General features: G+C 43.0%; 1 protein-coding gene across 1 annotated transcript; it reads right to left on the reverse strand.

The window, feature by feature from the left end:
* Nucleotides 1–21,447: 21,447 nt before the first annotated feature.
* YWHAZ (tyrosine 3-monooxygenase/tryptophan 5-monooxygenase activation protein zeta) lies at nt 21,448–48,073 on the reverse strand. The gene is made up of 6 exons (XM_039548442.1): nt 47,963–48,073; nt 45,425–45,728; nt 30,273–30,396; nt 26,550–26,713; nt 26,365–26,460; nt 21,448–22,510 (listed from the first exon to the last, which is right to left on the reverse strand). The coding sequence occupies exons 2-6, from the start codon at nt 45,716–45,718 to the stop codon at nt 22,451–22,453; spliced, it is 738 nt and encodes a 245-aa protein (XP_039404376.1). The 5' UTR covers nt 45,719–45,728; nt 47,963–48,073; the 3' UTR covers nt 21,448–22,450.
* Between the last annotated feature and the right edge of the window lie 24,016 nt (nt 48,074–72,089).

Consider the following 72,089-nt stretch of genomic DNA (forward strand, 5'->3'; position numbering starts at 1 on the left):
CAGGAGTGAGTATCTTGACTAAATACAGATCTTAGGCTAGGGACACAGGATTTGAAGCAGTCAAGTTAGCAGGTTAGAATTGTAGAATAGAATCCTAGAATAGGTTGTATTAGAAGGAACCTCTTACAGTCATCTTGTCCAACCCTCCTGCCATGGACAGGGACATCTTCAAGTATATGAGGTTTCTCAGAACTCCAAGCTGACCTTGAATGTTTCCAGGGATGGGGCATCCATTACTTCTCTGCACAACTGTTCCAGTGTTTTGCCACCCTCATCATAAAAAACTTCTTCATTCTATCTTGAGTTCCATCCCATCTGCTGAGCTTGGCTTGACCCTACACAAGGTAAGATATTTCAGATTACCAGACCTCCCAAATTACTGTCCATCAGATGAACTATCAATTGTGACTAATGTCTCTTCATGCTGCCAGTAAAGTGTGCTGGTCTGAAACCCAAAAGAAAGTGGGAACCACTCAGGAGTACTGGGCTGGGTCTGGATCTGTGTGTCTCTTATCATGAGGGTCTTGCAATTCAGTGCTCACGTACATCCATGTCTCCCAATATCGTTGAAACAATATGCAAGCAATAGAATGGTGCTCAGGCTGTTTCCTTCACTATTCTCCATGAACATAGTTACACCCTTAACAAAGCCATCCCAAAACAAGTGAGTAGTTGGTACCCTCTGTTCCCAGCTTTGGTATGAGAGCCAGCCCACAGAGGCTCTCCCAGCTCTATTGGCTCTCCTCCTGCCATTCTTTAGTCCACTATCATAGTAGTGGCACAAAGGCTTTCTCCCTGCTGCAAACGGGGCTATCACAGCCAAGGCTACATCATCTACCATTATCGCAAGTGTCAGGTCAACCAATTAAGAACAGTTACCTTCTCCATCTCTTCCCCATGGCCTTTCAGCTATTGCACCAGGAAAATCTGTGTTTCCTAACAGAAGAGCCTTGTTCTCCACTGCTGTTTTGACTGGGATCAGGTTGGTGGTAGCCTGCCTGCTGCACCCCCCACGAGTGCTTGGCTTGGGGCCTGCCCTGCCTAAGCAGGGGGCAGAGGGCTGACGGGAATTTTCTAGCTGTGCCCTGCCCTCTACCTCACTGCCAACTGCTGGGAGCCTGAAGGAGGTGGCCAGAGGCACTGGTTCCAAGATGCAACTCCCAGGCACTACTGCTGCTGCTATTTATAATTTCCCCTGCCTGTGCCATGTGGATGAGATAACAGGATAGCTGTTCTGCTAGGCAAGCTGTATTTGTTTTTACCACTGATGTATCTTGCTTTGTCATGGTTTCCTTACTTTAATAGGAAGCTTTTTTTTTTTTTTTAATTAAATGACTCACTAATTTCTGTCAACAAGGAAGATGGGGCACATGTTGGAGAAACTTAAAATGTTTGCAGTGAAATCCAGTGTCACATAGCAGAGGTGTACAGACTAGGAACTGACCATGACTCACCACTTCATCACTCTGAAGAACCATATCCAGAGATGACAGTATTAGCCACTTGGTGGCTCCTCCATGCATTTTTGGTGGCCTGATCCAGAGGTTACTGGCTCCTTACACTGACTTCTGTGGGAATCTTCACGTGCTTTTTTGTCCCTTTGCTGGACCAAGGTTGGAGTGCCCAGTGTGCTATAGGACAGAGTCTGCCAGGTAGAGCTGTCTAGTCACTAGTTTCTCTGACAGCAACAAGGATTGAAACATTTCTCTGAAATACAGTGACAATCCAGAAGGGAATGAGATCCTATCTGCAAAAGCTTGCCTGGAGAGCTGAATGGAAAATTATAGTCCTGTAACACCATTTACAAAAGGCTGGTGCAAGAACTTTTTGGCTAATTAACACTCCCTACCTTGTCTTTTGAAAAGTAGAACTATAATTTACAGAGGGGCTTGATCCAGAAGCTGGGATCTCAGAAATTGCATATGTTTCTGTAAATATCTGATTCATGTCCAAAATTTGCTGCTAGCTTCCACTAGTATCTCAGGACCGAATGCGTGAGGATGGGCTCTGCTTCCCCTGAAGTTCAAGCTGTGCGGGTCTGGACACCTCTCTTATTTCACCTGTACAACTATTACTCCAGCTTGAATCTAACCTGTGTTTATTTGACAGTCTGAATTCAAGCTGATGGTTACAAGCCTGTATCCTGAGAGGACCTTTCTTCCAGCGGCTGCGGAATCCTCCCTGCAGACCTGGGCAGCTTGTCACCCCAAAACAACATGGGGTGGAAAGCCATATTTGGGATGTGTAACAGAAAAGTGAATTTAAGAAAGCCATCTCTCCTAACTTGTTGCTCTGTGATGTCTCACATGCAGGTGACCATAGCAATCCAGAGGAGCTTATTTTCTTGTGAAAAAGCTGATTTCTCCTTTCTTGAGTTCTCCTTCAGCCTCCACTTTTTTAACAGTTGATTGCCATCCCTGTTCTGTGAGTAACGAATCTCAACCTCACGGTGAGGCACACAGCTCTCACTGCCTCTACTGCTCCTCTGGCTTCCTTCCTGTTGCTTCACACCCTTCAGAGGTTTTAGAAAGAAGGTAACAGCAGAACAGGGAAGGTTGTCCTGAAATGCTGATCTCCTTTTGCTGATCTCCAAATGGCCATGTCCTGCAACCTTCATGGAGAAAGGAAGGATGTCACCAGGCTTTTAAACTCACTTTTCCTGGCAGCGCTGCCTCTCCACTCAGGGGAAGCTTAGGTCTCTTGGGTCTCCTGCCTTCCACTTTCTTGTGGCACAGGATGGGAGTCTGCTCTTCTTTCTGTGTTAAAATGTGCAAAATGATTAACCTTGAGGACAGCTTCTCCTCTAAACCATGTGGGGCCCTGAAGGAATGTCCAAGATTGTTCCCAGTTGGATAGGAATAACTGAATCAAAAAGCCTCAGCCTGCTCCTGCTAGCCCATGGTCCATCCCCTCAGACATGTTCCCCAGGCACGTCCCCAAGGCATGTCCCCAGAGCACAGCCCCTTTCTCTGCAGGCTACCAGTGCTTGCAGGGCATCCATGCCCCTGGGCTGGAGTTGGGCTGGATGCAAGCAGAGGAGAGGCCAGCATTACCCCTTCTGTGGTGAGGGAAGCCCAGTGCAGGGTTCCTGGCTGGCTGGAGCTGCCTTTCAGAGGCCACCAACTGCATGTCCCCTGTACCACCACACTGCCAGGGATGAGAGGGAATTAGGTGTGTGGGAGCAAAGACAGCCTGTCCTCCAGGCACTGTGCTGTGGATGCTGGGAGATCACCGTGTTCACGCTCGTAACTCCACCACCAGCTTGTGGCCAGTGACTAAATAACCTTGGAGTCAATTTTTTGCTATTCCAGCACATGAGCTCCTTTTTCAGCAAGATGATGTGGCCCTGGGAGGCTCCAGCACTGATGAAGCAGCTGTCTTGCTGGATTTCCCCTCCTGCTGCTGATGAAAACCACTGCTTCCTTCCACAACCCATTCCGGCCCCTCCCTGTCCTGTTCCCTGGGGTAGCCAGGTACCTGCTGATCTCCCCAGTGCTACCTCCAGCCCCTGGTAGAAATACCAAATCCCCACACTGTTTTTGTGCTCCTGATCCCTTGCATCCCCAGGTGAAGGACAATGGAAAAAGCTGGTCCAGATGGTACATGCTAAATGCACTGAGAGATCTCGGTGTGGCACGAGCGGAGGAGGGTTTCAGGGCTCCTGACAGCAGTGGGGCATCACTCCTGAGTGGCACTTGGGCATTTTGCTGTTGACAGGCAGAGGTGCTGGAGTGATGGGCAGGCACATGGCAACTCTCCATCTCTCTTACATGATGATTTCTTTTTATGCTGGGGAATGTACCTGGCTATGTTCAAAAGGATGCTGGTGGCTTTCTGAAAGCAAATACATGTGCTTCATCAAGAGTGATGCTGCCTCTCTTCTTCCAAATGTGGGGGGGTGAGGCCAAATCAATCAATTAGCACTGATTAACCAGGAAGAAAAGGAAAGCTGGCTCAGGTAACATATCCGTGCACTCTGAGTACCAGAGCACAGAGTGTTCAGGTCAGGGTGCTCCTCAGTCACAGCCTCAGACACAAGGAGTAAGCTGTTCCTGGCTGCTTCCAAGTAGACAGTAAGCACAAAAGCACCAGGGTTGGGCAGGGTTGGCCTGGGGCAGGAAGGGATAGGGACCAGGTGCAAAGGGCTGGCTTACAGGGCTTGCAGGGCTGCCTTGGGAATATACCTTATCTCAGTTCTCCCTGGTTCCCAGATATTTACACTTCATCACTTTGATTCCTCTTTTTCTGTATTCCAACCTGCACAGTGGCAAAGGCAGTGCTGCAGCAGCCCCAGGTTTGCTTGGTTGTTTTCAGTGCCATGTGTCAAACAGACCCCAGAGCTTCTTGGTTGCAGTGCAAAACCATGGGGCTCCTCTAACGTCAGGTGCTCAGTCCAGCTCCCAGAAAGCAGAGTTGCCTCTGCAGGTCTGAGTTGAGATGTATCGGATCCACATGTCTGTTGAGATGTATCCAATACACTTTGTTGTAGACTAAGGGCTGGGATACACTTCTCTTCAGCAGGGAGCTCTTGTGTGTTTTGTCCAGTTGAAATTGAAGGCATTGCTGGTGGGAAGTTCTGCCTGCTTGGGTGAATGGGACTTGTATGCACACCTGAAAAGGGTCGTTAAGGAATATGAGAAAATCCACTGTCTGCCCAGACTGAGACACCTTCAAGAGCCAAATTTTTGTCCTTCACACCCCGAGCTCCGACTGTAGCAGCACTCCCTCAGCACAGAGCTTACATCTGAGGCCTTCAAGTCTTTGGCTAAAGTCGTATCTTGCAAGGGAAAGGCAGAGACAGACCTTGTGAAAGTGTCTTTCCTGTAATGGGGGCATCTTAATGTAAGTTCAGCATTTGCTGAATAGGAATAACCTGGTATCTCTTCTGTACCACCTTACAAACAATGCCAAAGTGCTTACTTTTTCTTAACACAATATTTTGTCACTTCATTATCAGTGGAAACAAGACTTACAGCTGCTAAGCTTGTAAACCCTCCTACTTCCAGAGAAGTTGCCTGTACCTGGCACTTTGGCAGAGGCAGCCTGGCGCAGCCCCACACAGGTCGTCCTTCCCCGGCATGCCAGGGGTAAGGCTGCTCGGGAAGGCTGGGAAGAACAACACAGTGTATTTGCTGCAGTATTTTAAGCACAAAGACACATCACACTGTGATTATTTTCCATGTGGATGTGAACACATGAAACATGGTGTAATTTATGTTAAAACTGCAATGTATGAGCTGCTAAGGTGGCCGAGGATTGAGCGTCAGCAGCAGGCTGCAGGTCGGATGGCAGCAGGCATCCAAGTTTGAGGAAAGCTCAAGATCCTCCAATCTGTGTGGCATTTGGTGAAGTCTACATGGAGATGGATGTTTCACCCTCTGCTTTCAGTGGGAGACATTGCTCTCAGCTTCCCCAGGAGTATCATGGGCAGGAGTGGGTGGAGACTGAGAGCAGGTCACAAGAACAGTCCTTGCAGTGCCATATGTGCCCCTGTCAGCCTAATGAAAGCCTAATAATTAGGATTGCCATTCTCTTTATTTTTAATTATGAGGTAGCACTTTATTGTAGAGGGCAAAAGTAACCCTGTAATTAGCTTGTATGATTACTCAGTTATTAGCCAGTCTCTGATGCTGCAGACACCCAGGAGAACCCTTGGCAGGCTGTCACAGGGCTATGTAGGTTGGATGGGACCCCTGGCAAAACTTCCCCATCCTACTACTGAGACCATGCACAGACCTGGCAGGGACAATGACAGCACGAGGCTCCAAGCATGAGGGGATGACCTCTGGCAGTGAGGTTTTGCCATCCAAAAGACTTTAGCTCAGCTTCTCTGGGCTGCTGAGGCCTCACCATCCTGCATCCTCAGTGCCCCCAGTCTGGTTTCTTTCACCTGCTCAGGCACAGGTGAAAGCTCCAAGGCCCCACCACGCTGACACCCCGCACTCACTGGGAGCAGCCTCCTGCCAGAGGGCATTGCTTAGCACTGCAGTGCACAGCAATATCCAAACCGTCGAGGGCATGGGCTGAGAAACGTATGCGTTTATAAAACAAATTACTTAGGAAAGAAAAAATGAAAGGGTGCAGAAGGCTGCTGTGAGCAGTCCTGTGCTTCTCAGTCATCTGACCCCAGCTCGTGCTGGTGCCTGGGGTTGTTCCTGCTCAGGGGCAGGAGGTGGCATCGCCTCTGCCCAGGCAGGTTGCAGCCTGCTTACCTTGCTTGGATCTGAAGGGCTGAGAATTTTTTGGGTCAATGCAGTGAGAGCCAAAGAGGCTTCACTGGGCATGAGGGAGGAGAGCAGTGCATTGGTGCAGGGAGCAGCTTGGCACCGGCCTGGCTGTCTGGTGCATGCAGGCTCACAGCTGTGCTGAAAACATGCTGGACGGGTTAATTTTTCCTTCTGCTGGGCAGGTGCAAACACTGTTCTCAGCTTAGCTGCCATTGCTGCCTGCATCCCACGCTCTGCTGAGCTTGTGGGGGGTTTCTTGTCCCCTCCTCTCACCCCCGCCAGGTTTGCTTCTTTAGCTGAGCCATTCCGGGGGCTGGCTGGTATTTCAGTCCGTGAAGAAATTAGTAACTGATTTATGTAACATCTCGTGTGACTGCTGCAGGGTCTTCACAGAGAGACAACTGTGAACAAGTATGCTATCGGCAGAATAAGAAAAAGGGGCCCAGAACACAGCCCACAGTGAACTGTGGAATCACACTGCAAGGCCAGATGCCACTCTGCTGCCGTGCAGTGGCACCTGTACCTGTGTGCCATGGCCATGTCCTGTTTCGCTGCAGCTCAGCTCTGCAGGCGAGGCCCAGCAGCCAAGTTACCACATTCTTCCCAGGGCTGACCAGAGCCTGTTCCCACCTTGAAAAGGAGCTTCTGGTCTCCTCTGTTTCTCCAGACGTCAGGCCAGGCCCCGTCCCAGCAGCATGGCACTCAGCACTGAGGTGCTGTGTCTCCCAGGGCCCGCTCAGGCTGGCATCGCCCGCCAGCAACGCCTCTCCTGCTGCCTCTGCCCAGCTGCATCGGTGCCCAGCAGATGCAGGAGCTGCGGTTCAGCAGGGGCTAGGTGCTGGAAGCTCTTGCTCCTCCTCCTCCTGGCTCCCTGCTGAGACTTTGGTGTCTGTCTCTCACCTCTGGTCATCAATGCTCATGGTGGGGCATGAGGGATGGTCACTCCACACATGCATGGGAAAACCTGGGCAGAACAATGCTGGGACATTGGATCCTGCAACTCTCCCTGACTCTCCTGGGGCTGAAGCTTTCAGCATGGATAGTCCAGGGGTTATTCTGAGTGTGCACATGTCCCTGGGCCACTGGTGGCAGACCTGACATTCCTGTGCAGGAATGGAAACCCCACTGGTTCAGCAGTGGTGGGTGGGAAGGCTGAGCAACATGCCAGCATCCATCAGCAGCTGTGATTCAGTAGCAAAGGAAATAACAAAGAAATGCTTGCAAAATAAAAATGCTTTTGATATGAATAGAAATGTTTATCATAATCTGGATTTTTTTCATGTAAATAAGGCTCAGAAAATGTGTTTTGTCAAAATGACACACAGCGAGCTCTAGTAGGTGTACCCATCTCAGGATAAAAGGAACAGAAGCCACTCACTTGATGAACCTGAAAGCTTTCTTAGAATTACAAAAGGAATAAATGATCTTAATCATATTAACTCCTGGGTGGTCGCCTGAGCCTTTGTGAGCAGTATTCATCACATCCCAGACAGTGTAGTTTTAAGCTTATACAAAAGACAACTTCAGATGATCTCATGGTCTCCTTTTCAGCAGTGTAAATTATTGATAACACCCAAAAGGCTGGGATTTAATTCCAACATGAGCATGTCCATTTCAGCAAATCTCAGTGTGGGAAGACAACTGCTGCTCTTGCCAGTAAAGGAGCGCTCTCTGGCAGCCTCCCAGGGCCTCTGCCAGAGCCTCAGCACCCACTGGTGTCTCACAGGGGCTCTGGTGAGGGGAGAGGAAGGGCTGCAGGAGCTGGGACATTCACTTCTGCCATGCCAACAGCTGGGCAGGGGATGTGGCCCCGCCTTGTGCCTCCCACAGGTACCGTTCATGATGGCGCTACTTGGAATGGTTCTTGCCCAAGGTTACAGCAGTTTAGCACGGCATTGGCCAAGCAGCTGCAATCCTAACATCAGCTGTCGATGATCATGTTTATAAAGCTGCTATATCATCATGCTTATAAAGCATGAAAAACAATGTCTGGATTGTACCTTTGCCTCCAGCAGTGTGTTTTCAAAGGCAGTTTCTCAGACTGTCTTGATCTCAGGTGAGAGGTGCCACTAAATTTTTGCCATACTGACATTGATTCAGCAGCTGTTACCAGTCTTCTTGATTGTGAAATGAAAGTTCTTTGCCAAAGGACTTATTCAAATGCAAAATGAATTAGGCTTTTTTTATCTTACTGCACATGTACTTCAGGAATTTAGGAATATTAAGAACCCCCAGAGACTACCTTCTTTTCAGTTACCATGGTTCATCTTGACAAGCAGCAACCCCCTCACTTGCAGGCAATGCCAGAGTTTTGGTTTTTGATGAGGGCAGGTGGAAACAATCCTGTGTTGTTTCTGGAAGAGGTGCTGGAGTCTGGGCACGTGGTGGGTGAAGTGTTTTAAGAAGAATTGTCACAGGGCAATGGAAACCAAATTAACCCCCCACTCTCCCTTTCCATCCCCTTTCCTCCAACTGAGCTCATAGGAGATGGCAAACACTGTAAAATTCAGTTTATTACCCAGGGTCCTACCTATGTGTCATGGAGAGATTATCAAGTGAAAATGCACCAAGAAATGCTGTGCCCAACATTTACAATCTAAACTTGGTCTGATACAATGTACAGGTTGGTTCCTTACAAATCTTTCATGGCTTCTGTCTCCAGCTCATCCTGGTTACTGCAGCATGCCCCCAAAATCATAATCCTGCAGCAAATGTTAGGAGATCTCACCAGCATGTTGTTTTCATTAAGTAACAACACGAGGATGAGATAAATTCACTTAAGAAAAGCCTTCATGTGTATTGTCTATAAACAGAAAGTTCACCTTCCTCTTTCCTTTTGGGAAAAAATAATGAAGCAAAGTGCTTTTTTATTGCCTAACCTAGTTTCTTTTCAGGAATAGAAAAAACTGTAAACATTTTTAGCCTCAATTTATATCTTACACAGGAGTAGAGTGTGTGCAGGACAGTATCCAGCAGCAAGCGACCTCTGCTTCACACAGGAGTGGCTCGTGGACAAATCAGTCTGGTTTAGATCATAAATGCTCACACAAAATATGGCTTTGCTCCACTGGATGGAGAAGCTGAGTACTGCACGTGGCTGTTGCAAGTTTGCAGAATCAAGCTCCTCATGCAGGCTGTGTTTCCTAATGGGCTGTGATCACAAAGGGTCATCCCCTAGTCCCGGTGCTGACACTGTGCCTCATACCCTTGAGATCAGGGACGTCACCCAATAGAAGATGCAGCTTGGTTTTCAGCTGCATCAGTTTTCTGATTGTGAAACCAGATGAAGAGATGCGTTGGATAGCCCAGTCCTCCTGGGAAAGAAACAGCAGGATTGTAAATCTTTCCCTGCAGTGTAAACTACAGCTTTTTCCGTGATGCTTTTGCTCTCCATTTGCAGCACGTGCTTTCTGCCTTGTTGAGCTTCCAATATAGTTTCTCTGAAAGGTAACAGCAAGGCCCGTGCTGATTTCAGAAACAGCCGATTCCCTGCCCGGGATTTCTCGCAGCACAGCACAAAGACCAGCCTCCAAACCTGGCCTGTACCCACTCCCCCCGGCTGTGTGGGGGCTGTGTGGGGAAACAGGGCTCCTTTCCTTCATTTTGCAGGGGAGAGGAGGTCAGTGTCCTGGTGAGCACCACTCCATGCAGGTAGCACCAACATGCTGCAGATAGCGTTGAATTAATAAGAAAAACATATCCAGGTCCCATTTGCAGGTTTCCCAAGTGCTTTTTCTGCTTGAACACTTACTCTCAGCAGCATTTGGATTTGCATGTATGACAGGTTGAATCAAAGGTTTATTGTCTGCACAGCTCCTCTGTTTCTTCAGAGATTATGATTTTGGCAAGAAACAGCTTCTCGAGGCCCTGGGGTGTCTGTAGGCACAGGGGTCAGTGCAGGCACCAACCCGGTCAAGGGGTGGCTCCGCTGCCCTCCTGCTTCAGCCACATAAGCACAGAATTGAGAGAAACCTGGAGGGTTTTGCAGGAGTTGCTTTCCCCACTGCTTGGCAGAGAGGGAATTCGTTATAAAAACAAGAGGGTTAAGAATCCCCCTGCTCCTTGTATTGTCGTCTCCAGCCATGCAGAAGGTGCCCTTCTGGAGCTCCTCATGCACACCAGCTCCAGAACAGTGCCACAGCTGCCTGCTCCTGGGACAGGGACCTTTAAACACACAGAGCCTGGCAATGATGGACAAGGCTGCACACACAAAACAGAGCAGGCATGAGTAAGATGCAGAGGGGCAGCTCCTCTGACTTCAGCTGTCAGAAACATGGGTTCACTTGCCCATCACAGGAGGGAAGGGCATCTCCAGGAGATCCCAGTATCTGTCACATACAGCATTAGTCACCCATGTAGAGGGACCCATTCTTTTCTGTTGGCTTTAGAGGGGGCCACGTTGAAGCCTGCTCCTGGAGACAAGTGGAGGGAACACTCCCACTCTGCCTTCCCCATCTACAGTACCAAGTCCGAAAGTTAGATGCTTTACAGTTTGGCACCATGGCCTCTTCTATGGTCTGATGCTGAGGAATACTGTCCAGGGGTCTTTGGGCTCAAAACTGCTCCATTGGGCTGGATGTGGTGTTGAAATGTGGAGCCTGACATCTTTCTAGTCTGTGACCTACCACACCAGACACTTGCTGTCAGGAGATAGATAATGATGCTGTCCTATAATCAAGGCAAAAATAAAGATGTTGGGTATTCTGGACAGAAAACATGTTGCTGCTCTACCACAAGAGCTAGAATTCATTATTTAATGCAGAAAATAAAGTTCCAGTTTGAACGGCCAACAGTGCTCATTTGCAAGCACCAAGGCTTTAGTACTTCGGTCTCTGGACATTTAGCAGATGGAGCTGCCAGGCAGTTATGGACAGAGAAATGAACTTCAGCATGGTGTTCAGCCTCTGGAAGAATTCTGCAGGTGCACTGAACAACAGCTGAGAGCATAAGCCCCGAGGGCATGTGTTTGCTATGCCCTGTGGAGCCCAGCACATCATTTGCTACCATTATCAACAGGAGAAACATCTCTTGAGAAGTTTTCCTCTTCTCTCAGATAATTCTGTATCTTCTGAGAATTCTGAGAAACAACACACCCTTCTCTCAGTACTCCTTCCTCAGCTACAGAATAGTCAGACTTCTGTATAGCATCCTCAGGCTCTCCTCAGAGAGGCAGCTGAAGGTGGGTGTCAAATAGTTTCAACAGTAGCTCTTAAGTAACTACAAGAATACTTGTTTTTCATCAACAACATGAGCAACATGTTCATTTTTTGAAAGGTAGATTTTATTTCTTGCTGTAACATACCACTGAAGTTGCATTAGAATGTCTGATAGGTTCTTGTTATTTTGGTGGGTTTTTGTAGATGCTGAGGAGGCTAGCAGAGAAAAATTCTCCACTTTTTACTGTCTCATGTGAAAGTCTCTGTTCTCACGCAAGCTATCTCTGATGGTTTGCTAGTTGGTAAACATTTGCAGGTGCAGGGCTGTTGTGAGAACGAAGTGGAATTGTTTTCAGTTTACTGGGAATAATATTTTGAAATGGGTGGTTATACCTCTTAGCCTATCACCTTGAACTGATGGGCCAATCATGTAATTTTTCTTTTGCGATCCATGCTATAAAAAGATGGTTTTTGGCATTAAAAGGTCAGCTTTGATCATCTTCTCTGACCTGAGTGCATGTTGTTCTTCGCTGTCCCTGCGCGCAACAGCGACAGGTTTTGTGTTTTATTGTCAGATGCATATGGTCTTATAGGAAGGCATTTCGGTCTATGACACAACTGGAAGCCTTAGCACATGCCACATGATAGAAAAGACATAAATAAAGAGGATCTTGTCACAAGAAATAGTATCAGAGTCAGTTCTGCAGGACTTGCAAGTAAAAGAAAAATGTATGATCAGAGTGTAACAGACGTTTCTTGAATCAAGAGAAGGTCATTTGGCTCATCTCTCATGGACATTTTATTTCATCATGAAGGATTCTTAATTGATTTTTTAATTTGTTCCAGGAACCTTGTTAGGGAGAGTGTGATGTAACTTTTGCTCCATATGTGATATGGAGTCTGTTCCAAATTCAGCTTACACTCCCTCAAAAATATCTGTGATTTTGTATAAGGTTTTAAGTACATCTTGAAGTTCCTTGTTTGAATAATAAATGCTTTAATCAAACATTTCAATTAAAAGATCTCTTATATGAACTTAAGCCAAACCTGGCAGCCCTGCAGACTGAATTCCGTTCTTTAGCCAGGGGATAGGAGCAGGAGCAAGGCAGTCAGCTGATGCCTTTTCCTGGTCTTAAAATCAAGAATCAAACAGGGTTAGAAGGGAAAAAGGGGTTTTACCTTTGTATTTATTTTAAAGATCCTTAGGTGCACCACATCCAGGTGGAATGCACTCCAATGCACACCGCAATGCACTCACACAATAGATCAAGTATAACATTATAGGTTTTACTAATTAGCATATCCATCAAAGATTCCCCAACGAGAGGCTTGAATGAGCCCCCCCTCCCCAAGGAATCTTCCCCTGGATGGTTCTATCTTAGTTTACAAAACGTGTTCTGGAGAGGACCTTGGTGTCTGGGGCATTCTGATCCCTAACTATGAGGCTTCTAAGATGTTTAGTCTCCTAGCTTGATAAATAAGTCTAAGAATGTAGGCTAAAAACCACTAAGAATACAGAAGTTATAAGGTATAAAAGGGGCATAAAAGAAAAGGCAAAAAATCATCATGGCATCACAGCCACCTTGAATTTCTCTGCCAATGTCTCAGGTGTGACCTTTAAGGATAGCATGTAAGGATAGCATGTAGGGGCAGAGAAGAACTTAGGCTTTCTCATTATCATTCCAAGAAAATGTAATTTCCTATTATCATCCCACAAAACATAGAGAGCACTGGAGAGGATTGGTGTGACTGCAGCACAGAGAGCTGGCCCTCTCTCTGGCTGGCCTTCCATGGGTGAGCTGTGTCACTTGCAGTCTGCACTGGAGGCCTGCAGGAAATCCATCCAGCTCCTTGTGGGTTTATCCCTCACAGTGCCTTCCCTGGTGGAGGAGGAGCTGACAAACAGGGGAAGGAGATCGGTCACATTGTCACTCCAGGTTCAAACGAACTGAATTCCTGGGGGACCAGTCTGGAATACTGCATCAGTGATGACAGTGACGGCTCAGGACTGGCTCTCCATTCCCTGGCTTTGTCATTCACAGCGTCAGCCTCGGACAGGATGTTCACATCCCAAACTTTAATGACCATAATGCATTAACTGACTAACCTGCAAAAATGCCTCAGGCATCCACTGTACCTACCTGCTGGGAGGGGAACTTCATGGCTTTGCTGGAATTTGCTCAGGGTTTCAGAGAAGAGAGACACAGCTGGGGGTGCAGCCCTTGGAGCGCTCCTGTGGTCAGCAGCAGGTGCTCAACACACACATCGCCCACTCCAGGTGCTCATGGAGACAGGGAAGCAGCATGACTTAAGGAAAAGAACCAGGGGAATGAGCTCTTGAGCTTCTCTGGGGAAGAAGATTCCTTATCCTTTTGTAACAAAATACCGTATATACAGAATTACCAGTGAACAGGCAATTCAGTAATTGGCCACCTTGTTTCATCCATTTTATAAAGAAAACAGAAAAAAAGAAAAATATTGAAATTCAGAGATAGGAAATCCAGATCTTTTTTAGTCTAAAGTTTTTAGCGTAAAGTTTCTTTTTAAGTCACCTACTTGGCTGAAACCAGCCCTGCAACTTCTTTTTTTCTCTTCCCTTTGCTATCAGTCCCCAGGTATTAGTAGGATAAAGGAGAAGGTGACTCATGAATCAGTGGCTCTTTAAGGTATGAGGCACAGTCTTGGGAGGCTGCAAACTCATCACAAACTTCATCCCTGTGATCATTGGAAGCCACCCTCCCCCTCCAGACATACATTTTCTGTCACCACCAAGTGGCCATCTAGGCATCCATTTTAGCCTTTCATCTGACTTCCAGGGGTTTCCCTAATTAAGTGCAGTTTGACTAGAAACCATCCTGGATCCATCCTTTACATTTCCATGGGTTTGGAACATGAGGTACTGCAAAAATGTTTAACAAGGGACTTCTTTGGAGATTTTTTTCCCCTGCTTTTATTATGTTTACCCCACCATAGGAAGACTGTCCACTGCACCCCAACCATTAGAGCTATTTCCTTCCTCCTCTTGAAAAACCATCGCCTTCTGCTTTCCTAACCCCACACCTCTCTCCCAATCTGCTGAACACTTCTGAAAAGCCCCAGGGCTTCCTTAGGCAGTTTGTCTATCCTGGCAGTTGCTCCTGGCAGCAGGAGCCAGGGAAGGCAACTGGGTGGGCAGCAGGCAGGTAGCTCCCACAGATGGGTGGAGATTGTCCTTGGCTTGAGCAGACTGCAACTGGGAATGTCAAGTCTGATTTTCATTTTACTTTGCAAGCCTATTCAAAACCTTGGGCCTTGTATATACGGCCGATTCCAGAGCAGGGAAGAATAGTTCCTGGTACATATTGTATCACTGAAACAGTTACTGAAGCTAGCTGACCCTAGCTGAACTCCCCTAGCTGACCAACCCCTCAGGATAATAATTTTGAGCTCCTGCAGTAATGGAAAAGGAGAAACTGTTGAGCCTGTGATGATATGCTCCAGCACTCACCAGGCAGTGGCAGATTTTTTAGCTAAGAAAACTCCAAATAAATTAGGCACTCCCTTTAAAAGTCTTAATCTGTGCAGCATTTGGTATCTTCACTCCAATGATGACATCATTTTACTGGTTCCCCTAGGACCTTACTTGTGACCTAAATTTCTATTGTGGATAGCAGTACAACCAAAACCAGATTTTCATCAACATCTCATCAGTTTTGTCAGTAACACAAGCCTGATACATGCTTAACAGATACATTCGTAATTTAGAAAAAGGTGGGGAAAAAAGATACAAATATAACTGTGCTTTTGAAGGTCACATTTAATGAACCTGATCCCATTTCACATTAAGTCCAGACCATTTCTCTAGGTTGCATTCTGTCTAAAAATTCTCATGTGTCAAGTCCACGTGTGGACAGCTTGTGAAACACCTCCCAGTCCTACAACATGGAAGGTCCCACTGCATGTGTCACTCGAATGGTCCCAGCTCAGAGGGCTGGCTTGGAAGTCGGGTTGTGTAATGTCCTATGTGCTTTGAGGTTGAATTTTTGCTGCCTCACTTCCCTATCTCTCTCAGCACATCTTCTTACTTCCTTTTGTTTTAGTCTTGCCATCAGCATTTTCTTTGCTCACCTCAACGAAGTGTCTGTTTGCATTCTTTGGAAAACAGCTATTTATCTTCCAGAATACTTAATGCCACAGACTTATCTTCCCTAACACTTAAACTGTTTCTATAGCCCAGCTGTGCAACCTGCTGTTTTGCTGGGGCTTTAGCACACAATGAATTTCAAGCCTGACAAAAATAGACTGGGAAAAGATGGATAGTCTACAAAACTTGCTATGCAAATGTTAGACTTCTTTAATACTACTGATGGGCAGCAGGAAGTAAAACCTGCATGACCTGCTGGCCAGAAACCTTATGACTTGGCACGTCAAGCTATGCTGGAATTGCAGAATGACCATTAATCTGCTTCATCGTGGAGGAGGAAATTGCTCATTGCTGGTGTTTGCTGCCTTAGGTAACAGACCTACACTTCTGTTTCCCCATTACAGGGTAGGCACCTTGCTTCAGTAATGTTCTGCTGTAGTGCAAGAGCCTGTCACCCCTCATGGTCACTGCTCCTCAACACATGGCATGATGAGCACGTGGAGGTGAATGGCCTGAACTCACACTGCAATGCCTTCCACCACTTAGCCTGGGTGAGAGCTCAGCTGCAAGCACTGAGGAGTTAACCTTCCTCTACCTTGAATGGAACTGTGAAGCCACATAAACAAAAGCTGCCAGGTCTCAAAACACAAAAAGATGCTTTGGTGAAGTTCAGTGTTTTCTTTACAAAGCTTACTGGTAACCCCTTTGGCCACCCCAGGAACACCCTTTGATCAGAAAAATTCCCATTCATGAAATGCCACTTGCTGGCAACCCAGAGACAGCCTCACTGACCTAGAAGGGTTCTCCAGTTTCTTTTGGCAGTGGGAGTGGAATTAGACATGCTGATGCTAAATGGCTTAGCATTAGCAGCCAAACAGCTTAAATACCCTGTCCCAGAAGGTTAAACTGCAATGAGCCTCTTAAAAAACACTCAGTGCAATGGGCAAGCACTTGGCTCTGTGGCACAAGGTTGGGAATCAGTCTTCCTCTCACCTCCCTGTGGGGCTACACAGCAGCAGAAAGCATTAATACATAGGAAAATATTTCCAAGTTTTCAAACGTAAAGAAATAAAAATTATAAAATTTAGATGTAAAGAAAAAACCTGATGGAATTAAATTTGACATTAATCTAAGGATATTCTACCTTGATAAAGATTTATACTTAAGCAACTCTTTCCTCTCTAAGGAACCTAAAAAATTCAGCAGCAGGGACTTGGCTTTACAATTTTACACATTGACAAGCTGTTGTGTCTGTCCTACAGGTCACCTGGGGTCCATGCCAGCCTGCCTGGGATGGTAGCTCAGGTGTGTGACATTTACATTTTACGTGGCTGGCACCCTCATCTACAGCTAATGGCACTGCCAGTGGATGCTTCCAACAATACCATTTTACTCACCAAAAGATGTTGATTCCTGATGAAATGCTCCAACTTTAAAGCACTCTAGTAGAGTTTATACAAGGGACCAGGATTAAAAGCAAGGAGAGGAAAGAACACAAAGCAAACAAACAGTAAAGGAGTAATTTCTCCCACTGAAACCAATGTTTCCTGCCAGGCAAGAAATGTCCGGTCAACAAAAACAATTTGCTAAGTTGCTTCAGAGAAGCACATCTGTAGTAAGAAAGAAACCACCATAAAACACACTCAGCCTAAGAAAGAACAAAAGGAAGGGAGCCTATGGTTGAAAAAGCTTATTTTCTTCAACTATTTTCCAATCCAAGACAAGCTCCAGACACGTAATCCAGGGCGTGACATATTTGAAGTTCTGTCCTTGAAACCTTTTTTCCCTCTTCCTCCCAGTCAGGAGTCACATGAAATAATGGGTCTGCAATGAATTACAGCATTCCAGATCTGCATCAAGTAGCTGAGTTAGGGGGACCCTGCCTTTCAGCTTCTTTCAAGGCTACTTTCAGCCACTACAGTCTGGTAATATCTGGAGGCTTTGCCAGGAGGGCAAAACAACCATCTGAGCAGTGACCTTAAAAAGTTTTTGAAAAAAAAAAAAAAATTCTGAAAAATAAAAAACTTCTGCAGAACAGCTCTACCAGAAAGTTCTCCAAAGATATCTCAAACAGCCCTGTTTGCTACAGGAACCTTGAATGTTCCAGAAATGTGGGCTCCTGAGAGGCCAAGCAAAACTGCATGGCTTGCAGAGTGAACCTCCAAAGCCCTTAGGAACTCCTACTTCCAAGCCATAATTGTTGCTGTATTTTGCCTGGGACCAGAATCTGAAGCTGTCATTTTCTCCCTAGTTCTGAAAAGGCAATTTGGCATGTGGCATGATTGACTTGGCTCTACCCTGTATTTCACTGCTAATAAGTGTTAGCCCACTGGAAAACCAGCAGGGGCATCCCTCATCTAAATGGTGGAGATAAGGGATGCCCAGTTTACAGCCTCACCCCAGGATCCAGGAGTCCTCCCGCACCAGCCAGTGCTGACAGGATGGCTCATGCCCCTCATGTCCCTGCTCATCCGTAAAGCAAATCTACACCTCTACAATAGTTCCTTCTGTTTCAAGCACACGGTTAAAGATGGAAGTGCTTTGCATCTATTGAAGCTACACCTCAGCCTCGCCGAGGAGAGAAGGTAATTTGACTCTCAACTCAAAGAGCTGGTGACAATGTGAAGTGCTGACTCCAGGAAAATCACACCAACCCTGAGACTTAAACCGAGAGCTGCCTCAGCTTTTCTGCTTTCAGCTGGAAACTGAATTAACACAGGACACAAAGTCTTCAGAGCACTTTTCTGTCACTCATCTCTCAAAAGCAGAGTTTGGAGACAGCAGAGCACAATGTAAAGAACATTGAATTGAGGTTAATTATCTGGATTAATATTGAAGTTGTCTCATGAATATTTCTCAATTTTTCAAAGATCAAGTAGATGTTATGACACTTAGTACTTGGTAGGTTTAAAAATGTTTTCTGTTATTTCGAATCCAGCTACAAGAGGATAGGAAAATAAAGGGAGAACAATCCTTAGGACAAATGGTTTTGTTATGTAAGAATAAACATATAAAGCAACCTTTACTGTAGAATTTGTAACCCCAAGAGTTGAAAAGCATGCTTAGGTCTCACTCATCATAACTAGCAGCTCCTACTACTACAGCTGACAGGCAATGCCAGTTTTTCAAAGGGTGGGGTAGGCAAAAATTATTCTCAGTTAAATCCATAGGATTAATGCAAGGTCTCTGAAAACAGCTCAAAGGTAACAGTGATTGCTTAGAACAGTTCTCCTCATGTGAGTTTTGAGGCACCTTAAAACCACAACAGTAGCAAACAAATTCCCCTGTTTAAAGGGTATTTTGAGTAACCATTTTCAGAAAGACTGGAATTTCCTATCTTCCAACAGATTTTAACTGTACCTTGGAAGAAGATAAAGCTACTTACCATTAAAAAAAAAATCCCAAGAGAGCTGGGAAAAGCAACTACATCTTGACTTTGAATAGATTTTCTTATCCAAAGGGCTGTCTGTCCTTTTTTCCTTCTGTCCTCTGTCCAGAATCTGGGATACCAGCCTGCCAGGACCTTGCTGAGCTGTTAGTGGCAGTAAGGAACACACCCCATCACACGATGCCTGCTGCACAGCTGCCTCAGCAGAAAGAGCAGCCAGCTGAGTGAGCTGCCTTCCCAGAAGTGCAACAGGCACTACCTAGGCTGTCAGGGCTGCCTCTGCAGTGCCTTGAACTGCACCTTTAAAGCTTATGCATGGCCAGGCCGTCATCCTGGGAGGCTTCCCCTTCAGAGGGGCACAGGGCTGCTGGGGAGGCGAGGCTGCCCTAGGTGCAATGGTGGGGTTCCACGCAGACACCCCCAACCCCTCCTGGTTTCGCCTGTTCAAGCTCTGTTGCCCATCCATCGTTTGTAGCCCTGTGCAGATCCCAGAGGAATGTTTGCAGTGTGCAGTGTCAGTCTTGCACTCAACACTCAGAGCACGTGAGGCCGCCAGAAGCATTTTCTGCTCAGCGAAACAGGAGGCAGCAGTGCCACACTTCAGGGGCTTCGGCGTCAGAACAAAGATGCAAAATACGTGAAAATGTTTGTAGTAAGAGAAGGCTGATCACTCAATACAGGACATTTTTTCATCATCACAAATTGTAGATCACTTGAGTGGAAGAATGGGGGAAATGAAGACTCCAGGTGAACCTCCTGTGGTATTTAAAAGATCAGCCTAACTGCTGAGATCAGAGAAGGCTTTCTTAAACAAAACCCACCACACCATCCAGTGACCTACATAAATATACCTTTGTATTTTGTGTTTAAAGGCACAAGAGTGGAATACAGCAGAAGAAATATTATACTCTCTTGATTATACGTGCTTCTTAATTTTCAGGAATACCTTGATTTCTCCAGGTACATGGAATAGCTTCACAGAGCCCTATTACTCAAAGCTTTCCTTAAACAGTTGGACAAAGGTTAAAAAAAGAAAAAAGGCATTTTCCAAGGCACATTGTTTCATCTAGTTTAAATATTTACCATGCAAGCTGAAAGCCACATCCTTTTAGCAAGGGAAGCAGCCAACATCTTCATTAAAGCCTAAGAGACAGAACTCACATTTGCCACAGAGCTGTGGTCCTTCCTTTTTAAAAGTGGATCAAATACCCCCACTGGAATTTTTTTAGTCATGGCCTGTCAACTTGCTTCGATTCCAGACTGGAATGTAGCCCTTTGTTTTGTAAATGTATTTGATTACTGCTTTTTCCTTTTGACAAGTGCTTTCATGTATTAAAGAAGTCATTGTTACTTTTTCACTGGTGACTGAGAGATGTACCAAGCTCTCCTTAGAAAACCTTGTTAACCTCTGCCCTCCATACTCTTCCCTTTTTCCTGTTCTTAATCAGGTTCCAATTTTTATTATGTACTGTAACACCTTCCAATTCTAGGAATGGTGACTATGGCCCTAACTGCTTTTATAAAGGTGTTACATTATCCTAACCACCTTTACTACCAATATCTTGACCCTTAAATACCAGGATAAAGGGCTTAGGTGCTTCTGGAAATGGAACGTCCTGATCTAAATGCAATGATGTAAACTTTTTTTTAATACAAGAATATTTCATTTGTCAAAGTAAGATCTGTAACTTAGTTTAAGTCAATTCCATGTGCAAACAGGTAAGGCCACTGAGTTCATGTTCAGTGAGGTGGTTCAACTCATTCCTCCAGGAATCAAGATTAACCTGGTAACTTTTCACCCCAATAAACAGTATCTAAAACTAGAAAATACTTACACTGTACTTACAGGTGCGGCTCAATCAAGAAAAAGCCGCTCAAGCTTCCCCCATGTTGACTACATAAGTATAACATTAATATTTTAATACAATTCAATTACTTTCCAAGGTAAGTACATGACAGGGATGTGACACTGTTTGAAAATCAGTCTCAATCTCTCTGTAACTATTTCAGTTTCACACCAAGTATCCAAAAATGCCACAGTTACTCTGAATACCGTGGGTGCACACCTCCCTGGGGAAGTGGAATGGAAGAGCACCCTGGCTTCATTACTCTGGGCTTTTCCACAAACTGAGCTGTAGTGTCTGAATCCTCTGGACAACAACTCCTGGCCCAGTTCTCCTTTACAGACCCAACAGTAGCAAGCCAGGGGTTTCCGGATAAATAGAACTATTCCAAAAGGTCAGCTCTTAAGGAAGTTTTTATGCCTCTTGCTGTAAGTCTGGGGACCATCTACATTTTTAAGGTATCTCCAGAGTTCCAATCAGGAACAGTCAAAAAGCTTAGGCAGCTAAAAGTTGTAAAGTAATTAATTAGAGCAATCTTAAAATCAGGTATGATGTATTCAATCTCAACTTCCCTGACATGAACTAAATGTCTAGATGTGTATTAAAATTTTCCTTAATAGAAACACACTTTCATATTAAATTTCTGTATGGTATTGCCATTACTCTAAAGGGTGTGGGAAGAGAGATGACATGAAATCTACACCAAAGGTAGTTGAAAAGTCCATTCATAAAACTTTTATTCCACTTACATCAACTTAATACACATGTTCTGAACAGTTATGCTTGGATTGTTCATGAAAATTTCGTAAGACATTAAACAAAGCTAGCCATCATCTCAAGTTATTTCCCTGTTAACTATTTTTACAGCACATGCATGTTAGGCAAGTATCAAAAAAAAAAAAATCACAAAAGCAAAAAACCTAAAAAAGTTAAATACATGGGTTTTTGTTTTACTGCTGTGCTCGATATACAGTGTCATTATGAATATCAAGCAATTCATTTTTTACTGCATCTTTACTTGTACATTTGTTCTTAGGTTGCTTAAACCATTTAAATACAAATAAAATGTGTAGCAAAAATAATGAAAGCAACAGCAGGTAACTTTACAAATAATGGAATGTGAACCGTTTCTCTGTCCTTCTCTAGAGAAAGTTGACTGGGTTATCAAACTGTCTTAAGGAACACTTCAGCTGCAATCAAAGATGTACACTTGATTGGAATATTCCACAGATGTCACATGTTCACGTGACATGCAATATCTATGGGACATCAGTTTATTTGCAGCCATGTGTGCTCCAGCTTGGATATTCATACTAACTACACCTGTGGCTGCAACATTGATTATCCCTTTTTTCCATCATGACAGACCAATATGCAAGCAGTCATCTTTGCCTGACATAGAAAGCTGTTTTAACACTGGCCCTGTGGGAAGCCACAATGTACCAAAAGTACTATGCCAAACATGTAAAACTTGTATAAAAATTTCACAACCCTATATTGGCCACCTCAGATGAAAACAGATAAATTCCCCAAATGTTAACTGGCTCTATTCCCCTAATATTAAACAAAACCACATGGGAAATATAGAAATCCAAATAGAAGTAACATAAACCTGTCAAATCGTAAACAAAAACTATTTGTGGGACAGCATGGATGACAAATGGTCTACTGTTTAAATTTCAGAATGAGGCAGACGGAAGTTGGAAGGCTGGTTAATTCTCCCCTCCTTCTCCTGCTTCGGCTTCATCTCCTTGGGTATCCGATGTCCACAACTGTTTAGCAAAGGAAACAGAGTAACAGGTACATTATTATACACTTATTACTGATAATTAGTAAGTAATTTTTAGAAAGAAGGCCTATGTCTTAATAATAACTTCTAAGAGGTCCTACTAAGCACTGTGAAGAAAAAGCACACAGTAACATGAATCTATTTCTTGGCTATGACAAAATGGAAATTCAGCTTTAGGTGACCCAACCCTACACTGCATTTAATGAGTAAGTTTAAATTGTCTGTTTCCATTCCTTTCTTCTTTGAGTTCTTTTACTCAGAGTTCGGATTAAAACACAGGAGATGTTGAGCTCTTCTTCTGACTCAGATGTTTATTATTTCTTATCTGTGGTACAGCTGCATGGAATGTGCCTTTAAGTTGACAAGGTGGCAATGGCCCTCGAGTTCTACCTTCCAAGGCCTTTTAAAGCCCAAGCTACCCAATTATAGAATACCAACTAATTTATTTTTACTTATAATCTAATAACCAATCATTCATGTTCTGCACTGGGGTTTTTTTGAACCAATACCAGATCACCCAAACTTGTGAAGAAGAAGGAAGAAGAAAGAAGAGGAACTAACCTACACCCAAAATCCTCCATCTTGTTACATCTATATTACTATATCCCATAAACCTAAATTTTCTCAACCCAGGGTTCCAACAAATACCCGTCTCTTACCCACGAGGCTGAGTAATACACAACTAACAAGCAGGCAAGAATCAGATCTACAGAACAGATAATTGAGAATCAGGAACTAACAGCAATTTGTTTCTCCTCAAGCAAGTTTCACATGCCTTTCTGAAGGAGAGCTCCAGTAAAGGTATCTCTCCACACCCAATGCTATAGCAAACATTACCTTTTCTTCACAACAGGCATCTGAAGGTTTTTTCTGTTTTTTAAACCCCAAAATATTTCACCAAAATCTCTATCCCTTGGCTCTGTTCAGTTAGTTGTGCTCCTCTTTAGCAACTTTCAGAACACGGAGCTGCCAACTTGGCAGGCAGGGCCAGGAGGGAAGAACATCAGGCTAAGCGTGCACTATGCACAAAATGTTATTTTCAGCTCCATAAAATCATACTAAGGAGCCACATATCAAGATTAAGTACCAGCTAAGGAAACTAAGCATCAGTTCCAGAGCAACAGCCAGGGCCAAGAAATTATTTTGTGAACCAAGTATCTCCATGCTGGCTACTTCCAAACTATTACCAGTCCAGAATGATTTGTCATCTCTCACTTTATGGAGTTAGAGAAGCATTAAATGAATCATTCACACTCCGTAGTATAAGGTGGTAAAACATAAAACTAACTAATTCTCTCCACGTAGAGTGCTATACCACTGAACTCTCACAGAATGCCTTTATTTTTAAAATCCATCATCAGGAACTTTTCATCCTTTCAGGAGCAGAAGGCAATAGTGAAACCTGCACAAGACCAGTAGCCTTGTTATTGTTCTGAACATAATGCACGGTATCTGCACTTAATCTTCCTTGCTGAAGGCATTAAGCAACAAGTTATTTTACTGGAGACAACTGCACACCAGTAGTCTGTTTCTAGACCTGCACTGTGATCTTTACTACATTATTATATTACCACATTAGTCTCAATTTCAGTGCTATTCTTGTAAGGAAGAGTTAGTAAGAACAGTTTTATCAGAATTCTATCAGAGGTTTCTATCCTAAATCATCACCCCCAGAATACAGCCACAGAGTCATTTAAGATGGAAAAGACCTTCAACATCAAGTCCAACCATTAACACTGCCAAGTCCACCATGTCCCCAAATACCACATCTACACAAATTAAATACCTCCAGGTGCAGTGACTCAATCACTTCCCTGGGCTGCCTGTTACAATGCTTGACAACTCTTTTAGTGATGAAAATTTTCCTCATGTCCAATCTAAACATACACATTCATTAAGATAAAAGGCCTGAGTGCTATGAAAGGGGCATTACCAATTTTACCAATTGAGGTACTGAGATCAGTTTAACAAATCTGCTGGTGGGAGGGGGGGAACTGCTTAAGAAGAAGGGATGCCTTTTATTTAATAAAAGGAAACAAAACAATTTCATAACAGAGCAAAGAAACAACCTAGCAATTCCAGTAAAACAGATGTTGATGGTATGTTAGACAGCCCTCTGAACACTCCTCTGCCTTCAGTCCCCACTGAGAATGAACACAGACTTCTTCAGCCATACAAGATTCAAGGCAAAACAGAACCAACAACTGAGGAAAGTGCTCCTGCACAGAACTGATCAACATTCTGAATCACTGTCTAAAGCCCACCTACCTCAGCTGTGCACCAGCCTGCACAACTTGCATAACTGGCAAAACAGACCTTTTTTACATTTATGAAATTCACTGTAGTCTTTTGTCAGTCACACACATATCAAAAGTTATTTTCTACCTCAAGAAGTTGCGGATAAACATGGAATCAATGCACTCGTACAGATCACACTAAGCATTCACGGCAAGACACATCATTCATTCAAGAATATGGAATCTTGCATCTGTTTACAGCTTTCTCCCTTATAATGGAAAGTTCTCATCAATTATCAGGCCTACTACCCTAATTCACACACTATGGTAGCTCAGGCCAACTTTTGCTTGTGCGAAACAATTTGCTTTCCAACTGCTATGACAAGCTTTACATTATTTTTACTGGGAAGCCAGCAATTGAAGTCAGCTTCTATTCTCTGTTTCAAAACCACTCATTCAGAGGGCAGCTCTTGAGCAATCCCACTCAAGAGGACAGTACACACAGACGTTGAGAGTGATACCAACCCTGTATCTGTCTCCAATACAGAGGTTGAGAAATCACTTCAATTTGTTTTGTAAGCAACAAATGGAAAAATTACAAGTAGTTTTTGCAGCAATGTCATTCCAGTGGAAAAGGCTCCAAAAGAGAGAAATTAAATGTTAGACACAAAAGCAAGAAGTATGGCAACTCCAATTTTATGCAACTGTACAATTCTACTTGCAGTTACTTTTAAAGCAGTGCATTTATTTTGCAAAGGTCTCTGATATTAGATGCACAAAGTGTTAACAAGGGGCTACATGTGACAAGAGGTGCTTCTTATTTTTCATTTCTTGCTTGCAGCTCTTCTCCCTACAGACCAAGGAGTGAACTAAGCCATTAATCACACAATTGCATGTTTGCTTACATTTAATTTCATTTGCTTTAGATGTTTATCTTTCCCAGTTTTAAAGTTCAAAGTAGGTTAAAAAAATCCGCACGCAAGATGAAGATTTTGATTATTCTGACAACTTACACCAAAGACAGCTGTGAGATCAAGGGGAAAAAAAAAAAAAAAAGAATTAAGACAGTTGTTTTACAACTGCGATGGAAATAGCCTGGCTAGCACTGATTTCCACTTCAGTTTTACCAAAATTAAAACCTGCAAACAACAGGTGCTTAAATGGGCTTGCTAGCTGCTAGCTTTGTTTCCAGTTTTCATGCAGAATCTCTTCCTCGCAGATGTATTCACACAGAATAAGCTATATGAAATTTGACATAAGGTTTAAAGAGGGAAATGCAACTATTCTCAAATGCTGTTTAACATTGTGTAGTAGGTTTGCTAGTCACAGTCCAGACTGCATCATTTAAACATGCTAGATTCCTTGAATAAAATAACCTGAAAAATGTGGTTCATTTGTCATCTGTCAGAAAATGTTAATTAGCATGCAGACAAAAAAAAAAAAAAAAGTAGGCAGGAGAAAGATTTAGCTCAGAAGAATGACGTACTGTAGACCTGTTCCTAAGTGACAGAACAGCTCCACGGCCAGGAACAAAAAGGACAACTCAGAGTGCCAGGAAGACCAATCCTGTCGCCTATATGCAAACTTTGATGATACTCACTGTCAAGTTGTCTCTCAGTAACTGCATTATTAGCGTGCTGTCTTTGTATGACTCTTCACTTAATGTATCAAGTTCAGCAATTGCTTCATCAAAAGCCTAGTGTTATAAAAACAAACAACTCCATTAGCCATGTGACAAAAGGTTATGCAAATAATTTAAACGGAATTTCCCCCTCTTTGACTTACCGTTTTTGCAAGGGAACAGGCTTTCTCCGGGGAATTGAGAATCTCATAATAAAACACAGAGAAGTTCAGAGCCAGGCCTAATCTGATGGGATGTGTTGGTTGCATCTCCTTTTTACTGATTTCAAAAGCTTCTTGATATGCCTGTTGTGATTGCTCCACTATCCCTTAGGGAAAAAAACAAATACAAACAAAACCCACAACAAGTAAGTAATTCACACACTGTATCCAGACACACAATCAGGACTGTGTTCATGCTTGCATGAAGAAACCATGTCAGGAGTGAACACCTGTGAATGAGCACTTTACCTAACAAGTCACTATTTAATGGAGATTATATTAAATTACATTTTCAATTTACTAAAAAAGAGGGAAGTTGTTACTGACCAAATCGCAGGTTTGAGTCTTTCCTGACTGTCTCTTCTCTTCCTGTGGCTACTTTTATTTACAAATGTTTGCAGCAGTTTTGTAGCACTGAAGGTAAAACCCACCATCTACTTGACACACTACCACAATTTCAATGTCTTTAAACACTGCAATGCATTAGAGATCCACATTTTAGTCACAGGAAACACCGATGACCTTTGCCTGTCATGCTGAACCCTTCCAGTAACAGTCATCTGTGAGTCTCCATTCAAACTGCTTGGCAAAGATAGTGTGGCATACTTCAACTCAAATTAAATACATATTTTTAAAAGCTTCCAACATAGTTCTATTTCCAATGCAGATATGAAAAGCATTTTTACCTAACTTAAAAGTTCTAGAGCCTATAAACTTCCAAGGGAGAAAAATTAATAATTTGGCTCCTTTCTTTTAGAGATGAATCTCTTGTCACCCTTAATTGATTCAGTCGTACAAGTTATAAACACTTGGCAAAAAGCAGAAACTACACTGTGTATATGAAGATTGAAGAGCTCAGCAGTTTCTTTCCTCACTGAAGGCACCTGAACTTAGAGCAGGTTCTGCCTGCACAAGTCAGACATCAGGCCCAACACAGCCCACAAGCTGCAGGGGCCAGGGAGGCTCTGGATGCTGAGCACAAAGGGGCCCTTGCTCCTCAGCTCCCCACCAGCATCTGAGAAAAAGGTGGGCAGAAAGTCATTCAATTCAGATGCAAAAGGTCTTCAATCCTACCACTTCTGGATCAAACCAGAAAGGCATCCAGCATGATGTCTGCAAGAGTGCAGTCACATGTATTCAAAAACAAAGAAAGGAATTTTAAGGCTAAGGACTCGAAAATACAGCAGTATTTAAGTAAGGAGTTTTCAGACTCCAAGAGTGGAAACAACTAAATATCAATACTCAGGATGTTTATGCAATCAGTTTGTTCACCCTTAGATACTCACAAAAATTAAAGCATCATATTGTTCTCTTCCACATGGAAGAGTGAGGACACTCAGTGCACAGTTCATCAGCACTGTCCTCTCTACATTCATCACTAATAATGGAATGCTTCAGATCAGACAGCTGCCCTAATATCTTGAAAATTACCAGATGTTAGTACATTACAGTTTAGAAGAACTAAGTTTACTGCAAGTTACATTTAGAAATTTTGAGAAATGTTTAAGTCTTCTCATAATGGAAAAGCCTTAGAAAATGGTGCTGTTTATAAAAGTCAAAACAAGAATGAAAAACAAATAACTTCAGGGAATGAAGCTGAGAGTTTTATTTTTTAGTAATTTTTCTTTAACATAATTTCAAAACAAAAAGCGTATTTTTTTCTCCTTATTTGAGAAAACAGTTACCTTTTGAGCAATGATTCGGAGCACTTAATGCATAATTTGATGTATTCTGTTAATTTTTAAATCAGCCACAGAGTATAAAAGTTTTTAACCTTGAAATCTTTAGAAAGTGCAGCTCCAAAGTTCAAGGATAAAATAAGAGTAAGGTACCTGCTTGACATTCCTGTCTGCTAGACTGCCATAAGGAAGCCTCATTTGATAAAATAAACAAAAATCCAATTCCTAGAGTTGGGAGCTTTATATTGTTGCTGTATTTACTGCAAAAGGCTGGAAGAATAGTGTCCAACTCAACAGCCATTCTTTCCTAAATAATAATTATTGACTGCTCTTCTTCAAGGTCACAGACAACATACAGGAAAAGCCTGTGACATGAAACACTGGAGGTGGGGGATAAATTGAAAAAATGGAAACCCACCAAAAGCTGCTCCACCAGGAGACTGGGTAAAATAAAAATAAACTTTAAAAGCACTTTAAACAAAGATTTTCACAGTCTAATTTTAGAGCCTGTAACTTAATCCTCAACAGAATAAGAAACTCCGGGATTCAAAATATTTTACCTCCTATGCATGTGAATAGAGATCACTAAAATTACCAAAGGAAAACATGGTAACTCTCTATAACAGATCTAAAGTACTGCTAACACATACAGTTCTGCAGTTACCAAGACTGGGTCAGTAAACATCAGAAATCAAATTGAGCCTTCTGTACTAAGCCTTAGGATCTTTGTGTAACTCTCTATTATCCAGCATGCTGGGGAAACTGGGCTTCACTGTGTTAACGTGGATATAACACATATGCCACAAAGCAGACACATCTATCCCCTCGAAATTATTCCACATCTGTTTCACCTCTATACCAAACTCAATCTGGTCTCTGAACTCCCACCAAAATCGTTCTGTGCCATACTGGGGGGTTTATTAGCTTGAGAGCAGCACGAGCCACAGGGGCTGCAGGTGCCCAGGAGCTCTGCAAGGAGCCGAGCGGGTGCTGCCAAGGGCAGAGCGGTGCCGAGCGCCCGCTGCACAGCTCAGCGCCCACACCCCCGAGGGTGCCACCTCCGTGGGCTCAGACTGTCCGCACGCTCCCACGCATCCCAAATTCCTGCAGGCTCAGGGCAGCCCATGTGAGTCTGACATACCAGGCTGGCTCTGTGCTGAAGTGTGCTGCTCCCCAGGGCATGCTGCCAGCAGCCCTGAAGTGGCTCCAGGAAACAGCCTGGCACTGTTTGCTGCAAGCTGGATCTCAGCTAATGTATTGCTCTGAACTGAAGGTGACTCTGCATGGAGGCAGCAATGCTGTTAGGGTGTCTCCAAATACAGCAGGTAAGGAACCCAAAATGTTAAGTACCTCATATTAACTTTTCTAACTAAATTTAAGTGAAGGCAACTTACCTGCAATTGTAACAAGCTGCTTACATGAAAATGTAAGAAACTTGAGGAGATAGAAGACATTTGGACATTGAACAACCATGGTTACAGAAGAAATTTTCCTAACAGTAAGATTAATTTTATTAAACCTTTTCTCCTCCAGGAGAAACAACCCCCAGGTCGTTTCTAGTCTGTTTGCTCACTGAACCTATGCAGACTTCTTATATTCTGTAGAAATGCAGGAAAAATGGCAAGAGTAAGTCTTCAGAAAGCTACAAGACTACAAGGAAGTAAAACCCCTAACATTCAGACAGACAAGAAATGCATAAACCTGTACTTCAGTGATAAACCAGGTACATGCATGCAGAAGTTGGAGATGATTTCAACCTTTTGTGACTCAACACCTGTTTCACGGTTCCATCGGCATGTACATGGAAATTTTTGTAACTCATCTGAAAGCCAACAATTTATGCATAATTTTCCTTCAGAAAACAGGAAGCCTATTACTAAAGAAATTTACATCCAAATCAGAAATACTCTAAAATTAGAGTTATGTCGCTGCCCCACCGAAGGCAATCTAATTGGACAATGTCCATCCACGAGCTGACATACAATACCTTTCTTGTCATCTCCAGCAGCAACCTCAGCCAAGTAACGGTAGTAGTCTCCTTTCATTTTCAAATAGAAAACTTTACTTTCTGCTTGCGAAGCATTAGGGATCAAGAACTTTTCCAACAGAGACTAAAAGGGAAACAAAGAACACAGTGTTTTGAACATACATACTTTTACAGCATGCTGAACCAACAATTCAATTATACTTCAATTTATTTCAAAGTCAAGACAGCTTCACTTTTTGCTTATTTTCTTCACATCCTACATAACACAGTCAGCTACAGAACGTGTTCTGGATTCCGATTCTAGATATAAAAGGAATGCTGCATTGTGTGCCTTGACAGGGAGAAGGAGGCTGTGTCAATTTAGCAGATGAATATGACCAAAGGATGGCATTCTACAAGCCATTATACAGAACCATGGCAAAAATAAGACAGTCCAAAGATTCTGGGCAGAGGGTATATCATGGAAGAAAGTCTCCATCCACAAAATACAATAAAAGCATTTGATACATCAGTTGCCAAATCAGAGACTCAATTATTTTACAAACACAGGCAATAAATAAGCCTCCTTAGCCCAGTTCCCATTAACTTGAATGCTCTACTGGCATCACCAGCAAGAAACCACAAGGTGAACCTGGATTCTTGTACGATCTTCCAGACAGCTAACAATCTGACATTCAGCTCTGTAGCACCTCTATCTGACTTTATGTGCTGCCCGAATAGGTGTTTCCTCTATCTTCCAAAGCAAAGGTAGCTCTCTGGAGTCACTCCACCAAATACTCCCCATGGGCTGACAGTTAAGACCAGGTTTTTCTAGATTATTCTAACTATAGCATAGTTCCCAGCTGAGGCAGTCACATAATTTAGCAAGAGTTCTATTGTGATGAAAAAAAAAAAAAAAATCACTATCTCCAACACATTTAGTCAAATTAAGGTACAAGCTTGTCAAACTTTGTGATGTTGAGTGCTTGAAGTCAGACTTTGTAAGAAAAGCCAGTTATTTAAAAGTCAAAAAAGGTACAGCATGCCTGAATAGTCAGAATTTAATCAGAGGCTGTTACATATACTTGGTGAAGGCTATGCAGAAAATAATTTTTTAAATGAAATTTTAGTACAAATTTTTGGCCATCTTTTTTTTCCCCTGTAGATTAGATGACTGACATTGCAGTTTTGCTTCAGTTTTTTAGCTTGTATTTCCAATGATACCACAGAAATGGACAAACTAATTTAGTTCCAACTTACAGAATGATGGCTGCTTTACAGTACTTTCCTCTCAAGGCCATCCAGAAGGTTAAATGAATGTCTCACAGGACATACTCTTGGGATAGGCATACCCTGGATACGGTACGCTGCAACTACTGCACTGTGACATGGGCACCTGTGGTACACCTGCTCTGCTTAACAGGCCAACTGTTAAGCTACAGAAAACTAATTCATAGCAAGAGCAAGAAGAGCAAATCTGGTGTTGGTTTTTGTTTTGGTTGCTTTTTTCTTTAATCAAAGCAGTGCTAATTTGGTACTAATGCTAATAATGAATATTTATTGGTAGACTCAAAGTTGTGTGAAATTGCTCAAAATGGAGTGACCCATCTCTCTCATCATTTCTATCTCACCATACAGACAATAAAGACATCAGGCTGACAGAAACCAAAGTCAGACAAGGTCAGCTGTGCCTATGCTACAATGAGATAAAAACCTGTAAGTAGACTTTCTTTAGTGGCTTTAATGTAGTGGATTTATTCGTTCATCTATAATATTAGGCCTTTCCAGTACTATGGGGCTTGGTATATAACTTCATTTTATAACCACGCAGGGAGACACTGAAAAATACTGCATGTCCTTGCTTCCCATCCAAATGACAGCAGAGACAGTTCTTTGGCAACAGAAGGAACTCAACACAAGCCAGTCAGAAGCAATAGTATTTTCTTTGGAGACAGTCAAACGGGCTGCCGAGCTGCCTCATGCCAAAGGCACCCATCTGAAGGCATCCCACCACACCAGGAGAAGGGTTCAGAGCCATCTCTGCCCCAGTGAGGCTGGGATGTAGCAGGAGGCTGGCAGGTTTATGGGTCACACCCCTCAGCTCTCTGTAACTACTCACATGCTCTGTCCTCACCATTAGAGAGCTTCGAGCTTTGTAACTATGACGTTTTCTTGAGTCCCAAGAAACTCCAGTTACAACTGAAGGTTACCAGCTACTGAGAATGAGCTCCTTATTAGTTTTTCTCTGTGAGACTTCAATTAAGCCAGGTGTGTCAGTCTGCACCTACCCTTCTGGCACCAAGCTGCCCTCCTTCTGCCTCCTCCATTAATTGGCAAGACCAAAATATTTTCAGTGATTCCAGAAACAGAAATTATTCCTCATCTGTATTGTAAGTCATCTGATTAAAACATACAGCTCTACTCACTCCCACAGCAGCGACCAAGCTCCAAGATTTAAACTTCACTTAGATCACAAACCAGGTGAAGTTGTTTGCAAACTAAATGGGTGAATTGCACCGGCAGACAGATAGTAGGAAAGACTACTCATTGTCTTCTTAAACAGACCAATACTAGCAGGACAACAGGAGCTTGAACACTGTAAATCTTGTACTGGAAAAAGTTCTACAGCCATGTCAAATTTCAAAGACTGATGAACTGAGAAAATTCCTTTGAACAGCTATTCATAGAATATCAAACTGCACTGGGCGCTTACTCATATTTGGATGAAAGAGTCTATTCTATACAAACAACACGTAGGACTGGTGTGCCACTATCTGTGGAAGAATTTTATTTATGCCAAATACTTAATAAATAGCAACAATAAAACCTGTAAGCAGATGAACATTTAAAAGCTAGCATGTGGAACGACTGAAAGGAGACCTCTACCCTATTATTTGTTTAGTTTTATAAATTCGGTTTTTTCTGTTTGTATTAGTCCATTTATTTCAGGATCTATTTTCTTTTACTGGCATAAGTAGACAGAGACCACTCCTTTAAAGTTAGCTGAAGATTCAGAGTACATTCTTTTATCCTAGAAAGTGGCTGTGAAAGCACAACCTGCATGGAGGTGGTGTGGCTACAGAAAGCCAGACAGGTAAGACCAATGGAACTACTAACCTTTAAAAGGTCAATTATGGAAGATAGCAGAATCAAAAGCACAACAAATCTAACAATTTGTTATTTGCCAACACATCAGCTTATGGGGAATACTGTTTATCTTGTGGATTTTTTTTAATAGCTTTAACTGCAAAGTGTCTCTGGAGGATACAATTTTTCCCACAAGGAAGAATATCTTGATATTTAAGTCCTGTTCATAGGTTTGTCCAAAGCTTCAGCAGTACCAGCAATACATGCCCACCTTCCCTCTCCTTTACCAGTTGATAGGGCAGTGTTTATCAGTATAGAGCTGATCACCATACAGGCCACTGAAGTGGTAGCAGCTAGACCAAGACTGGATCAGTAAGTGATCTGTATTTACTGAGTTTGTGTGATCTGCACCACTGCAACGCCCTGACAACTGCAGCCCATACAGCCCATGTATATTATAGCTACATTAGATATAGTTAAGGTCTCATGCTTGTTCATGATGTTCCTGCTATCACGCAAAACTCTCATCCAGTTTTCATATATGCTAATACATGAGCAGTTAATTACAGCATCTTGATCAGCATCTGGTAGGAAGAGTTTTCCAAACAAAACTTAACGACCACTCCCTACCCTTGAAACCCCCCAAGGACACAGCAGTAATTGTCAAGAGCTTTTAATTTGACAGCAAGAGTCTAACTGCTGTGAAACAAACCATACCATTGTAGTCAACCAGGCAGATGCAGCAGCATTTTAAAGTACTTTTTGGCCCAAACCTGTAACAGCTTGTACAAGTGCTCCTAGCACTTTTTGTAAGTCTTTTCAGAAAGATTTAATGGGAATTACTTTTTTTTTTGAAAGGATGTACTAAATCTGAGTATCAACTCTTACTAATATGCTGGCTGTTCAAAGATCAGGCTTCAACACTTCACACCTGCAATTCTGGTTATGACTAAGTCAACAGCTTTCTGGTTCTCTGGACTGGCAAACAAACATGTTCAGACTTGGGAGATGTCAGCTGTGCTCACACATACCATTGATAAGATTTGGTACATTCCCTCATCCCCAGCATGTACGTACTAGAGAAAAGTCTTTGTCTCCACAGACGCACCAGAAGCTGTCTGCACACAACTTGAATTATTCTAATGGTGAACTTCAATTCTGGCTTATTTTAAGCACTAAACTGGAAAGAGATTGACTTTCTTCATTCTTTCACACATTCTACTGCCTGAACAGGATACAGTCAACAAGTGGCAACATGAAGCACAACACATTTTAAGCCCATTTCGATGAAAGGCTCTATGTACCTTTTCCTGCGGTTTTGCAAGATAAAGTCTGAAAGGTTCAGAGTTACCAGACTTACTCAGGAATATGAAAGAAGCCTAACAAGTAGTAACAAAAAAACTCCCAATAGCCAACCCTCTCCAAAAAGCCTGTCTACTTCTTACTGCAAGTGGACATGCTTCATTAGTCAAACTGTGGTGAGGACTGCAGTTGAAGACAGGAAACCAACACAAAGACTTGAAGAGTCCTTTCCTGACACTTGAAGCTTAAAACTACTCTTGTTTTAAAAGCATTTGCATCTTGCATCGGCCAGAAATCTATTCCCAAATCCACCTTAAGAGCATTAAATTAATTTTATTTTAGTGCTCAGTTTTGCCTTGTTGCTTCTAGTTCAGTGCTTATTTCCCTTTATTAAAGGCTTCGTCTCAGTACATGTTATTGCCTAGAAACTTTAGATAATTATAAAAGCACTAGAGACAATTGCAACAACAAATCGATTTTCTATTTATGTATTTCCCTCCTGACAAGCAAGAAAATAAGAGTCAGATTCTAGAAAAATGAAGTAGAAATTAGTGGATAATACATAGGGTAAAGTACTGAGAACAAGAAGCCTTATTTTTAAATACAAAAAAATTATTAAGATATCTAGTTGAGTAAAAACATTAGAACTATTGGAGAAATAAAAAGATACTATTCTTGCACAAAAGAACCAAGGTGCAGAATGGCAAAACTCCAAAAGAATACACTGATAAACTTTAGGTAATTCAAATAGTATCTGTTCTCCTCTGAGATAACCTGACTTTTTGCTTAATAAATAAACAGGCTTTTTGTTTTCATGCAGTATCAAAAGACACCTGACAATAGTTATGACATTTTTTTCTAATTTTGAGAATAAATTACACAAGAGTACTAGCTGAACTTCAACTCACTTGTCACCCATCTATGGTGTATGACATAGGGATGAAGATGACATGGAAGAACTCTTTGCTTTTTAAATTCATGAAAAAAAGGGTATTTTTTTTTAAGCTCAGCCTAAAATTTAATGACAAGAGCCTGGTATTTTCATGATGGAATCAGCATTCCACTATCTTTCTCCAAGACATTATAAGAACACAAGAGGGATCATACTGGCTGACGGGACTCCTCTGTCTACTAACCTCACTGCAACACTGCCCAAAAGAGGATGCCACTAGAAAAACACATGAACAAAGCAAGAAAGTGTCATGCTTCTCTTAGCCTCCATCAATGTCCAGGGACTTCCTGAGCCAGGTGTAGTTTCTATGAAGGTAATAACCTTTTAACAGGCTTCTTGTCCACATTCCACACATTGTTCCAACTCCCATTACATCAAAATAACCTTAATACCCACAATGCACCAGAAGAGAAGCTGTAGATACCTGCCTACCTGTACATAAGAGTGCCACTTTTGTCTTTAATTTACTTCTCAGTTTCATTAAAAAAAAGAAAAGACACCTATCAACTCCCATTAGAAGCTAGCAAGTGATTTTGCATAAATGTTTTCCACACAAGGATTAGGCAAGTTATGAGCTATAAAACAACTCATGCAATTAGCTGCACTGCACAGATTGGCACACACACTACAAACGGTTTAATTAAACCATTCGTGGCCAGTCATTTTATTTACACGCATCCATCTGAATTGTTGGAGAAAAGTGATGAATATTTGCATTTTTAAGAGGAATATTTTTAGACAATCCCTTCCCAAACCCTGTTTTGACCCTGTTTAGGCTTACTATGCTGCTCCTGATTACAGTTCTGCCCAGAGTTTGGGCTCTGCAACTGCTGCCTCATGGGTGACCTCCAACCCTCTTGTGGGAAAACCAAAAGGACTGTTGTCAGCCTTCTACTCCAATCAAAAGTGAAGCTACAGTTTAAAGTTAGCTACAGAACACTCTCTACTCATTTGCCCACCAGAACAGGAATACAAGAAAAGCTGTCATTATTAGTGGCTGCTGAGGCACTGGAGATCTCTGCTAAAGCATCAGCTGAAGAAGGAAACCAGCCTGCTGCTTGTCCTCAGTACCAGTTATTCTTTCTTCCCATCAAATTGGCTGCCCACAGAAAGAGCAGCAGAAGTTTGAGAAAGGTGACAAGGATGGCTGGAAGAGATGAGGTGAGAAGCATGACCCTCAGGAGGGGAGGAATTCAGAATTTAGGACAAAGAACCTTCAAGGGGGGGGGAAGAATTTGACTGCAGAGTAATTTGCAGCATTTATGCAACAGTGGCAGATGTGAAGCGCATAGGGACACGTGTAATTGCTAAGAGCAGGAGAAAGGTACACTTGATTAGCAGTTTTGCTGTAGTCAGTCTGGTGAAGATCTATAAAAGAAAATAGAGGAAATGAAGTCTGAGTAGTAAGAGGGTAACTGAAAAAAAGATCTTAAAGGACTAATGGACAGAAGAGACTCCCATATGACAGAAAAAATGGCAAGAAATCTTAGTTTATACATAAAAATACTACTAAACCAGTCTAAATGTGTTTCCTTAGAAAAGAGAACAAAAGCAGCCTCACGTATGGGCAGGCAAAGGAAACATGGAAGAAGTAGGACACCCTGAAAAATCATCTTCATGATGAGACATATGCTGAGGGATAGACACCAGTCAGTAAGAAGTAGGTGTATGCACAAAAATGCATACAGGCTACTTGGCATGGACACACCACTGGTCAGCAAAAAAAGAAAAGGACAGCACCTGAGGCAACGAGGAACAGCATCTCAGTTCACACTTTTACAGCCATACATGTAGCTCCCTTTGCAGAGCTGCCTTCCTCAAATTAAGACTACCATATCCTTTACTAGCTAGTTTCTTCTACAATTTTGCTTTCCAATTAGTATTTATGGCAAGGGAGGCAAGTGTGCCTTGTATCAGGATATGCTCTTTTGAGAGAATTCAAAAGACTGCTCATGTGTTTTATGCCAATCATTACTGTTTTTTACCAAAGCATGCATAACAGACATGATGGTAAAGGAACCAAATTCTGAAGCACAGGCAAAAACACCTCTCCAGTTTAGTGACCCACTCTGAGGAAACTCATATGAAAGGCAGCAGCTATAAAGACACTTAACAGAAAAACATTAGGATTGAAGTCTTGAATTTTTTTGAGGCATAGCTATAGATGCTAATAAACAGTTTTCACTGACGATCAAAGTCAATATGCAATTTTTACCTGGGCCCTTTTTTTTTCATCATCACCTCATTAAACTGCTTCTTGAAAACTGGGGACTTGCATCAAAATTAAATGGTACCAGATACATCGATCATTACTCTTTTCAGAAAGAGTTTTCTTTTCATCCTCTGAGAAATTTGAGATAATAAAAAACTGAAACCAACTGAGTTGGGTGAGAATTTCTGCTCAGACGGTAGGTCTCAACTACAGCTATTGTAGCTGTACTCCAAACCAGAACACCTCTTAAGCTGTCTTAAGACTCTACAGTTTCGGTGTCTAAACAAATACAATAAAACTCCCCATAAATATGATGTATTTTATCCTTGATCAGAAATAGAAGCAGGAGCCATTTATCTTTAGCAACTTGCACTCTGAGCAGATTTGAAACTTCCTGAAGCAGAATGTGGATCGACTAGGGGTTCACTATAGCACAGTGTTAATAAAAACATTTTATTAGGAAAAATGCCATTTTAGCAATGTAAACCTATTCTGCACTAGGAGACAATGACCCGTTAAAAGATCAGATTACCTTTGTTAAATCCTTTGTAAAATAACCACAAAGGGTAACACCCAGAAAAAAATGCACCACCAACAAAAACCAACTGACAACTTTTCTCTGCCTCATTGAATCAAAGAATCAAGTAGGCTGGAAAAGACCTCTGAGATCATTAAGTCCAACATATTTTATCTGATAAAAAAATTTAAGAATTTACTGTTGGTCTCAGCAGAAAATGACTTATTATTACTTCTCCTTTGAAGAGGCATTGCCAATCTTCTGTCAGATTTCAAGAAAAATAATCCACTGCACAAGATTGACATTCAGTAAAAAAAAAGTTTAAGAAATAATCACAAACTTAATTCTCTTCCATCAACTTTAATACCACAAGCTTTCTCAAACTATTTCAAAATGGTAGTCAACTACTGCCTGAATGGACAATCAGCTTCAGAGGCAGGAGCTGGTGTCTGCCCACAGCAAAGAGTAAGTGAAGCATTTGAGAACCTGTTTCAGAAATGCACTTCTGTCATGTGCACGGCAATGAGACTGAAGTTTCTAGATAAAACCAGAGATAGTGCAGTATTTGATCATACAGATGTGCAGAGATAATACACTAACACTGTTCACACTCTAAATTTTATGTTTCTACCACTTACAGCTTCCACAGGCACAAGGAGAAGCTGATATATTAACAATGCAGTGTTTCTGCTCTTAAGACTTCTAAGCAACCAACCAGTGAAACAAATACACCTAGCAGCTTCACAAAATTTCAAGTACATGCAATGAAGTTCTTTCTTCAGCAGCACAAAGATGAAGAGTTATCTGTCACAGGTGACTAAACTGATCAACTTACTTTATTTTGCTGTTTAGAACTGCAGGTCAGCAGCAGGTACATAACAAGGTTGCTGTCAAATAAAGCAAGTTGTCACTTGGATACTTTTGAACAGTATAAGCACTCTGTACCTTTCTACTGTAAATCAAAGCCAATTATTAAACATTATTGCCAAATGAAATTAGTACAGTGGGCTAGTGGTTATAATAAAGGTTTCTTCTACTTCCAATAAATGCAAGAGGATGTAGATACATGTACATACGTGTATACACATGTGCATGCACAGTTAATATAAGAAGTACATGCATTTATGCAGAGCACCTTAGCTGATTTTATGATTAATGGGAGCATTAAACATACATGTCAACATTATGGATGCCCTTCTTGCTACAATTAGAATAAATTAAAAACAACACAAGTAATCTCATATTTAAACTGATCCATGAAGGATGTTTTAATTATCAAAGATTCAACAGTTCTACAACAGTCTAATTGCTTAAAAAAGTAAAGGAAATTACTCCAGCTTAGGTACTGCTTTCACTACAGGAAAGCAAAAAAAAAAACCCTAACAAAAACCAAACCAACAATCCAAACCAAAATAAAAAACCAACAGCCAAAAAAACCCCCCAAACCCGAAAGGGTGCAGCTACAATCAGGCAAGTAAGTGAAATAATGAGGTTGATACAAATTGCCTCTGCTTCCTACCTTCAGTATATGTGAGCAATTGTACCAACCAAACCCTTACTGAAAAAGCCAGACTTGGAGAGTTAATCAAAAGCTTAAATTATAACCACCCTTAGCAAGCCCTGGCTACATTTTGCTCTGCAATATATAAAAGTTCATTCAGAGAAGCATTTGCGAACCAGAGTACTCACATAGTATTTTCACATATGCCACTAACACACGTTATCAATTGACATCTTTTAATGCAAATTCTAACAACTTGAGATGACATCTTGAGTTCTACACCCAGGTTTGAGCTCCGCAGCACAAGGAAGACACAGATACACTGAAGGGGCTATGGGGCTGAGCACATGAGGTACAAGGCAAGGCTGAGAGAGATGGCTTTCTTCAGGCTGGAGAAGACCAGCAGATCTTACTGCTGCATATAGCTGCCTAGAGAAGATGGAGCCAAGACTCTTTCGTGAGGTCTACAATGACATGACAAGAGGCAGCAGACAAGCTGGAACATGAGAAGCTCTGATTACATGCAAGTATTCTTTAACAATAAAAGTGAACAAATATTAAGACAGGCTGCCCAGAGAAGCTGTGGAATCTCCACGCTTAAAGATAATAAAAATTTGACTGACAAGGCCTTGAGCAAAGTGATCAAACCAGATCTGTCCTCCCTTCCAACCTCAATTATTTTGGGCACCTAACTCCTGGATTTCAACACATTAACCATCCCCTTCTGTAACAGACATTTTTGCAAATATAAGGTTCAATAAATGCCTCCCCTTTTTTTCTGAAAAAAATGACACATCTCAAAGACAAAGTGCAGTTAAAAAAAAAAAAAAAAAACCATTAAGCAAGCCTGAAGGGGTCACAGAACTTAAGGTAGTGATTTTCAGTCGGAAGACTGAATTTTCTGTATCAGATATCATCATAGCAAGGTTGTATGGTATTGTCAGACTACAGGTTAGCTGTGCTCTTTATCCATCAGGAGGACACACTGAGCATACAGTGGCTGAGTTTTAAGAAGACAATTCACACATGTGCAAGTCAAAAAGCATATGGCTTCTTGTAGGAAAGAAGACTAAATTTCCTAACCCTGTCATTAAGAATTATTAGACAGGTTTTATAGAAGTTAACATAGTAACCTATTAGATGTTTGCAGGCAATGAGAAAATAGTTCCACAGTAATTTGAGAACGATGGCAATAGGCATTAATTCTGTGGTATGTTCTTTAAAAAGCCATTTAGATGCATTCGGAATGGAACTACACTCCCTTACCCCAGTGAACTGCAGCCCCATGACAGGTTACTAAACATTCTACTCCCCCTCTCAACAATATACATAAAAATGAAATGCAAACCTAAATTCACTAATCTGAGAGGTAACTGAACCTTCTGTTCTCGCAACTACCACTTCTAAAAAGTGAAGCATCCATAAGAAGTGCAAGGAAATCTCAAGTATGAGCACACAAGGAGTACCATCTTCTGCTTCTGAGCGTGAAATTAGGAAGAAATAATGTAGTGAAGAAAGCAAACAATTCATCTTATTGGAAGGTCCTGAACAACACCATTAACCTGCTGCTTTTCTGGCAAGAAAGGAGTGAGGAAAAAGTGATGAGTAGCACCTATGTGCAACAGTAACTCCAGAAGGCTGAAGGGGAGCCAAGGTTTGCGGAAGTTCTCCAGACCTTAACAACTACAAAGGCAAAGAAACAGTGAAAGGGTGCTTGGGCGCTGCCAGAGAAGAGTTTTACTTAGGGTATTTCTGTGGTGGAACTTGGAGGGGGAAGCAACATCACCCAGAAGACTGGGCATCGGGCAAGAACATGGGAACTGCCCCATACTGTGCACTTGGGGGGCATGCAGGGACTGCCGCAGTATGTGCCAGCCTAGGGAAGAGAGTGCAACTGTCTGGAATTACATTCATACTAATGTGAAGACAGCCAGTCATGTTTTCAGTTACTAGTTTACATTTAGCTCATGTCAGAGTCTACCTGAAAGCTACCAGAGCTCCTGAGAACTTTTAACATACAAGCAGTGCAGGGAGTTAGCTATTCAAAGACCTCTCCATTCTTCTGTGTTTCAGAACCCTTGTTAGCTAAAAAATTCAGCTTACTGCAGATTTAATCTGAACCACTTCAGTTACAGCTCATTTGTCTACTAAAGGCAAAAAGCAGTTTAAAGAAAATCCACACCTGTTACATTAATAACAATTTTTATTGTGGAAATGACAAAAGATTGTAACAGATCATTATACTGGTACTTTAGACAGACCCTCCTTTCTACTATAAAAACTGAAACAGGACGTGAAGCACACAGTTAGCTAACATGAGGAAAAGTACTTAACTAAAAGCTTAATTTCCTGTATCAATTGGAAATTTTCTATAATACTCAAGCACTTTTCAGATGCTCAAGTATAGCAATGTACTTCCTTACACACAGTGTCACACAGACTGTATTACTATTGAAGAATTTGGAAATACAGTCTTCATTGCCACAGTGCAAGGAGCTTGTACTACACTCAATGTGTCACAATTACTTGATGTTTACCAGCACTACCAGACCAACTCCAAACTAGAGCTGGTTACATTACACTTTAATATACTTAAATGCATATATGACAGAACTGGTGCTGGAACAAGATATTTTAGGTGTCTCTTCTTTGTACAGAAGCACTCTGAGGCTGCAGCAAACAAGAGGATGAGTTCAACTCTTCGTAGAGTTGCAGAGGTACTCCATGGCAGGTTCAAGAAAAAAGGATTCAGGAAGTAGCAAGGATGCAGATACTGTCTTTCCCCATTGCAAGGTCAGTGTAAAGGAGAGAAAGAAACATTTGGACCTGACCACATAACTATCAAAAATTTTATCATTGGGCCCAATAGGGATGAAGCAAGAAAGAACTTCATCATTAATTGCTCCTATTCTCTCTGAAAATTAGTAGAAGAGATAGAAACAAAGTCCAGGAAGAACTTAGTATACTCGGTATCTACAGGATTAGAGGAGCTATTTCTTCCAGAACACTAGATTTCATTCCAACAGATGAGGGAAGAGAGCGGGAAGCTGCAGAGGAGCCAGCTTTGGCCACACTCTTCTGTAGTCACAAACACGTTCTCTAAATTGCTTTCCTCCCTTCAACACTGAAGTTAGGACAGCAGGCATACTCAGCTGTGATGTAACACCCCTGGGCATTAAATATTACTTAAGACACTAGCAGACAACTGAAGACACAACAACAGCTCAAACAGAGCCACAGACTCAATAAAAGATACAAAAGTTGCTGAGCTGCTTTTGTACTCTTAACTGATAAGGCTCATAACTAAAAGCTTTCAAAGTTTAACACTTTAGGTCTTATTAATCAGTGGCATACCTCACACCAATTAAGGTTTGGTAAGCCTCGCTTTTTCACATCCGCAAACAGTTATAGACTAGATTATGTTGCATAAAAATTACAGAGATCTTCTGAAAAGAACCCCAAAAACTAAACCCAAACCCTAGTTCTATATTTGCATGTAGCACTGTGCAGACTTCTGTTCATAATAAACAACTACATGTTACCACAGTTCTTTTTTTTTCTGTTAAAGAGAAGTGGATGTCAGATAAAGCAATAGTCAGCCACGTTTCTGGGTGAGTAAGAACATACATGAATAGGATCCTTCAAGAAAGAAAACAAGAGTATGTTTTTAAATATAAATCTAATTCTTCAGTGGAATTGGCAACATCAAAGGTAGCACATGTCATTTGAAAGTATTTTTAAATCCTATCCTTTGAATACAAAAGTTTTCATTTTTTTCTTTTTAAGTCAAAAAAGTAGGTTTTTTACTGCTAATCACTGCCTAAGGCATTGTTTCTTCTGGACAGTAATTTTTCCTTAACATATTAAGAAAAACTGGACTGGCAGTGTTAAAAATTAGTCATTAGCTTCTTAAAAATAGTAACATGTCAGAGAACAATAACTTCTTTGAATAATGTATGTCTCATTAACACAAAGAAATTCAAGTCCATTTTGAGATTCAGAAGATTTAACAAGACTCTCCACCCATATTCCTCCCCTCCCAGGCACTCTAGTTGCTGCAGCAAACTCAAAAGCTGGGTTTTGTTTTAATTTTTGTATTTAGCATGCACAATAAAAGCTAGCTTTACCTTAGCCTGTTTCCATCATCAGGCAAAAAATTAATTGCAAACACTAAATTCTTCTAAGGTTTCTAAATCCAGATTTAATTAAAATAATTTCTTAAATCAAAACGCAGCTTACAAAAGAATTTCAGATCACTCTCAACTGAAAGCGTCCACCCCCAGCCTGACTTTCCCATTAATAAAACAAAGAAAGAAATAACAACCAATTAGAATGCCAGATTTGGATCCTCATTTCCTTGGCTTGAATAGATGAGCCACCACTTTACAACACAAGTAGCAGTACATCAGTTCTTTCCTATGATAAGTTCTGCATTTCCATTTTCATAGTGGAAGTTAAAGAGCTATCCTTACACAAGACAACAAAACATACAAAATTGTGTGTGTTACAATAACCATAGCGGCCAGCCTGAACTGGAAGCCAAGACTCAGTTATTCATGCTGACTCTTACAAACCCTTGGAAAACCAGTCTTCTAGAAGCTATCATCACCCATATCATTTAGTTATCTCACACATCAAGCAAAATTTACGCTACTCATTGAGCTTAAATTTTCATTTGGTATCAGATCTTCAGGCACAAATGTAGCTATTTAACACCTCCCGCATGTCGCATGTCATTCTGTCACCTGCAGTTGATCCCTGGTCACATATGGGATGACGCACCAGCAGGGTCCACAGTGCAGTGGACAACTCTATTGCTGACATTAACCTCTACCTCTCAAGTGGTCGCAGGACTGAACAGCTGCTCCTCGTGTGCTCATTGAAGCACCACAGGCATGTGCAGTTGAAAAAACCTGACAATCTGGAATAAGCATTTGGAAGAGGCTTGGATTTCATAAACCAGACTCCCAGGGAAAATACAGCGTTGCCTGCTGTGTACATGCACATTTTAATGTAACTACAAGTCTCAGAAAATGCCTAACTTGAACACCCTTTTAGTTTGCTACTAAAAATTTTAAGTTTAAGCGGGTATCACAGCATTTCTACTGCCTCTTCCCGCAGGCAATTTTCTGCACAGCTGAGTCATAACTAACATTACATCATCTTACCCAGGGAGGGGCACAATTTCCGTAGAGTAAGAACTACCTCTTACAATTACAGCAGCATATTAAAGTTGCAAAGAGATCTAGGATACAAATATCGCATTAAGAGGGAAGGGCACTGGGGGAGGAGAAACCCTCAAACTAAACCTGTATACAGTTCAGTCTCAGGGAAATACGTTGACCCTTCATAACTATTACTTTATGTACAATAATGTTTCTACATGTCTCCAAATTTATTAGCATTCGTAACTATAATCTGTATATAAATAATCAGCACATTACAGGGAAAGAAAAATTCAGACATTTTTTAAACCTTATCATCAGAAATAGCAAAGGCGGCCACAGCTTTACTGACAGACTAGAAATAGTCCCAGAGGGCCCAGTACCATTTACTCTGCAACTGTAAGTAAAAATGGATCAACAGTTTCATTATTTCTCACCAGCACATCATTGCAGATGTCTCTTAGCTCAGTCTCAATTTTCTCTCTGTATTCTCGAGCCATCTGCTGTTTTTTCTCAGCTCCTTCCGTCTTTTGTTCAATACTTGAGACGACTCTCCAAGATGACCTACGGGCTCCTACAACATTTTTATAGGCAACAGAGAGAAGATTTCTCTCTTCGTTGGACAACTCAGCTCCTTGCTCAGTCACAGATTTCATGCAACTTGCCATGTCATCATATCTTTCAGCCTGCTCAGCCAGTTTGGCCTTCTGCACCAGCTCATTTTTATCCATGTTGATATTTCTAAAGAGGAAAAATAGTGAGGCATTATTCAGACATTGGTCAAGGACAAAGGTGTTTTAACTTCATAAGCAGAGCAACCTGTATTCTCTAAGTAGTTTGGAACTGTAAGAGGTACAACTGAAATCCAGAACAAAGGCATACTAACAGCACTTGATGCTCAAACACGTGGACACATGGAGTAAAGAGTTAAAGCCACTGCTTCCTCCTGAAAAACTGTTAACTTTTAAAAGTATGTTATTTCAATAAACACAAAAAAAGCATCCAAAGGTGAACTGAAACAAAATAATTTCTATCTTATGCACAAAAATGATCCCAATTCTTTGCCACCACTCTTTCATAAGACTACATTATCAGTGTAAAAAAACTAACAAAGAAAATACCCAGTAGTAAGCTTTCAAAAGAGACAACCAAATAAAGGCTGGACAAACAATACCAAGCAGCATTCTGAGCCTTAACAGAATCATACAGTTACATGCAGAAGTACTTCACATACAGATCTGCAGATGAAAACCCACAATGGATGTTAAAAAGTCAGAATGCAACAAATATCTAAATCACAAGTTGTACACCTTCCCACAGTGCTAACTCCCTTTCCCAAAATGGAAATCCCCATTATGGGATGTTGTGTGTCAGGTATTGCTGCTCTGCCCGACAGGCTGTGCTTTGAGAGACAAAAGAAAATTTTACTACTTAAAAACATTACTTCAACATCAGTATTTCAGATAGCACAACCTGGCTGAGATGCTTCATAATCTGTCTTATCAGCACTTAAAGAACATAAAAAATCAAGCTCTGCTGAGCAGAGGTATTGAGAAATTTATTTTCGTACAGGAGGAAAAAATACTTGCCCCTCACCCCCCATCCTTCCGTGTATCCTAACGTGATCATTTGGAGGAACTAGGATACATTATCCTTTAAAGTTTGACAAGATTATTAAAGCATGAACCAATTTTAGTCATGAATGCTTTATATATTTATGTATGTTCCACACATGCCCACCAAGCACCTTAATTTTTAACCACTCTGACTTTTGTCCTTTCATGTGATGTTAGGAGAAACAATGGCAGGGCTATGTTCCGTCTTTGGGAATAAATTAAGCACATTCTAACATTCCAGGTGACTACAACTTTTAATAGCTCCGGTCCCCAACAGAGGGGCACAAACCCGGCGTTTGTTTGCAGACGCGCGTTTAAGAACTTGCCCGCACCGCGCGCGGCGGGGTTAAGGAGCCATTTTAAAGCAAGCGTTCGGCGGTGGTTATTTACCACTCGGCATGACCGGGGAAACGTGGTCAGAACGCCGGCCCCGCCGCTAGTCCTCGGGGCACCGCAGGCTGCCGCGGCAGCATCCCCGGGAGGCAGCATCCTCGGGCGGGCGGGCCGCCCGCCGCCCCCGCGGGCTGGGCGCTGCCGCGGCTCCGGCACGGCGAGCGCGGTGACAGCAGAAAATGGAGAGGCCCGGGGGCGGGCGGAGCGAAGGGCGGGGCGGGCGGGCGGCCCCGGGGCGCTGCGGCCGCTCCTCCCTCCCTCCCCGCGCCGCGCCCGCCGCGGGGACACCGAGCGCCGCGCCCGCCGCCTTTGTCACGGCGGGTGGGCGCCGGAGCCCGGCCCGCCCCGATCCCGCTCCCCTCCGCCCAGCGCCCCCGGGGGAGGATGCCGCGTCCCCGCCTCGGCCGAGGGAAAGCCCGCGGGCCCATCCCCGGGGGACTCAGCGCGGGGGAGGGGGAGCGGAGGAGGAGGAGCCCCCTCCAGTCCCGGGGGAGCCGCCGCTCCCGCCCGGACCCCTCGGCCGGGGCGGGGAGGATGGGCGGAGGCAGGGGGGCCTGGGCGGCGGAAGGGGGGGTTGGGGGGGGGCCTGGGCGGAGGGAGGGAAGCGAGCGCGGCCGAGGGGCGGCCGCCGCCGCGACTCTTCCGCGCCCGGCGGCAGACCACACCCGGCAGCGCCCGCCGCCCGCGCCCCGGCCCCCGCCCGGCGGGGGCGACGCTCCCCTGCCCGCGGGGTCGCCTTCACCTGCTGCCCCTCCGCCGGTGCTCCCCCCTTTTTCCCTCCTATCCCCGGAGGAGAAGAGCCCCCGCCGCCCCGCGGAGCGGCCCCCGCGTCCCGCTCTCTCCCCGCGGAGCCGCCCCGGGGGGAGCAGGGCGGGCTGGGCGCTGCCCGCCGGCCGCCCCGCTCAGTGCTCCCGACCTGCCGTGTGCGGGGATGGGGGGGCCGGTCCCGGGCGGCGGCCCCGTTACCTGTGCGCGGCGGGCGGGCGGGCAGGCGCGGGTGCGTCGGTGCGGGCGGGCGGCCGGCGCGGACTGTGCGGTTCTGGCGCTCGCGGCGCTGCAGCCTCGCTCCCTCCCTCCCTCTCCCGGCGCCGCGCACGGGGCGTCTCCGCCAATCACCGCGCCGCTCCGCGCGGGCCGCGCGCCGCCCGTGACGTCAAGCGGCGCCATGGCAACGGCGCGCGAGGGCGCGCGCGAACCTCCCCCCTCCTCGCTCCCCCACCCCGCGGACACGCCCAGAGCCGGCGGCGGCCCCGCCCGCGGGCGCGCGCCTGCACCCCCCCGCCCCCACCCACCGAGCCGAGCGGGGCGGCCCGGGGCACCGCGGGTTCGGGGCCGCGTCCCGCTTCTCCCGCAGCACCGGCCCCGGCCCGGCGGGGAGACCCCCGCACCCGCCCGTGCGCGGCGGAGCTGTGCCCGCGCCTGCGGCACAGAGCGGGGGCGGCAGCACCGCCTCCTCGTGTGGCCGCCGGGTGTGCGCGGATGTCACCGCCGCCCCCGCGCACCCCGGGCGGGCTCTCCAGGCTTTGTGCTGCCCAGAGCGCCCAGTGTCCCCAGTAACCCCCGCCGAGCTCCGCGCGTGGCTAGGTGGCTGAGCCCCCAGGGTGCGGGGGGACCGGGACTGTCCCGGCACACGCGCGGTTGCGGGACGGCTCCGCATCGAACCGCGCCCCGGGAGCCTCATCGTGCACCGGGAGCCCGACACATGCTGTGGGTTAAAAACGAGAGGTGTAGAAGAGGATGGGAACCCGGGGGTGGCGGCAGGGCCCTGGGAGACCCGGGGCTGGCAGATGGGAGCGCAGCGGCTCTGCAGGCGCAGGACCGTCCCTCTGGAAGCCTCTCCCTTGGAAAGGCAAGTGGGCATTTCGGACAGCACCACCGAAACGTTGATGAGAACGTGCTGACAAGAGTAGGAAGAGTATTAAACATTGCTGTTGTTGGGAACGCATTTTCATTTTCTAAAAAAAAAAAAAAAAAAAAAAGTGTTTCCTAAAGGTCTTGGAAGTCGGTATTCACTTGTCCCTTTTCTGAACAGCACGCCCCAGCTTGAATCCCTGTCTCAAGTATGCAGTGTCCTGACCTCTCCTGCTTTCTCCTGGGCTCTGGGATCAGCGCTGTCTCACAGGATTAGAAATAAAATGGAGAATAATAATATGGAGAAAGCCGCTCGATATATTTTTTGAAAAGGGCCAGTTAGGCTAAAGGTTCTCTTCTAGACTCATGTGGAATCTGGCAGTGCCATGGGACAGGGGCATCTCCAGAGTGGGAGGGGGATTCCCTCGCGGGGCTTGCTGCAGGCGGCCGCAAACCGCGGAAACCTCGGCGGGGGTCCCGCGCCGGGGCTGCCTCCGGCGGTGCAGCCGCGCTGCGAGTCCAGCGGCAGCAGCTCCCCAGCCACTCCCGCCCGCACCGAAAGGACTCGCTCGACTGTTCGGAACAACTCACGCAGGAAGAGCCCCGGCAGGGGACGGGCCTGTATTTATGTCGACAGTCATAAAAATCTGTTGGTGGGGTAGTGTGAGGGAGTAGCGTAGGAAGAGTGAGGTGCTTGTTTCTGGGAAAGCAAGAATAAGTTATGGATGTATTTGCGTTCTAGAGTGGCAGGGTGCAGGTTGGTTCGGTACCAGAGAAAACAGCATCTACAGATTCTCCCGCAGATGCGCTGCCTCCTGCTCTTGCCTGCACGCCTCTCTCTGTCTTTTCCAGGCAGTTCCAGGATAGCTTCCCGGCATGGTCCTTGTTTTCCTTCCACCCTGCAGTGACAAAGTGACTGTAGACCTGAGAGTGAGAAAGTTATAAGAATGGAGTCACTTTAATCTTCAAAACAGTGATCCTGTATTTTGACTAAATATCAGAAAAGTGCTACTTTAAGCTCCTCATGATAAAGTTGACTTTTTAAGAACTGGGCTTTTTTTCACTGTATCATATAAAGAGCAGTTAGTTCTTCCATGGTGGCATTTTACCATCAGAGTTTGTTTCTGGATTTCTTACTACTTTTCCTTGTGGCCTAAGATGTATCTTGGGGTTTGTCATAATGTATATTTTATTCCATGTAAGTTTTGCCCATCAGCCTCTGTTTTCTTAGACATTAATATAACAGTGGGATATTTAAAAAATTATTTCTCGTCAGTTCTAGTTCCTTCCATTAACTCCAAGGTTTAATGAATTTCGCTCATGTTCCTATGGAATATTGTTGGAAATATTCCAACAATATGTAGAGAGAGCTAAAAAAACCAAAATGGGCAATGTTGTGTAGAGTGAAGCTCACCAGAATTTACTTGCTGTGTCAGGTGAGAACATCACTGTTGCTTAATTTAAATGTGAAGAATGTAACCTTCTTCTTTGGTTTCTGAACAATGCTTTGTTGGAGTATACAGGTACAGAGGGGTTTTTTGAAACAAACGTTGTAAGGCTTAGGTTCATAATGTATTCCAAAACATAGTGCTTCTTCATCTTATCTGTTTTTATTTTTTACCATTATTTTCCACTTTAGGAAGCAATAGGAGGAGAGCTTTAGAGCTGTACTTGAACACAGATGGTATGATGGCACAGCATTTGCTGCAACTTGTTTCAAGTTATGTTACAGAGTTCATTTTTAACATAAGCTAAAACGCTTTATTTTGTAGAAAAGTCTCATTGAAATGGCAACCACCCAAATATAGACTATACGTTTTTAGAGGTACTTGAACACTTCGTGGTAACATGATGAAAAATTAACTGATACAGGAAAAATTGTAATCCTTAAAAGTGCATAAAGAACCCAGACTGGAGTATGCATTAGATGAAGCACAAGTGTGTATTGCTTTTTGATATTTCCAGGAAATATATGGTGGAACCCCTTGTGAAGTAGGCTGCAATACTGTAGGCAGTGTTAATAGTTTTGTGGAAGGAAAACATCAGCCTTTCCATTCTGTCCTTTCCATTATTTTCAGTTTTGGAGTGAACGGAACATCTCCTGCAACAACCCTAATTGCCACTAACCATAGTTTTTGTTTGCTAACAGCCCCGTGGGTCAATAGATGCTGCACTCCTTCCCCTTTAAGTGCGCTATTTTTGCCGAACACCGTTTCCACTCCTCTGGATTTCATGAACACTGCCATTTGAAACAGATCCAAGGAATTAGACATTACTCACCTTTGCATATGCTGTCCCTTGAACAGATACTCTCCTGCTGTCTACTATTCTTATATTTCCTGCACTTTTCCCCTATTGTGGAATGTTTTATTTTGTCTTGCTTATTGCAGTTTTGACCAGGGAACTTGGTCTCCTAAAAACCTAGGCTTTAAGCAGCTTTCCTGTTCTTTAGATGCATTTTCTCTGTTGCTCGCCTCACAGCTTTTTGTTTGATGACTTGCACTTTCACTATCTCAGACTCTCAGGCGGCAGCCAGCAGCAAAAACTCATTTGTAGAGTTAGAAACATTTACATATGAAAGTACATATATGCATGTTTATTTACACTCATTCTTACTTTACTTTCTTACATGAGAAGAAGAAATGGAGGGATGGGGAGGGGAGAAAATGACTCCAGATATCTTTTATTTCCCCTCTAAAACAGCTTTTCGTTCTTCTTCCCTCCCATCCTTTCTCCACAAGTGTGTAGTTATTCTTTCTTGTGCTTAAAAGTAATTAATTAAAAGTAGATGAGTACAAGGTAGGGTTATCCCCATACTAGAAGAGGATGGCAGGATTTTTGGGGGTCACCCTCACATACACCAGGAATGACAACCCAGGAAATCCATAGGAATAGATTTTAGAAGTTGGTGAATGCTGTCAGGACTGGAAGGCTCAGTGGTGGTGACCCTTGGTGCTAACCAGGCTGCTCCTAGAAAATGGAGATGTTCTGAGTTACTGTTGGTTGGTCTTTGTGGTGGTGTTTTTTTTTTTTTCTGGGAACAGGAAAATGAGGAAAGGCAGCCTAGCAAAGGGCATTTCCCCAGAGACCAGGAGATGATTCTGCAAATTTATGGCCTGCAGAGGGAAGAAAAGAAGAGTTGGCAGCTCTGTCGTGTGCTCTCCTACTGTTAAGAGCTACATTTCCAAAAGCTGCTTGCTTAAAATCCTGACTGTTGTGATTTTGTTACATACCTTTCTGTGCTGATTCTCAGGCTACATGATCATATGCATATGGGTGTATTTTTATGCAGCCTTTGTGTGCTTCTCTAGGGTTTTGAACTTCTTTCCCTCCACTTAGCAAAAGTAAGATCCTTTGATTATTACAACCTTTCTGGAATAAAACATTTATTGACATTTTTAGGAATATGTCTTACCTATCTTTATTTCTTTCCTTGGCCGCTGCCTGTGATTTGCAAGCCGAACTTCAAGCTTTGCACAAGGGAATGAGATCTTTTGTTCATCTACTTTGTAGTCTGATTGTGCTTTTGGATCAACGGATACCCTTCGTCCTCAGGACACTCTTGTAGGTTGACCCAACCAAAAGACTTTAGTGAAGGATGCATGCATTTAGAGTATTCTTTTCTTTTTTGTTCCCTTCCCCCACCCCCAGTGTTCTAAAATGAGTCAGATTCTGACTCTCTGTCTGGTGCCAGTGATAAAACATGAATTGTGGATAAGGCTACTATTTTCCATCACTGAGTGGAAAGAAGTTGGAGCTGCTGGATCTCACATGGCCTTTCTCTCTGCCTCATCGAACCTTATGTAACCTCGTCATCTATCTGTAGTCTAGTTTTTTTATAAAAATTACAAATCTAGCCAAAGAATCAGTGTACCAGTGAGTCCTGTGTGAGTAATCCTTTACCTTGAATTCAAATCCTCAAATGATTTTGTATATGGGTGGATTTAAGTATCTATATTAGAGAGTTAGTGCATGGTTGGAAGTGTCCCTAAGGGTCATTCCTCCAATTCACCTGTCAGTACAATGCAAAGATCCTTTCCACCAAAATAATTTAAAGATGTTTGCAAACATCTTGTCAACAGTGACAAGTATCCAAGAAGGATGTCAGGATACCCAACAAATAAATGGCATAGAAATGATGAATTGCAAGTTACCACATTCCCTGATTCTGATAAAAAAGTAATGTAAAATGGCAACTGCCTTCACAGAACCTGTCACCAAGTGATGAAGATAAATCAGCACTGTTCTTTGCTTCCTACTGACCTTTCTGAGAAAGGAAGATAGATGCTGGTCTTCCTTGTTTAGAAAAAGCTGAAACTTATGAAGGTAAGTTTGCAGAGGGGTCACTAAGAGCTGAATTTACTCTAAAGAACTTAATTTCTGACCCTCAATGTATGAGATGGGGGAAAACGTCAAGAACTGGCTGCACTTACAGGGCTGCAATAACTTCCAGTAATCCATTAGCTGAAAGGAGGGTTTGAGAGGTCTGGGTGGAGAGGCTGTCACATACATATATATATGTTTGTATGTATGTATAGGTTCTGAATCTCATTTATTTCCTTTCATTGTAGTGTTCAAGTACGTTAGCGGCATTGTAAAAGTGTGCAAATTCTTGAGCTGTTGAGAGCTGATTTTGAAAAAAGGCATCGTGCCATTGCTTTGGGTGTATCTGCTTTCTTAGGGAAAATCCGGTTTGTTTCTCTACCTGCACTGATCTTACAATACTAGATATGAACTCAAAAGCTGCATGTAAGAATAAAGTTCATCACACATGAGTAAGATTGATAATTCAGACTATTTCGAGATGCAGCTAGGGAGCAAGTGTTTTGGGGATGCTGCTGCAGTCATTAGAACTTTGAAGAAACCAAATGAAATATCCCCACCATCAGCAACAAGGAGATTTAACATGAATGTTTAAAAACTTGGCTAGACAGAGGCCTGCAAGTAGAATATACATGGTTTATATATTATAATTTTATTATATTCTCATTCCTATCTGATTGCCTAATGCTGAGGTATTTGCATGTCTTCCAAAGACACACTGAAAGAGCCCATCACATCTATTTTCTTCACCATTTCTCCCTACAGGAAGCAAGATGGATGGTGCTGAAAGGGGCACGCTGTGCCCTGGGATGTGTGAAGCTGGTTGGGCACCCACTCCACTGGGAGCACTGACTGAACCTGAGTCCTCTGGGGCTGCAGGTACGAGTTTGAGTTAACTTAGCATGGCATTGATAAATTCACTGTGCGTCAGTCTTATCCCAGTCATTCACATAGGGCTGAATTACTGAATTACTGAATCCAGAGTAATCCTTATCATTTATAGATGAATACAGTTCTTTACTCTTTGCTAACAATAGCCATTGGGATTTGGGAACTCAGAACTCTTAGCTTGTATTCATTTCCACTATGTGTAACTGCTCTTGAGTGAGCAGGATAACACTTAAAAAGTGTTGCCAGAAGAGACAGGATGTCTTGAAGCAAACTTGAGACTAACATTATTCTATTATACCTACTTTGATTTATTTTTGGACTTATTTTTTATTTATTTGTTCTTACTAGCTAATGTTATTTTAATGTTGTTTGTCAGGAGAAAAGCTCCATAATGTCTTGGTTCAAATCAGTTGTGCCACTTAGTTTTGGAGCTTCTCATGTTGCATGCATTTATTGTGAGTTTGTCTCTTATTTTTTAAAGATAAATTATTTGTTTTCTTTGCATTCTTTAGAAATAGAACGTAGTTGTTGGAGTTGAAGGGCTCAGGAAAAAATGCTAAGGTGCAAGTCTTATAGGGTATGTTCTGAGGATTTCTGGAGGACCTAAAAAATGAAACAGCATAGCTCCTATAGGATACATGCCAAGTTCTAAACTCTCACTATAAACATTTGCCATTAAAAGGATCAATGGGTCACATACTGAAACTATATGTCTGTAAGGTAATCCAAGGAATTACTAATACAGTGAATTGTTTATCAGATAATAATTTGAAGTTAAAAGTAAAATGAGACAGCACTTCAAAGGTCATTTTATGAGGTGGTCCTATAAAAGACAATTTCTAGAGTAAAAAAACCGCATTAATCACTTACTGGTATCTGAATGATTTGATAGAGCTGTGGATGAAGGTGAATTTACTAATATATTTTACCTAAATTTTCACAAGCCCTTGGCAAAATTATCACAACAGGCTACTAAAAAAATTCAAAATGTAGTTTTACAAGGAAAACTTAGGCCCCTAAATACATACTAAAGTAACTTTATTCAAGTTATAGGCATTAATAGCACTTCTAATCTTGAAGCTTTGCTTAATGCAGTACGAATTTATATTTTCTACGGGTAAAATTGCTCAGTTCCCTTGTTTTTGCTGCCGAGCATGTGCAAAACCATCTTGACAGCTCCAGGCTGCTAAGCCCCAAAGAAATACATAAAATAAGCATTTTCTTGCAAGTTTCCTCACAACTGCCTGTCAGCTTCAGTTTTGCATCCCAGCAACCGATTTCAACTCATTTTATTTTATACTGACTACATTTATCAGAGTTTATTTTATATTCATGATAGGATATTGAGGGAAGCTCTCAGGGCCACAGCATTTCACATGCTGCCGAAATGTTAGACAACATTTGGCACGAACAGGATAAGAAATTAAAACCTGGCATTTTTTAGCCTGGTTGCCTTTGAAGTTAGGTTTATGAGATTATGTTGTTTATCTCTCTGTACATTCAGCAATTCCCCCGAAAAACTTTGGGACTGGGTTTCAAGCAAATTTGAAAGATGAGCTGAAATCTCAAGATAAATAAGGCCTGTGAAAAACTGCAGCTGTACAGAGGACAAAGCGTGTAATGAAATGCCTGTGCTGAGGAAAGGCAGGTGGATGCAGCCCTTATGCAGTGGCTGAGAGCTACCAGCCTGATGGACTGTGCTCAAAGATTTTTGATTGAGCATAGCATGTGCCCTATAGACAGTGGGCTTTGGGAGAGGTCCTGAGGTTGTAACGGCAGAGGAGATTTTAGGAGACAAGGAACTTAAGTCTATGAAAACAATCAATCAAACCCCACCTTGTTTGTTCAATTTCTTACAGAACAACTTGATTCTCTTGCCCTGCCTCTTCTTCCTCCTTTTAGCCCAGAACACCTTTTATCCTCCCAGGATCTCTGGAGTCTGTTACTATCTTTGTATTCCCTTTGCTCTCCTGGCTTAGCATTAATTCCTGTAACTGAACCAGTCTAAGAATTCTGTCTGATTTAGAAATGAGGTCTCAGATACACCCTGGTGTGAGCCAGTTAATGGCTGGCTGTTTCTTCCTCCAAGAAGTTCAACCAGGCTGTTAGGATGTGCTCCTGTCAATAGTTGTAACAAAACTAATTGGTACTTACCCCTTTCCATCCTGACTGGAGAATCTCCTGCTTTGATATTTATACTCCTGAAACACTTGTGCATTCTTATCATGCCCCCTTGCCACCTACCTGACATTTTGAAGACCCAGCTGTTGTGTGTGGGAACTAATTAATCTAGTTTAAGAGAAGCTAACTAGAATGAAGCGAATTATTACTTTTTTAATCTATGCACACATTTCAAATAGTACATTGCAGTGGTTTTATAATATTCCTATATGGAGTTTTACAACTGTCCTACAGGGTCTGTATTACTCTAAAAATGTGTGAGTGTTGTATATTTTACAAATCAGCTTAGCTAGAGAAACAAAGAAAAATGCTTGCCTCCTTTTTGTGTTTTCTGTCAGATTCTTTCACAAGATGGATAGCTTATCTAGCCTGGAAATTTTTGTTGTTCTTCTCTGGTCAATTATCTAAACAGGACACAATTGAGCTGATGTCAAAACAAAGACTACACACATGCATAGTGCTGGGCTGTGATAAAAGCTGCTCTTCTACACAACTTCCAGCTTGTGAAACCTGACTGGTTTTGCATAATAGATAAGCCCCAGGAAGTAGAAAATTAGTGGGAGTACTTGCAGTGTGGCCAAGTTACAGTTTTACAGTCGTTTAAAGGTCAGCAGCAAATTGACATCTACACCCAGTCCTGCAGGAAAAGTCTCTGTAGGGACAGAGCTCCCAGGCAAATGTCCATATGATTTCCCTGTGGCCATATAGAAAAACCTGAGGCTGAAAAAGGGGCTGAGATCACATTTGCAGGCTAGTGCCAGAGTTACCAAGCCAATCTTTCTTGTCATTTATCTAGGGCAGACTTTGAAACCTAGGCCCCAAAGAAAGATTTTTGAAGAAAAAATCCAGGCCTAAGGTCTCACAGGGCAGGCACTCTTTTTTTCTCCCAACTTTTGGATTCTCTTTCTTGTATTACCTAACTTGAAAAGGATGTTTCAATGAGAAAGAGGTTAAACTGCTGAACAAGACTACCAAGTTTATAGATGATATTATCTCTCAAATAGTTAATGTCTCACTTCTCAGTTAAGCTATTTTTTTTTCCAAACTTGCAGGCTTCTGGCTTGGCTAATTAAGAGTGCAACTAGGCTGTAACCAGATGATCTCTATGATACGATAAGCAGCATGTGAGAGCAATAATAGCAATAGACTAACTTCAGAATGCTGAGTTGCTCTGAGCTTCACCAACAGATTTGTTGATCAGCTCCAGATTTTACAATGTCATTTTTCTTCTTTTACAGAAAAACTGTCACCAGAGCTGGTTACAGCTCACGCCTGCAAATGCAAAAAGTTGTGTGGAGACAACAGTGCACAGGAAGACTTACTAGGCTATGGATTAAGTCAATTTTCAGAGAAGAAGGTGTGCACAAGGAAAGCTCAGAATTCAAAAGCAGAGATTAGGTGCCTTTCTAAGAAGAATAGGTGGAGGGACAAGATTTGGGGAAAAGAACCTGCTGAAGAAAATGTTCCACTTACTATGAAAACAGAAAGGGAGGAGGGTAATAAAAGATGAAGCCTATCTAGTCAAAATGTGGCTGAAGAAAAAGAAGTAGTAAAAATCACTACTACAGATGAGATCCATAGATGATCTTACAGGATGTAGAAAGATCTGTACTGTATCCTGCAACTATCAGAAAGCACATGGGGTAGGGGTTTTCTTAAGAAGCAGTTTATAAGACAAAGTAGAGATTTGGAGGTGTCCAGCTATAGCTACGGTTGATGTTCAAGCAGGAAGTTCTCAAAATGTCCTGAATTCCAGGCTTATATCCGTCTATCAATGCAGTCTATGGTACAGCTGCTCAGCACTGATGAAGAAACTCTCTGAACTTTTTGTTTTCTCCATCTCCTACTGGTAGCTGGTGATGGGGAAAGCATGGTTAGGAGTTTTCTTTCTGATGAAGCTTTTAAGTTCTCAGTGCATAGGCACTTGATCTGCAACACCAAACCTGCTCCTCAGCATCTGGACACAAACTCAGGGAAGATTTTTCCTGCAGGTTTTTGGGTAATGAGCTAGGCTGATGTACCTGCACGTCGGCTGTAAATGAAGCCTCTCCTGGCACTTGTACAGTGTGCCACTCCCAGGAGGATTTGAGAGTTTGCTTGACATGTCCTGCCCAAGGCTTACACATTCCCTGGCACCACTCTGACATTCATACAATTTATATCCCCAGCAGATCACTTCCCCAAGTAAATATGGCATAGCAGCTCAAAGGGTGGTCAAGGACTGTTCAATACATTCATTTGGATATATACAGCACTAAAGTGCTTTTTTCCTGTGCCTTGGTGCTTTGCCACCAACCAAAAATTCCCGCTCTCCCTCCTGCCGTGATCTTCCTCCCACAGACCAGCCTTGCTGGAGATTTTGTCTTGCTCCTCCCTTCCCCAGCAAGCTTCTTGCTCTGACAAATTCTCCCTTGGCTACAATAGCTCCTGCCGGGTTCCTCCCAGCCTGTGGTGATGGCTACTGGGGTGTGAAGTGTTTTGCCCATCTGAGTCAGAACTGCTCGGCAGCTCCTCTGACAGCACAAAGTCCCAGCTGAGCCATACCCAGCCATCCGGCTGGCTCCATGAAAAGGGCTGGATGTGAGCATACCTGGCCTCAACGCCACAAACTCCCTTTTCACCCCTACCAGCCTGCAAATTGCTTCAAATTCATTAATCCATCCTGCATGTAATTTGAAAGTGCATTTTCTTCAGAGAAAAAATAAATTGCAAAAAGAAAAGTGTCTCTACCTAAAACCAAGCCTGAGTTTTGGGAGTGGGAAAGAATCCCCAAACAAGATGACAAAAGCACACAGTATATTATTTTGATTACAGTTGTTCTAACTGAATATTTTTACAGAACTGACAATTATTAAAGGGATTCAAAAATACAGGAGGTACATAGTTTTTTTCCTCCTAGTATTTTGAAATCGATCTCCATGTTTGCTAGAGACACTTTTCTCTGCTCTCTTGAACCAAGGTTCCCAAGTAAGATAATGTTTTTCTTGGGGCTTTTGGGGGAGAGTCTTAATTAATCTTGATTAGACATTTTTAGAGAAGGCTGGCTGCCACAAAACCATGGATACTGCAAAGGCAGTATTTCTGAGATATGGTATTGGTGGGGGCTTGTTCTGTAACCTTGTGGGGAGATCTTTGCTGGACCAAGTGCATGCTGCTCTTTTCATGGCACACCTGTTGTGTCCTCCTTGGAGCATCTGTTCATTACTGTCAAGGGACCCCGGGCAGTTGGCTGTCCACAATGCCGAAGGGAATGTCTTTAATCAGGTTGGGGGGCATTAATGTGGTTTTCTTGTGGAGATGACAGCAGCAGGTTTCTGCATATGTTTGTTTCTTCCCATCTTCTTTTTCATGATGAATTCAGTCAAAGTGTGATTTGTTTTATATGGGGGAGTTTTGGTCTTTTGCTGTACTGCTTACTGCTGCAAGGAGGGCGCTAGGGAATCCTGATACTCCTTGGAAAGATATCCTGAGTTTGTTTTACACAGCAATCACCAGATAAGATGCAAAAGTAGTCCTTAGGGCACAGAGCAGAACCAAATCTTTTCACCCTTGTTTGTGAGCTCTGGATAGCAGACTGTTGCTGTTGCTATTGCTCTTAGGATCAATGCCCTGTTATTAATTTTGGATAAATATGACAAACATTTAGCAGGAGCTAAAGATCCCCTTGTGGAGATTGATAGCAAGAGTGTGCCCTGAAGAAATGGATCTGCGTTCTCTCAGGTGGAGGAGTGAATTGAATTTGGGTTCTCCATGTCTCGGGTGAGTGCTCTTCCCACTGAAGTGCTGTGTTAAGGTGATGGGGAAGAGAAGGTAGGCAATTTCATTCACTGTTGGAAAGGAAAGCGCTTGCTCTGCTCACAAGAAGAAGAAGAAGAAACAATCAGCTCTTAATTTCCAGCAAAAAGATATTCTTCTCTTCAACCTGCACGTGGGCAGAATGATGATGCACCATTGGAGAGATGGTGCAAAGGATCTGGATGCCAGGCCTGTGCATGCAGCAGCAACAGCAGCAGCATTTTCAGGAAAAAACTGACAAGACTCAGATGGGGCTCTGTCGTGCACAGCAAGTAAAAGGTATCCCTCTGTGTAGGCAGAAAGTCTGTCCTCTGGGAAGTACCAAAATCTTGCCAGAACTTGACATGAGGTGGGTGGGAAGGAAAGGGAGGTTTCCATGTTTTAGGCTGAAACAACATGCATATTCACAAGCCTCCATGTTCATGGTCTTTATTGGTGTGCTGGGTTTAAGCAGCAGCCAGTCCCACTTAGAAGGCAGCTGTGTATGGGATGGGCTGTGGGTTGTTATTCCTACTTCCGTAACACTTGCGTGTAAAAATGTCAACCTGTGCTGAGATCCAGTTAGGCTATAAACACAGCAAGCTGGAATCCCTTGGAGAAACAGAAAGATAGATGACTTGCCTGCAGACAAACATAAAAGACGGTGGCAAAAATAGTACATGGTCTCTGGACTGAAAAGCCAGCATGGAATCAGCTTGGTTTGTCCTGTGCTTCCCACAGCTCGCAGACAGATGTGAATATGTTGGGCTGAATTGGAATCTGTTAGATCTAATTAATTATAATATGTTAAACAATTAAAATAATGAAGATCAGGCACAATCAAATTTCAAAACAAAGAGATTTAGCAAGATTAGGCTGTTAACACTGTACAGATGATGCCATTAATCTTGCCGGAGGCCCAACATAAATGGTACAATATCTAGCCAGCTGGGAAGATGGTAAACTGGAGGTAATACCAGGTTCCCAGGGAGCAAATGGATTTTCCCATTCCATTTTGCAAGCTTAGTTTTAGACAAGAACAAAATACTGAACATATCAAAGCATGTATATGTGTGCACATGTACCCTAGGTGTGATGGCTGTGAGTCATACAATTTGTGGACTTCAAGGACACAGGGAGTTCACAGCTTGAAATGCTTGGTTAGTTATATACACTACTGTACTTCCCATTGAAGTTTGTAAGAGTTATTCTGTTATTTGTGGTCACTTTAGCACTGGGGAAGCTGACTTTGACTGACAACTCTGGGAGCAGAAGTTGTTCTTTGTCCATAAACAGGTACAGCCCTTCAGGAGATGAGAGGGGGCTTGGGGCCCCATGCTCATTCCTTTCTGGGCCTCTGCAGGATCTCATCAGCACTGTTGTCAACAATAATGCATTTATGACACTCTGGCGTTTGTGAGAAGAGCCCACTGTGTGGTTCACATGAGGCATGTTCCCCCCTGGAAACCCAGATCTGGTGGAAGGTCCTGGAGCCCGGGCACAAAGCCATGGGGAGCTGCAAAATACCCCACAGCTGTTTGTTGGAGGCTGAGCATGGGAAAGAACAATTTGTAACAGTTGCTAATGGAAAAGCAGGTGAATGTGACCAAAAGCCTGGCCTGCTTTCACAGGTAAAATGATTTTACCAGAAAAGGAAATTCTTTTTAAAGAGCCAAACAACAAAGACATCTGAGGCCTCCTGTGGGAAATAAGGATGAGCAATTGGAACTGCTGGTTTTCTTTGTATAATTGAATACTGTATTCCTGGAGGGATCTTTTTATTTGGTTCTTTGCTCTCTCTGGTTCTTCTCTACAATGTACACAAGCTGCAGTACAGAAAATAGAGATAGTCAAAGAGAGATAACACTGTACTGAGAGAATTTAATTAATAAGTCCTTGTGGGACTGAATGGGTAAGTATGGAAAGAATGGAGGAAAATGAGCAAAAAGAAATCCTATTAATGTCTGACTGTATTAAATATTTCATTGAAAGAAAGCAAAAGATGCACCAAAACAAGTTTAGAGTTCTTGAAAAACCTAAAAAATAATATTAGGCAATGTATTTTCTCTTTTGATTTTGCTTTAGACAAACTTAGTGCTGTGCCACTTTCAAGGAGGACAGTTTAGCAATAGACATCTGAAGACCTCAGAAGGAACTGGGGAAACAGAACAGAGGGAAAGACTCCCTCTTTTTTTCATAACCACCACCTTCCACAGTAGTTCAGGAGACACCCGTGAAGTCCTGCGTGGGCGGATGCCGGGTGCACCAAGACACAAACACTGGACACCCATTGCCCCACAGCACGCAGTAGGCAGGCAACAGCAATGCTGTTTAATTTCAGGCTGACCCATGAATGAAAGATTTTTGGCATACTGATTTTGACCTCTCTTCTGTCCTGTCAGCTGTTACTTCCCAATGCCCTTGGGCTCGCTGAATTTGCTCTTGCTGATGGCCTTTATATAGTTCCTTGTCCTGGTGCTTGTGTTGAAACTTTTGGGCTTTTAGGTTTTTCAGTAGATTTTGGAACTGCAAATTAATATCACATATCCCAGCTTTTATTAGAAGCTTTGCTGAAGTCCAGAAGTTGCTGGAAGCCTGATACTCTTCACCACTTACTGGCTGTGAATTATGTAGCTACCCATATTTTTAATTTCCTTTCATTTATTTGTGTGTGCAGGACCTCTGTCATGACCAGCAGGAAACTCTCCCCTGGGTACAGAGAGGCAATTCAGCGTCTGTGCCAACCCTGGCTTGTAAAAGCCTGGCAGCTCTTGACAAACAAAGCCTAGAAATGTTGCTAATAAAAGCATTTATTGAATAAATCCATATGTGACAAAATGATAGCTGCAAAAAGCAGTAGAATTGTTTTTTAATGGATAAATCTTATTTGAAAGGTAAAGCTGAGCTGGGAAAGCTCAGAGAACAGTCACCTGAGGATAGAGCTTTGAGCAACATGGGAAAAATTAGAACCAATACGAACAATATAGAGGATAATAGATTTGAGAACATCTGCTTTGAGTGGAAGCTTTTATGTAAAGAAAAGAGAGGATAAGCCTGGATTTAACTGTGGTATTTGAAAGTTGTCACAAATAGAGATAGCAGAAGAAGCCCTCGTTCCCTTCAGCAGGCCTGCAGCAGGCAGGAGCAGCGGGGGCCCTGCTGCCCAGCGCAGGGTCCCGCAGGCTGCAGAGGGGTGCAGTGGGCAGGCTCTGACTCCCAGCCAGGGCACAGCAGAGCTCCCAGGCCCAGGACTGCTTTGCACCTCTGCCACATGTGGCCCCAGCCTGTCAGCCCGTGACAGCCAGGGTGCTGAGGGAGGCAGGGCGCTGAAACCTCCCTACAGGGCAGGGAAAGGAGCAAAGGAACAGGGATTGTGTAAAGGCTCTTGCAACAGCTGAAGAGCAGCTCAGCTGGAAATCCAAAATTTCTGTGGTAGAGGATCCTGACTTTATGTCTCTCTGCTTAAAGTGTCTTTGCTTTGGCCTTTCCTGGGTGATCAGAACTTGGTCTAGACAAGCTGCAGAAAAAAAAGGTCATTGTTTAAAAAGAGACATTGGGACAGTATTTAGCCACAAAAGTCCTCCCCCCCCGCCCCCCACCTTTGCTATCTGAATTGTTGCTTAGATACTGAATAGAATTGGTCCTGATGGGCTTTGGGCGGGTGATCGAATATTTCCTGTTGAGGGATGGGAAACTCTTTATTAGAACTGGCAGTGGCAGATGTGGTAACCTAGAGGTGCAAAATATCCTTCCTGGGAATAAGCAGTCTCCAGCAAGGACAGACAGCTCCTGTGGCTGCTGCTGACATTCATGAATGCAGTATGGGAGTACTCAAACTAATTCAGGAATTTCTTGGCACACATAATATCCACATTAGGGAAATGTTTTGCATCATTTGAGAGACGGTCTAGCTTGTCCAGCCTCTTCAAAGAGATTATTGGAGAAACTATGAAAACAGCATATCAGGATTATAAAGGTTTACTGAGAGCTAGATAGAAATGAAAGGGAGGACTGAACAATGTTACGGAAGAATGAAAACAAGTAACATCTGAAAGTACAGCATCAGAACTGAATCGGCAGAGAACTCCCAGGTGAATGTCACATGCAAACTCGTATTTAGAGAAGATACTTGAGAAGCAATGAGTTCAATCTAGCAAGGAACAGATTTTTCAAAATCAGACATAGGGAAACAGTAAGAAGCACCTACTATGTTTGGAATATTACACACACAGGTGCAAGTGCCCAATTTAGAAATGAGTCTGACATTCCTGCTCACAATCTAGGAGCAAGTGAACGTTTGTGTGCACATATTGCTGTAAATCAGTCTCATCACCTATGAATATCTTGCTTTTGGAAATGTCAATATTTTCTGGGAAAAAAAAATATTCCTCTCTTCAGTTTCTTCCCAAAATAAGATGCCTAATGTTGGTAAAATTATTTCAATATTTATCTCACTGGCTTTTCTATAATAGCCATTTTCCTATGTACTGCTTCCCAAAGTGGTAGTGGTAGAGCTGTGACAGATCATCAGAGAACATCATGGGCTCAGTGCATGCAAACCATTTTTAATTAGAAAACATCTTAGTGAAAAAAGCCTCCCAGTTTCCAAAATGTGGGCTACTTAAACCTTCAGAAGTGTCTAAGATCCATAATTTATACTATGCTTTACTCTAAAAAAAAAAAAAAGGTGGATAAAAGAAATATAAGATCTAAACCTTATACAGGGGGGAATAGCTAGAAAATAGAAGCACATTGTATTTAATTCACAGGTAACATCCCCTTTGCATTAAAAGTGAGCCAGGGTACCACTGTTGTATTCCATTCCTCAACTAGCTGGAATACCATGTAAGTAAAGCCCAGCTCTGCTGTCTGGTCTTCCTTCTTCCTTTGCCTGGTGGTTTTGTTGTTCTGGGGATGAACATGGGATGCTCTGCTCCCTGCCAGCCCCAGCCACCCCACAATGGTTTCTGTCTCGGGAAGAGAGGCCTTGATTCCAGACATTTTATAAAGTGCCTGCTGTATGGGGCCGTATCACTGCGAAGAGTAAGATGGGTCTGAAATGTAGAGTAGAATAGAATAGAATAGAATAGAACAGAATAGTTGGGAGGGGCATACAGAGATCATCTAGTCCAAGCAGATATTAGATATTAGCAAAGCCTTCTACAGGGGCTGCACAGTGTTTTGTCACCAAGTGCAGATTGCAGATGCAGACCCCCAGCTCCCCAGGGAAATATCCACTGCCACATGCTCCCCACACAGGGTGTGTGCTGGGCACAAACAGCACAGGCACAGGACTTCAGGCTGTCACAGCAACACTAGGAATCAGACCCGGGAAACAAGGCTCACAGAATCACAGAATCACAGAATAAGCTGAGTTGGAAGGGACCCGCAAGGACCATCGAGTCCATATCTGGGCCCTGCACAGGACCATCCCCAAGAGTCACACCAAGGGCTGAAAGCATTGTTCAAACACTGCCTGAACTCTGCCAGGCTTGGTGCTTGGTGGCTGCAGTGGCCGGCAGAGGAGCGCAGGGAGCCAGGACAGTGTTCGCTGTTGGGGGTAAAGGGAGGGCCCCATCCTGCAACAGCATTTCTGTCTTCACCCTTCCTATCTCTGCAGTAGGGGTGGCAGTAGCAAGCCTGGTTTTCCGTCACGGTGCTGCCCTTCCTTCCCCTTTCCTGTGGCAGGAGCAACTCAGCCCTGGCCCCTTGTTCTCAGGATAGCAATTCTCAGTGCCACCAGCTCTTCTGAGGAGCCTTTGATTGATTCTGCCTTGAATTCCCCATAGCAGAGTGCTGCAGTTAAAGCTGGGGACTCACAGCATCCCCTGGTCCTAAGGCAGCCCACAGGAAAGGTATGAATATGTCCGTCACAGGAGTTCTTAAGGAAAAATCAAATGCTTTAGTTATATTAGGATTCAGAGCTTGCAATCAGGTTTTGCCCCAGCAGAATAACCTCCCAGCTAAGGCAAGGTCAGTGAAACTGGAGAGCTCAGCCCGTCTCAGCCTGCAGGGATCTGAATGCACATATCCATCGGGAATATCATAACCACCAAACTGTGCTGCTGCCCATCCAACCAAACAGACCTTTTCACCGCAGGACTCACAGAGGAGCTGCTGCCTCATCCTCCAGCCCTTTGCTGCCTCTTTCTGAGGGAATTTAGGCAATCTGCTCCAGCCTTGAACCTGTACTATGAACTAGCAAAAGCACTGGACTCGGATGCCTTTGAAATCACTTTGCTCTATTTCTTCCAACAATTACCATTTATATACTGTGACATTTAAGTGTCCCAGACCCTTGAAGCAGAACGACTGGGCAATTATAACCTGCATTTGTTGTTCAGCCTGTGCCCCCCTCCCGTGAGCTGAACCGTGAAAACAGAGCTCACGCCGGCTCTGCTCTTGTGAGCAGGCAGCACCATTTATAAACCTCCAGGATGGGGCTTTATGGCCCATCCACAGTGATGGATGCACAACTCCTGCAGGTGCAAAAAGCTCGATGTTCAAATAGTCAGTCTGGTCTCCAGATTCTTCCTTTCACAAGGCTTGAAAAGCTTCTCAATAGAAAAGGGCTAATCTGAATTTCCCATACAAAAATCCTGTTTGTATCTCTGTTTGCAGACTCACTTGTTTCTTGGCCTATTTACAGTGGAGGGTGCTGTATAAAGATTATTTATTATCAACCTCCCTGGGAATGGAGTGGGACTGTTTACAATAATCCCTTGTATTTCTGTAACACTTTAGCTCTGATTTCCTAACCCTTGGCAAATGTTAGCACTTCAGCATTGCAACGTCTCTTCAGGAAGGTCAGTGCTGTTATCCATGGGTTACAGGTGGGAAACTGAGGCACAAAGGTCTTAAATGGTCACTGGCATCTCTGACTGCTGTGTGAAGTGGATTTAGATGCAAATCATTCCAGCTTCAGGTCTGTGACAGCCCTCTCGTAACAGGGCCAGCAGGAAGAGATGAGTATGATGAATTCTGCCATCCCAACAGTAGTACAGTTTGCCAGCTTTTGCCTGGACATGGGGAGCTCTAAACAGGACTGATGGGTCACAGGGCCTGGGGTCTGTATCACCTTCCATCACCATTGCTCCGGGGCAGTGACTTACACTGGGTCCTTAGGTAGGACAGATGATACAAACAACCACTGTAGAATTGCCTGGTGTTTTCTATCAAGAGACCTTGATGAGAATCAGAAGGTACATTTCTAATACAGCCAATTCCTTTCCAACCACAAAGACATCCTTCCTTCCCCATGTGTATCTGTCACTTGTTCCGATAGCTGCCATATTTTTCTAACATGAAATAAGCACACATAATAGGATTTTCCTCCCTATTTCTTGAGTTTATCTGATACAAACATATTTAGGAACTGGATAACAGAGCAAAATGCCAGCCTTCAAACCATAACTTTTAAAGTTGGGTGAAAATTAACACAAAAATAGATATTAAATTTGAGAGAGGCTGAAAAAGTTCTGTTGGAACATGGAGGAATTTCAAATGTTATTTTTAACCAGACATTTAGCTCTTATGGGAAACAAAACTTAGAAGGACAGATATAATTAGGTCAGATATTGAGAAACTTATTATGCTTTGCTACAGATGATCCCAGGAGAATGTAACTTAAGCCCTTTTTCTGTATTAAGATTCAATCATGGTTCTTCGCTTTTTAGTGTAAAATAAAGTAGGATAGAAATATGTTTTGTATTACTAACGGCTTCAGCATGTGAAGCAATGGATATTTGACAAGAAATCTAAGGACAGAAGGCAAGATTTTTATTTTGCTTTGTACCAAAATACATAACATTATGCTAGCATCTGTGCCTGCTTTTGTTCACTGCGTAGATACAATTGATTTACTGGTGCATCCTGGGAATATCTGATGCTTGGTATCTCCCAAGCACCACTGTGCAAATATTAACTGCACCTTGCAGCATGATTGCAATGCAGACATTATTCCTATTACAAGTGGGGAAACTGAGGCAAAGAGCCCCTGTTGTTTGATCACCACTGAGCCTGTGTCACTGTTGCAGTCAGGACTTCAGAACTTCTGCCTTCTGCTCCCACTGCTTCTGCAGAGAGATCCACCTTGACACAAGAAGTATGCTTCATGCAAAACCCGGGAAGAAAAGCCTTTATCAAAAGAAGAAAGGAGCCAGTAGGTGGCTGATAGTGTGGTTAACACATGGATCTGTCATTACTCACAGCATTTATCATGTCTGTTGCTGTGAAGCACACTGTTCTTCTTTAAAGTAGGTGTCTAATTTGAGGGATACAGGTTTTCCTAGCAGCTACATGATCTGGGGAAGGAGACTTGGTGAGGTGCCTGAAGTGAGATATCGCACATCATTTGTTGTAAAGTCTGCCCAGAGAGAGGTGAAAGTGGACAGGAGTCATGCTAGGCAGGTCCTGGTTACCAAGTTTTCCCAGCACAGCCCCACTGGCTCAGGAGTAGAAAAAACAATATTCTCACTAACAAAGATTTGCCAGTTCTCCTGGAAACCTGAAGCCAAAGCAGACACAACACATAAAGGTGAAAAAAGCTAGAGAGCTGGAATTTTTCAGGGAGATGGTTTAACTCTGTCAGCAGCAACAGGTCTCCATTGCTAATGTAAAATGTTTCTCCATCCTACTGGGAAGCTGTGTGTATAAGTATTAGCAAAGCTTTTGTAGTGTCGGATCAAAATGCAAATATCTGCAGTGACTGGAGTATGTGGATTTGGAGTTTGGGTTCAAACCTTCATCATAGATGAATGAAATCGGAGGAGTCTCTTCTTGTTGCTAGATCATGTCCAGGCCAGAAGTGGTGGTAAATCTGAACAATGCATTTATCTTGAATCCATCTTGAATCTAAAGCAAAGAGCAGCCAGATGCAGTGGCAGGACCATCTAGAGCTAACTAAGCACACTCAAGACAAGCTGATTCAACTGGTGTTTACCTGGACCAAGACTCTATACCTAACATGGCATTGGAGAAACATTAAATAAGCCAGGAAACATCAATATTTCTTATAAATTTTTTGACAAGTATAGGTGAAAGGAAACCATATAAATTCCTATGGTAAGTAAAAAATCTCATGCTTGATCAAGACAAAGTGGTGGAAAGTAACTGATTCTGGTGCTGCATATATTTGTAGCAACACAAAGTGTCATCCATCCCACTGTTGCTGATATTCAGGAGTTCACTTGCTTTCTATACTTGTAAATGGTAGCAATTGCAGTCAAAGCTTCCCTGTCTGCCACAGGAGGTACTAAGGTTGATGCGCTGTTCAGAATTATTGCTAATGATGACAAGGTAGTGATATTGCTCTTCACCTTCAAGGTAGTAAGTGGTGTCAAGCTATGGCAATAATTTCCTGGAACAAACAATGTACTTTTACTTTCTAATGTAAAGTGTACTCTTATTGATGCAATAAACTGCAACTGTTTCTTCAGGCTGTGGAAGACTTCCAGTAACTCATAAAAGCCTCAATCATGTAATTCTGTTGGGTGCTGCTTCCTCCCAGTGCCTTGCTTTCTGATCTTGCAATAGGGGCCATACAAAAGAGACAGTGTACAGCAAATTTGGCCATTTCCAAGCAGAGCTTGGTTGTTTTCTTTCAAACATGCCACTTCTTACGTGCAGTTGCAGAACCTCACTGCCCCAAGAGACTCAAATCAGCTGAGTTGTAGCTCAAAGTCCAGAAGCAACCATTCCAAGATAGGGAACTATCTTGGATAACTTGTTTGGCATAACACTTCGTGGTAGTGCCCAGACAACAAACTGACTTAAATTGAAGCTAATTAAGATTAATATTATCTGAGGCTGCACATGCTTTCCTATACCAAGTAACTCTGCAGCCACACTTCTACAACAGTACTTTCTTACCCACTGCTTCTTTGTGTTTCTGATCTGAGTCATCTGTCATGTCTATCTCAAGCCTTGTCAAGCCTTGTATAGTTCTGCCAAGAGAGTAAATTTCCTTACTCAGGGTACATTGGATAAAAGAAGTTTGATTGGTTTACTTTTGTTTTCTTTGCTGGGTTTCCTTTTTTTTTTCCTGAGGGAGATGGTTTAACTTTCCTCAATCCAAAAAACCTATCCCAACAAAGTTACTTTTTTGCTTCTGTACAAAGAGTCTGCTTTTCCCAGGACACAAATATCATGTGGATGCATAGTATTGCACTCTAACAACTGGTATAGCAGTGTCAGCTCTCTCCTGACACAATGTCTAAGCTCTGAATTCAACACCTGTGTGTTCCCTGCTGCAGGCAGTAGTGCCCGCACCTCTAGAGTAGTGGCAGGGGAGCAGACAATGCAGAAAGCAAACTCCACTTTGGGTTTTTAAAATGCTCAGCTAAAATATAGTATCAGGCCAACATGGAACTTCATCCTCAGGCTTTGAGAGGTGAAATTGAATTCCTTTTAATCCTTGAAACATCATGTTTCACTGTTAGTATTCAAGGCAACCAGTAGGATGGCTACTTGCCTTTTCTATTTTTCAGAGGAAAGCAAAACCAATTTTTTTCCTGGTTTGATACCAGAGAGACACTGTCTACTTGAAATAGAGCCAGTTTGTGAAAATGAGTTAAAAGTCATCTCCTTGCCAATTTTTGTGGGTGTTCATCCTGCCTGGTTAGCAAGAAAAATCCTGCAGGGAATCTCATGAATGTCAGTGCAAGCAGGTAATGAAGAGCTAAGCCTCTGCTACATTTCTTTCTTCCTTCCTTTGAGGAGGAGGAGAGGGGAAGGCAGATGGTAACTCTTCTCTGGAGCACTGTGCGTATGTCTGTTTTTGAAGCTTTACCTCTATAGAATTGATGTGTTTGACTAAAGAATTATATCTTTGCTGCAGAAAACAGGAGCAAGACATCAGCGTGTTCCCTGACTGCATTTCTCTGAGCTGGAGAAAAAGTACTATGGAGAGCAGGGAGGGGAGAGGGCAGGAGCTGCTCACTGCAGAGCAGTTCCAGCTAGAGGAGAAAATATCTGTGACTACTGCCAATGTGCCAAGTGAAAGGTGTTAGAGAGTGTTGTTCAGATTTACCAAATTGATGTGATTTACTGAGCTTTTCTTTCATCCCCCTCCAAAGATGTTATGTCTGTTCAAATGCAATTTTTACTTTATTGCTCACAGTTGGAGATGTTTCACACAACGAGGCCCAGGTAATATAATGGAGTTTCCCCAGGTTTCTCCATGGAAGTACAAAAAAATGCTTAAGTGTTCTTATTTTTTTGGATAAACCCTCTAAAAATTTAACCTAACCCCCGTTCTAGCAGTCAGTTTGTGGCAGAACAGTAGGAAAACCTATTTCAATTTGGACTTTATAGGTACATTAAAATACATTTTTTTTTATTCAAGGTAAAGACATAGCCTAGGACTTCTTGGGAAAAAAAACCCAAACAAGTCTTTAAGCCATTGTTACAGTAAATTTTGTTCATTAGTCTCTGATCACATTCTAGAGAAGACAAAAATGTGCATACTTATAAATCCAGGGGAAATATTTCCTAAATTTGGGGGGCATAAAGTGCTTCTGCTTCCACCAGCTGGGAAGTTTGGAGTCTACCCCATTCAGGGGAGGAAAGGATGTTAAAAACATTTAATTTTATGCTGAACACGCTGAATGGTGTTCATTTCAGCAGTCACCCTTCTGAAAACATTTTATTCCAACATATTACCATAGAATCACAGACTGGTTTGGTTTGGAAGGGATCTTAAAGATCAACTAGTTGCAATCCCTCGTCACGGGCAGGGACACCTTTCACTAGACCAGGTTGCCCAGGGCCCCATCCAGCCTGGCCTTGAACGCTTCCAGGGATGGGGCAGCCACAGCTTCTCTGGGCAAACTGTTCCAGTGTCTCACCACCCTCAAGGTGGGGTTTATATTGGTTTGACTGCTCTTCTGTCCTGCAGTGAGCAGCAGGGCAGGATGGAGGTGGAGCCAAAGGTGCACTGCCAGCCTGTTCAGGAAATGGTAGACATGAAGTTTCTGTTAAAGGCCAGCTCTGTAAACCTGGTGCTTCAGGTTAGCATAGAATACTTGGGTGGAATCTGGCTAAACTGATGCCAGGCAGTGTTTGTCTTTGGATT

This window comes from Corvus cornix, chromosome 2 (genome assembly GCF_000738735.6).
Source record: "Corvus cornix cornix isolate S_Up_H32 chromosome 2, ASM73873v5, whole genome shotgun sequence".
NCBI lineage: Eukaryota > Metazoa > Chordata > Aves > Passeriformes > Corvidae > Corvus > Corvus cornix.

What these genes read in the sequence shown, in the direction of transcription:
- YWHAZ (XM_039548442.1), bottom strand. Translation starts at nt 45,718, where the DNA reads ATGGATAAAAATGAGCTGGTGCAGAAGGCCAAACTGGCTGAGCAGGCT. An exon ending in TGCTGGAGATGACAAGAAAG is followed by an intron (nt 26,714 to 30,272) that starts GTATTGTATGTC and finishes TTTTTCCCTAAG; the next exon opens with GGATAGTGGAGCAATCACAA. An exon ending in CCTGTTCCCTTGCAAAAACG is followed by an intron (nt 26,461 to 26,549) that starts GTAAGTCAAAGA and finishes TTATAACACTAG; the next exon opens with GCTTTTGATGAAGCAATTGC.